The 71,366-nt window shown below is 45.9% G+C and overlaps 4 protein-coding genes across 5 annotated transcripts; 2 read left to right on the top strand and 2 right to left on the bottom strand.

The window, feature by feature from the left end:
* Positions 1 to 13,467: 13,467 nt before the first annotated feature.
* On the bottom strand, positions 13,468 to 20,844 carry LOC123449392. Of its 2 annotated transcripts, none has more exons than XM_045126601.1 (3): positions 20,534 to 20,844; positions 20,199 to 20,321; positions 13,468 to 13,890 (listed from the first exon to the last, which is right to left on the bottom strand). In XM_045126601.1, the coding sequence occupies exons 1-3, from the start codon at positions 20,651 to 20,653 to the stop codon at positions 13,792 to 13,794; spliced, it is 342 nt and encodes a 113-aa protein (XP_044982536.1). In that variant the 5' UTR covers positions 20,654 to 20,844; the 3' UTR covers positions 13,468 to 13,791. The 2 variants fall into 2 exon arrangements, with proteins under 2 accessions (XP_044982536.1, XP_044982537.1); XM_045126602.1 differs by lacking the exon at positions 13,468 to 13,890 and adding an exon at positions 19,013 to 19,100.
* On the top strand, positions 15,668 to 20,139 carry LOC123449390 (formin-like protein 8). The gene is made up of 4 exons (XM_045126599.1): positions 15,668 to 17,607; positions 17,695 to 17,897; positions 18,560 to 18,801; positions 18,927 to 20,139. Exons 1-4 carry the CDS (start codon positions 15,965 to 15,967, stop codon positions 19,701 to 19,703), a joined length of 2,865 nt encoding a protein of 954 aa, XP_044982534.1. The 5' UTR covers positions 15,668 to 15,964; the 3' UTR covers positions 19,704 to 20,139.
* A 225-nt stretch (positions 20,845 to 21,069) lies between the features above and the next one.
* On the bottom strand, positions 21,070 to 28,989 carry LOC123449389 (activating signal cointegrator 1 complex subunit 2). Its single transcript, XM_045126598.1, has 9 exons — positions 28,492 to 28,989; positions 27,078 to 27,237; positions 26,896 to 26,957; positions 26,716 to 26,810; positions 26,448 to 26,561; positions 25,126 to 25,188; positions 24,485 to 24,582; positions 23,975 to 24,405; positions 21,070 to 22,999 (listed from the first exon to the last, which is right to left on the bottom strand). Exons 1-9 carry the CDS (start codon positions 28,880 to 28,882, stop codon positions 21,285 to 21,287), a joined length of 3,129 nt encoding a protein of 1,042 aa, XP_044982533.1. The 5' UTR covers positions 28,883 to 28,989; the 3' UTR covers positions 21,070 to 21,284.
* Positions 28,990 to 29,128: 139 nt separating this feature from the next.
* LOC123449391 lies at positions 29,129 to 32,670 on the top strand. Its single transcript, XM_045126600.1, has 3 exons — positions 29,129 to 29,439; positions 31,529 to 31,837; positions 31,942 to 32,670. The coding sequence occupies exons 2-3, from the start codon at positions 31,532 to 31,534 to the stop codon at positions 32,521 to 32,523; spliced, it is 888 nt and encodes a 295-aa protein (XP_044982535.1). The 5' UTR covers positions 29,129 to 29,439; positions 31,529 to 31,531; the 3' UTR covers positions 32,524 to 32,670.
* The last annotated feature ends 38,696 nt before the right edge of the window (positions 32,671 to 71,366 follow it).

Below are 71,366 nucleotides of genomic sequence, written 5' to 3'. Positions count from 1 at the left end.
CAAGTCTCATCATAGTCAACTGTTTGATCTTGTCGAAAACATCTTTGCGACAAGTCGAGCTTTTCTTAATAGTGACTTATCACCATCATCGTCTGTCTTCTTTTAAAGATCCATTTTTACTCAATAGTCCTATGACCATCAAGTAGTTCTACCAAAGTCTACACTTTGTTTTCACACATGGATCCTCTCTCGGATTTCATGGCTTCCAGCCATTTGTCGGAATCTGGGCCCACCATCGCTTTCTCCATAACTCGTAGGTTCATTGTTGCTAAACAACATGACCTTCAAGACAGGGTTACCGTACTACTCTGCAGCAGTACGCGACCTTGTCGACCTACGAGGTTTGTAGTAACTTGATTCGAAGCTCAATGATCATCATCATCAGTTTCCGCTTCAATTGGTGTAGGCGCCACATGAACAATTTCATGCGCCCTGCTACACACTGGTTGAAGTGATGGTTCAATAACCTCATCAAGTTCTACTACCCTCCCACTCAATTCTTTCGAGAGAAACCTTTCCTCGAGAAAGGATCCGTTTCTAGAAACAAACACTTTGCTTTCGGATCTGAGATAGGAGATGTACCCAACTGTTTTGGATATCCTATGAAGATGCATTTATCCGCTTTGGGTTCGAGCTTATCAGACTGAAACCTTTTTCACATAAGTGTCGAAACCCCAAACTTTCAAGAAAAGACAGTTTAGATTTCTCTAAACCTCAGTCTATACTGTGTCATCTCAACGGAAATACGCGGTGCCCTATTTAAAGTGAGTGCGGTTGTCTCTAATGCATAACCCATGAACGATAGTGGTAATTCGATAAGAGACATCATAGTATGCAACATACCAAATAGTGTGTGGTTATGATGTTCAGACACATCATCACACTATGATGTTCCAGGTGGCATGAACTGTGAAACAATTTCCACATTGTCTTAACTGTGTACCAAAACTCGTAACTCAGATATTCATTTCCATGATCATATCGTAGACAGTTTATCCTCTTGTTACGACGAACTTCACTCTGAAACGGAATTGAACTTTTCAACATTTCATACTTGTGATTCATTAAGTAAATACTCCTGTATCTACTTAAATCGTCAGTGAAGTAAGAACATAATGATATTCACTGCGTGTCTCAGCACCCATTGGACTGCATACATCAAAATGTATCACTTCCAACAAGTTACTATCTTATTTCATCTCAATGAAAACAAGGCCTTGCTCATGTGGTATGATTTGCATGTCACTAGTGATTCGAAATCAGGTGAGTACAAAGATCCATCAGCATGGAGCCTCTTCATGCAATTTATACTAACATGACTCAAGCGGCAGTGCCACAAGTAAGTGGTACTATCATCATCAACTCTAATCTTTTGGCACCAATATCATGAACATGTGTAACACTACGATCGAGATTCAATAAACCATCGAAGGTGATTATTCAAGAAAATAGAGTAATCATTATTCTCTTTAAATGAATAATCGTATTGGAATAAACATGATCCAATCATGTTCATGCCTAACGCAAGCACCAAATAACAATTATTTAGGTTTAACACCAATCCCGATGGTAGAGGGAGCGTGCGACGTTTGATCATATCAACCTTGGAAACACTTCCAACACGTATCGTCACCTCGCCTTTAGCTAGTCTCCGTTTATGCCGTAGCTTACATTTCGTGTTACTAATCACTTAGCAACCGAACCGGTATCCAATACCCTCATGCTACTAGGAGTACTAGTAAAGTACACATCAACATCATGTATATCAAATACACTTCTTTCGACTTTTGCCAGCCTTCTTATCTACCAAGTATCTAGAGTTGCTACGCCTCAGTGACTGTTCCCCTCATTATAGAAGCACTTAGTCTCGGGTTTGGGTTTAATCTTGGGTCTCTTCATTAGTGCAGCAACTGTTTTGTCGTTTCACGAAGTATCCCTTCTAGCCCTTGCCTTTCTTGAAACTTAGTGGTTTTACAAACCATCAACTATTGATGCTCCTTCTTGATTTCTACTTTCGCAGTGTCAAACATTGCGAATCGCTCAAGGATCATTGTATGTATCCTTGATATGTTATAGTTCATCACGAAGCTCTCACAGCTTGGTGGCAGTGACTTTGGAGAACTATCACTATCTCATCTGGAAGATTAACTCCCACTTGATTCAAGCGATTGTCATACTCAGACAATCTGAGCACATGCTCAACGATTGAGCCTTTCTCCTTTACTTTGTGGACAAAGAATCTTGTCGGAGGTCTCGTACCTCTTAACAAGGGCACAAGCATGAAATCACAATTTCATCTCTTTAGAACATCACTTATGTTCCATGACGTTTTACAACGTTTTCGGCGCCTTGCTTCTAAGCCATTAAGTATTTTTGTACTGAACTATCGTGTAGTCATCAGAAACGTGTATGTCGGATGTTCACAGCATCCACAGACGACGCTCGAGGTGCAGCACACCGAGTGGCGCATTAAGGACATAAGCCTTCTGTGCAGCAACGAGGACAATCCTCGGTTTTACAGACTCAGTCTGCAAAGTTTGCTACTATCAACTTTCAACTAAATTTTCTCTAGGAACATATAAAAAACAGTAGAGCTATAGCGCAAGCTACATCGTAATTTGCAAAGACCATTAGACTATGTTCATGACAATTAGTTCAATTAATCATATTACTTAAGAACTCCCACTCAAAAAGTACATCTCTCTAGTCATTTGAGTGGTACATGATCCAAATCTACTATCTCAAGTCCGATCATCACGTGAGTCGAGAATAGTTTCAGTGGTAAGCATCTCTATGCTAATCATATCAACTATACGATTCATGCTCGACCTTTCGGTCTCATGTGTTCCGAGGCCATGTCTGCACATGCTAGGCTCGTCAAGCTTAACCCGAGTGTTCCGCGTGCGCAACTGTTTTGCACCCGTTGTATGTGAACGTTGAGTCTATCACACCCGATCATCACGTGGTGTCTCGAAACGACGAACTGTAGCAACGGTGCACAGTCGGGGAGAACACAATTTCGTCTTGAAATTTTAGTGAGAGATCACCTCATAATGCTACCGTCGTTCTAAGCAAAATAAGGTGCATAAAAGGATTAACATCACATGCAATTCATAAGTGACATGATATGGCCATCATCACGTGCTTCTTGATCTCCATCACCAAAGCACCGGCACGATCTTCTTGTCACCGGCGCCACACCATGATCATCCATCAACGTGTTGCCATCGGGGTTGTCGTGCTACTCATGCTATTACTACCAAAGCTACATCCTAGCAAAATAGTAAACGCATCTGCAAGCACAAACGTTAGTATAAAGACAACCCTATGGCTCCTGCCGGTTGCCGTACCATCGACGTGCAAGTCGATATTTCTATTACAACATGATCATCTCATACATCCAATATATCACATCACATCGTTGGCCATATCACATCACAAGCATACCCTGCAAAAACAAGTTAGACGTCCTCTAATTTTGTTGTTGCATGTTTTACGTGGTGACCAAGGGTATCTAGTAGGATCGCATCTTACTTACGCAAACACCACAACGGAGATATATGAGTTGCTATTTAACCTCATCCAAGGACCTCCTCGGTCAAATCCGATTCAACTAAAGTTGGAGAAACCGTCACTTGCCAGTCATCTTTGAGCAAAGGGGGTTACTCGTAACGATGAAACCAGTCTCTCGTAAGCGTACGAGTAATGTCGGTCCAAGCCGCTTCAATCCAACAATACCGCGGAATCAAGAAAAGACTAAGGAGGGCAGCAAAACGCACATCACCGCCCACAAAAACTTTTGTGTTCTACTCGAGAAGACATCTACGCATGAACCTAGCTCATGATGCCACTGTTGGGAAACGTCGCATGGGAAACAAAAAAAATTCTACGCGCACGAAGACCTATCATGGTGATGTCCATCTACGAGAGGGGATGAGTGATCTACGTACCCTTGTAGATCGTACAGCAGAAGCGTTAGTGAACGCGGTTGATGTAGTGGAACGTCCTCACGTCCCTCGATCCGCCCCGCGAACAATCCCGCGATCAGTCCCACGATCTAGTACCGAACGGACGGCACCTCCGCGTTCAGCACACGTACAGCTCGACGATGATCTCGGCCTTCTTGATCCAGCAAGAGAGACGGAGAGGTAGAAGATTTCTCCGGCAGCGTGACGGCGCTCTGGAGGTTGGTGATGATCTTGTCTCAGCAGGGCTCCGCCCGAGCTCCGCAGAAACGCGATCTAGAGGAAAAACTATGGAGGTATGTGGTCGGGCAGCCGTGAGAAAGTCGTCTCAAATCAGCCCTAATTGCTCCATATATATAGGAGGAGGGAGGGGGACCTTGCCTTGGGGTCCAAGGGACCCTCAAGGGGTCGGCCGAGCCAAGGGGGGGAGGACTCCCCCCCCCAAACCGAGTTGGACTTGGTTTGGTGGGAGGAGTCCCCCTCCCTTCCCACTTCCTCCCTCTTTTTTTTCTTTTCCTTTGATTCTTTATTCTTGGCGCATAGGCCCCCTTGGGGCTGTCCCACCAGCCCACTAAGGGCTGGTGTGTCTCCCCAAAGCCTATGGGCTTCCCCGGGGTGGGTTGCCCCCCCCCCCGGTGAACTCCCGGAACCCATTCGTCATTCCCGGTACATTCCCGGTAACTCCGAAAACCTTCCGGTAATCAAATGAGGTCATCCTATATATCAATCTTTGTTTCCGGACCATTCCGGAAACCCTCGTGACGTACGTGATCTCATCCGGGACTCCGAACAACATTCGGTAACCAACCATATAACTCAAATACACATAAAACAACGTCGAACCTTAAGTGTGCAGACCCTGCGGGTTCGAGAACTATGTAGACATGACCCGAGAGACTCCTCGGTCAATATCCAATAGCGGGACCTGGATGCCCATATTGGATCCTACATATTCTACGAGATCTTATCGTTTGAACCTCAGTGCCAAGGATTCATATAATCCCGTATGTCATTCCCTTTGTCCTTCGGTATGTTACTTGCCCGAGATTCGATCGTCAGTATCCGCATACCTATTTCAATCTCGTTTACCGGCAAGTCTCTTTACTCGTTCCGTAATACAAGATCCCGCAACTTACACTAAGTTACTTTGCTTGCAAGGCTTGTGTGTGATGTTGTATTACCGAGTGGGCCCCGAGATACCTCTCCGTCATACGGAGTGACAAATCCCAGTCTTGATCCATACTAACTCAACTAACACCTTCGGAGATACCTGTAGAGCATCTTTATAGTCACCCAGTTACGTTGTGACGTTTGATACACACAAAGCATTCCTCCGGTGTCAGTGAGTTATATGATCTCATGGTCATAGGAATAAATACTTGACATGCAGAAAACAGTAGCAACAAAATGACACGATCAACATGCTACGTCTATTAGTTTGGGTCTAGTCTATCACATGATTCTCCTAATGATGTGATCCCATTATCAAGTGACAACACTTGCCTATGGCCAGGAAACCTTGACCATCTTTGATCAACGAGCTAGTCAACTAGAGGCTTACTAGGGACAGTGTTTTGTCTATGTATCCACACAAGTATTGTGTTTCCAATCAATACAATTATAGCATGGATAATAAACGATTATCATGAACTAAGAAATATAATAATAACTAATTTATTATTGCCTCTAGGGCATATTTCCAACACCACCAAGGGAGGAGGAGTCCTCCTCCAATCCTAGTCCAACTAGGATTGGAAAGTGGAGTCCTTCTCTCCTTTCCCACCTCCTTTTTTTCTTTCTCTTTGATTTTCTATCCTTGGCGCATAGGACCTTCTTGGGCTGTCCCACCAGCCCACCAAGGGCTGGTGTGCCACCCCCAAGGCCTATGGGCTTCCCCGGGGTGGGTTGCCCCCCCCCCCCCCCGGTGAACACCCGGAACCCATTCGTCATTCCCGGTACATTCCCGGTAACTTCGAAAACCTTCCGGTACTCAAATGAGGTCATCCTATATATCAATCTTCGTTTCGGACCATTCTGGAAACCCTCGTGACGTCTGTGATCTCATCCGGGACTCCGAACAACATTCGGTAACCAACCACATAACTCAAATACGCATAAAACAACGTCGAACCTTAAGTGTGCAGACCCTGCGGGTTCGAGAACTATGTAGACATGACCCGAGTGACTCCTCGGTCAATATCCAATAGCGGGACCTGGATGCCCATATTGGATCCCACATATTCTACGAAGATCTTATCGTTTGAACCTCAGTGCCAAGGATTCATATAATCCCGTATGTCATTCCCTTTGTCCTTCGGTATGTTACTTGCCCGAGATTCGATCGTTAGTATCCACATACGTATTTCAATCTCGTTTACCGGCAAGTCTCTTTACTCGTACCGTAATACAAGATCCTGCAACTTACATTAAGTCACATTGCTTGCTAGGCTTGTGTGTGATGTTGTATTACCGAGTGGTCCCCGAGATACCTCTCCGTCACACGGATTGACAAAACCCAGTCTCGATCCATACTAACTCAACGAACACCTTCGGAGATACCTGTAGAGCATCTTTATAGTCACCCAGTTACGTTGCGACGTTTGATACACACAAAGCATTCCTCCGATGTCAGTGAGTTATATGCTCTCATGGTCATAGGAACAAATACTTGACACACAGAAAACAGTAGCAACAAAATGACACGATCAACATGCTACGTCTATTAGTTTGGGTCTAGTCCATCACATGATTCTCCTAATGATGTGATCCTATTATCAAGTGACAACACTTGCCTATGGTCAGGAAACCTTGACCATCTTTGATCAACGAGCTAGTCAACTAGAGGCTTACTAGGGACAGTGTTTTGTCTATGTATCCACACATGCATTGTGTTTCCAATCAATATAATTATAGCACGGATAATAAACGATTATCATGAACAAAGAAATATAATAATAACTAATTTATTATTGCCTCTAGGGCATATTTCCAACACATGGGCCCCTTGGGGCTGGCTCGGCCAGCCCACTAAGGGCTGGTATGCCACCCCTAAGTCCCATGTGTCCTCCCGGGATGGGTGGCCCCTCCCGATGGCTCTCCCGCATTCTTGGTACACTACTGAAAATACCCAAAACTTTTCCGGCGACCAAAACGGGACCTCCTATATATCAATCTTTACCTCCGGACCATTCCGGAGCTACTCGTGACGTCCGAGATCTCATCCGGGACTCTGAACAACTTGTGGTCACCAATATACATAACTCAATAATACTGAAACGTCATCGAACTTTAAGTGTACAGACCCTGTGGGTTCGAGAACTATGTAGGCATGACCTGAGACATTGTCCGGTCAATAATCAATAGCAGGACCCGGATGCCCATATTGGATCCTACATATTGTACGAAGATCTTTATCGTTTGAACATTTATATCAAGGATTCAATTAACCCCGTATGTTGTTCCCTTTGTCCTTCGGTATGTTACTTGCCCGAGATTCGGTCGTCGGTATCTCTATACCTAGTTCAATCTCGTTACCGGCAAGTCTCTTTACTCGTTTGTAATACAAGATCCCGTGACTAACTCCTTAGTCACATTGTTTGCAAGGTTTATTGTGATGTTGTATTATCGAGTGGGCCTCGAGATACCTCTCCGCCACATGGAGTGACAAATCCCAGTCTTGATCCATGCCAACCCAACAGACACCTTCGGAATACATGTAGAGCACCTTTATAGACACCCAGTTACATTGTGACATTTGATACACACAAGGTATTCCTCTGGTGTACAGGAGTTGCATGATCTCATGGTCATAGGAACAGATACATTGGCATGCAGAAAACGGTAGCAATAAACTGACACGATCATATGCTACGTTCATAGTTTGGGTCTTGTCCATCATATCATTCTCCTAATGATGTATCAAGTGATAACACTTGTCTATGGCCAGGAAACCTTGACCATCTTTGATCAACGAGCTAGTCAACTAGAGACTCACTAGGGACTGTGTGTTGTCTATGTATCCACACATGTATTTGAGTTTCCAATCAATACAAATTCTAGCATGGATAAAAAACGATTATCATGCATAAGGAAATATTATAATAATAATTTATTATTTCCTCTAGGGCATATTTCCAACATAACGTCCTTGCTTACGGTGAGGTATCAATGAAGAGGTGGTTGGCGACGATCCGGGGCAATGATGAGTGGCGATGTTGGTGTAGAACCACTCCTAATTAGCCTAAACACATTAGGAAGTGGCGGGGCTCACGACCCAAAATCTCGAATGCATATGGGTTGCAAAATAATTGGTAGTGGAAAGTGCATAAGAAAATGATGGACAAAATAAATAAGAATTTTCGCGAAGAAAATTCAGTTTGGACAGGTTTGTCCGGATGTCCGGGCTGGCTCGGTAGTCCGACAGCCTCGGACGTCCAACGGTCTCGATCGTCCGACGCTATCCGCACATCCGGGCTGGCTCGATCGTCCGACAGCCTCGGACGTCCGACGGTGTCCGCACATCCGGGTGCGTCGGTCGTCCGACGCGTGTGGACCGGCCAACGGATGAACTCGAGGCTGAATTTGATGAATTCTCAAAATTTGGGCGATTTGACCAGTGAGAAAGGTGAGGATGGTGTGGAAAAGGTAGATCCACTTGTCCACAATGATAGTCACGGACCCAATTCAACAAAATCTCTTCAAATCCAACGAATCCAAGAAATTTTGGTATGGCTATTGTTGTGAGGAATTTTCGAAATTAGGTGAAATCAAAGAAAAATTGGCTAGAAAGTGGGGGATGAGAGCCAAGGTGTGAATCAACCTGGCTCATGATACCAATATGATACGGGGCACACCCGCGGTGGTCGATCTTCTCACACTTGGAGGGGGGAAGAGAGGAAAAATCTGGAGAAACACAAGAACTCAAGAACAATCCTGAAACCACACATCAACTAGATACACATAAACACATGGGGATACATGATCCAAAGTCAACGAAAGGATAGACATAATGATAGTCTTCCCTATGAGAGGGTACTTGTGTCCATGAGGGGATCTTCCCTAGATAGGGGCCTTGGCATCACTATGGATCTTCTCACATGGAGGACATCTCCATGGGGAGGAAGGATATTAGATGGAGTTAAGCTCAACAATAGTTCGTCAAATCAAAACTAACCCTAGAAAGGAGGAGGAGGTGGTCTATTTATAGTCCAAGGCAAAATAGAGGAGTACATGGGCAGTGGCCCAACGGCCTATGCGCAGACAGGGCTCGGTTGTTCGAGAGGTGTCATACGTCCAGAGGCTCAGATGGGATCAGACATCTGGCGAGGTCCGCGCATCTGACGATTCTGGTTCGGGAGCGGTGGTGTCGGATTTCCGGGGTGCGTCGGTTGTCCGACGGGTCCGGAAGTCCGTGCGGTCGGTTCGGTCGGGGCGAGGCCGGACGTCCGGGTGGTGTCGGCCGTCCGGGTGTTGTGGCGGGAGGACTCGGGCGGCTCCACGCATCAACCGTCAGGATGAGCTTGGTCGTCCAAGCCGTCCGGGCTCGGTCGTCCAGCTGCTGGGGGGTTCAACTTCAGCTTCTTCTTCTTCATACTCCTTCATGATTGGTCCATGGTCTCCTTTCGAGCACCTGAGTATGCATAGGGTCTCTGCTTGAGGTAGTGACCATGTCTCGAGTGGATCAAATGAAAGGTAAGCGAACAGAGATGTCACCTAATTTTCAATGGCATGAGTACGGGCTCTCACCATGGGTCCACTTGTACCTTGAAGTGTTGGTGTCGTATCCATGGGATCATGGGATGCTCCGTATCACCATGACTCTTCCTTGGTTCCCATGCCTCTGCATGCTCTCCCCACCAATCAGGCCCTGCCTCCTCATGCACGCCTCCGTCTCCACCACCCGCACATGTAGTGCCGCTGCCACCCCGAGCCGTGCCTGATGTACCTCCCAAAAACTACATGCCATGCACGTGCGTGCAAAATCGGGCTTTGTGTAGCCGAAGGAGCTTCTGACAGTCAACACCTCCCCCACAACCATCTCCCTATTCCTGCCAACTACAAACAAGCTCTCAAAGACCCTAGATGGTACAATGCTATGCTTGAAGATTTTAACGCTTTGATGCATAACAAAACATGGTCTTTGGTTGCTTGCCCTGCAGGTGTCAACTTGGTGTCGGGAAAGTGGATACTCCTTCACAAGCTTCATCCAAATGGCTCTCTCGCTCGATAAAAGGCACGTTGGGTGCTCCGCGGCTTCACACAGTAGACGTGCATAGACTACGGGGAGACATTCAACCCCGTGATAAAACCAGCCACCAGCCACGTCATCCTCAACATCGTCGTCAGCAACCGCTAGGCTATCAACCGGCTGGACATGAAGAACGCCTTCCTCCCTGGCACTCTCGACGAGCTTGTCTAGAGCCAACAACCAGCTGGCTTCGCCGACACTGCACGCCCCTCAGCCATGTGTAAACTCCACTAGTCCTTGTATGGGCTTAAGCAATCTCCTCGTGCATCGTTTCAGCGGTTCACCACGTTCCTTCTCTCTCTTGGTTTCATGGCGTCAAGATACGACACGTCTCTATTTATTCTCCGTCGTGGCTCCACATCGACGACATCATTCTCACTTCGAGCTCCTCCGAGTTACTCACTACCATTACTACTGCCCTCACATCCGAGTTCTCCATGTCGAACCTCGACGCGCTCCACCACTTTCTTGGCATCAATATTCAGTGCAGCCCCACCGGTTTGTTTCTTTCCCAGCAGTACGCGCTCGAGATCCTTGATCGCGCCTCCATGCTAAACTACAAGCCCATTGCTAGCCCCGTCGACACCAATGCAAAGCTCTCTACTACCACCGGCGAACCCGCTTCCGACCCATCACTCTTCCACAGTCTTGCCGGAGCCTTGCACTACCTCACTCTCACGCGCCCGGACATCGCCTATGTCGTGTGACAGGTGTGCCTTGTCATGCACGCGCCACGCCAGCCCCATGTCGCCTTCCTCAAACGCATCTTGAGTTACCTACGTGGCACCACCCACCTTGGTCTTCGTCTTCGTTCGTCCGCTTCGGCCCAGCTTATCGCCTACACTGACGCCGACCTGGTCGGCTGTCCCGATACCTGACGGTCGACTAGGCGAAAACCTCATCTCATGATCCTCGAAGCGACAAACCACTGTGCCACGCTCGAGTGCGGAGGCGGAGTGTCGCATTGTCTCCAACGTCGTGGCGGAGTCGTATTTGCTACGATAGCTTCTTCACGAGATCGGGCAGACTCCCGAACGCGCCACCATAGTCTTCTGTGATAACGTATCGGCGTCGTACCTCTCCACCAACCCAGTACAACACCAACGCATAAAGCACGTGGAGATCGATCTTCATTTTGTGCGCCATCGCATTGCCTTCGAAGATGTTCGTGTTTTGCACGTTTCGTCGACTTCCCAGTTCGCTGACGTCTTCACCAAGGGGCTACCGACCGGCGTCTTCACGGAGTTCCGGTCCATCCTCGACGTCGTCGAAGACCAGTCGCGACTGCGGGAGGGGGGGCTCTCGAAAGACGCCTCCAACACGTATGTAGTCGGGTCCTCCACTGGTCTCCCGTGCTATGTGCGGGAGGGGGGCTCTCGAAAGACGCCTCCAACCGAGATTTGGCTCATGCACATAGCACGGGAGACCGGTGGTGGAGCTACATGGTGGCAATTTTGGATCAGCCTTATATACATATGTATCTCTAACTGGGTGAGAGACCAAAAAAGGCCCAATAGCACTTACCAAGACATGGAGTCATGCCCTTACCGAACGGAACATCCGCCTTGTCCCTTCTCAAAAAAGAATACTGCCTCGTCCTAACGCCCTCGCACAGGAGTGCCACGACGCACAGCCATTGTTCCTCGCCTCACTGGCTCGCTGACCACGCGACCTCGCCGGTCGCCGGCCGGCGCCCAGCCCGCCTCTCCTTCCCGCATGCCCATCTCTCGTCTCCAGCCAAGCTCTCATCTCTAGCCACGCGCTCGCAACCCCCTACATGCGCCGTGTGCTCCTGCTGCCCGCGCCCCTCACTCCGGCCGCCTGGTGCCCTGCCCCTGCCTCCGCCTCCCTGCAAAGCCAACGGCCGCCACTCTGCTTCTGCTCAGTCAGTAGTCAGCAAGCCAGCAACCGAGGAACCTAATTTAGGTGCTGAATACCCCCAATTTCTGATTTAGTGTTTGCATTTTTTGCACTATTTAGAGTACATGAACACATACATAATTTTGCACATTAGTTCTGATTTCTGTCTCAATTAGCCTATTCATAGCATCATTTCTGAGACTTAATGGTGAATTTTAATTTGTTTGTAAGACATATTGATCTACTCCTATGCGGTATTGGTAATTGGTTAGAATATTCACATATATAATTTTTTTTAGAACGGACCATCCTGCTATCAAATGCTAGCTCCGCCATTGTGGGAGAAGTGCGTCTGTTACGCACCATCTCCGTCTCCATCGCTTGCCGTTGTTCTACCTAGGTGACTATATGTATGACTTTGTACATGTAACTACATGCAGTAAAGATTTCTTTTCTACTACTTCCTCTGTCACGGTTTAAAGGATACGATTAAATTTACGTGCATTTTCATGATAGACAAGGTTTAGGACGCATTGTATTTATTCCTAGCAGCTAATTAGTACTGTGTTATACTATTTTTATATGGATACGTTGTATGAATGGCATTTTTCAGTCCATCTCATAACCAATCAATAACCACCCAAGTTTCATAAAAATTACAAACACACCTTCTAAACCAAACCGTAACGAAAGCATTATTCTATCCCCGCTGGCCGCAATGGCACCAGTAATAAAAGAGCCGCCAACAAGGATGAGAAACAACTCGGCAGCGTTGTAGCCAGGCCCAGAAAATGGTCCCTCTAAACAACGCCCAGAGAACGCGAGCCAAACCCAAAGAGCATCAACCCCGGACCAGCAGACAGCGACTTGGCATCCAACTCCGGTTCCCTCACGGCATTGGTGTCAGTAGTGCCACCGTGCCAGCAGAATTGCCCTGGATCTGGATCCGCACGATTTTTAAAATGAAATGCGTGGAGCTCCACGACAGCCAGCGGCGTACATAGCCCGATCGATGCAGCCGCGCGCACGCACATCACAAGCTGACATATCGATCGATGCAGCCGCTCGCACGAGTTTGCAGAGCACTAGCTGCCACCTTTGTGTCCGGTGAAGAGTGAAGACGACACCTCCCGGGCCCCGTACAAGCCAAAGCCCGGCTGATCGGCCACCGACACTTCTTCTGTGTACTGTGTTCCGTCGGCCTACTGCCGACACAAGCTGCCATGCCAATTGCCATGGTACCATCTACAGCAAGAATCAATGACGATTTAGCTACGGGAGTCGCTCTGTTTTGTTCCATCTTTAACTACTGTACTAGCGATGCTCTGTTTTGTTGCATCTAATTTGTTCAGAACATGTGTTTTTTTTCCTTTCTGATTCTGTGCATGCACAAGCACAAGGGCCAACACAAGACGGGTCTCAAATTGCAACGATCTAGCGCCCGTTTTAAAGTATTCCTCGTGGTCCCTGGACGGTTGAACATCATTAACATTGTTAGCCTGGGACTGGGAGTCGCCGCAGTGTAAACAAATGATCAAACAGGGCCTACGTGTCTCAGAGCACGCGCGAATGACTACACCCGGAGCGTCTCATATTTTACTCACCACGATCCTAAGCCAGGCACAACTCTCTCTTTCTCTCCATCTTTAACCTTGTGCACGACCTTACCACTCACTAGCCTGTAATAAATAAAAACACAAAATACCAAAGAATAGATATCTAGTTATCTACCAGTTCTTCTCCACTCCTCCATGAATGCGACGCAGGCGACTTGCCACGCGAATGCTTACCCAGGCCCAGAGCACAAACAACATTGCACTGTTAAACAAGAGGAGCAAGAGAAGAATAAATTAAGTCGGTCAAGTAACCATGCAGTTCGTTTCGAAAAAAAAAAAAACCATGCAGTTAACTGCAGCCTTGCTTAGGCCCTGTTTGGTTTCAAATAAGTCACCAGCTTATAAGTTGAAAAATACGAAAAGTGACTTATTTTACCAAACAGACCCAACTTATAAGTCACCCTAACTTATAAGTCATAAGTTGCTCCACCCTAACTTAAAACTTATAAGTCACGCACTTTTGCATAGAAAGATGACTTATAAGTCAGATGACAACCAAACAGGCGTGACTTATAAGTCACTGGTTTTAAGTCACTGACTTATAAGTCACGTGACTTATTGAAACCAAACAGGGTCTTAGAGCATGGTTAATAACATAGTCAACTGCATGCAAAAAATTTAACATAGTCAACTGGACAAAAAAAATACATAGTCAACTACTGGTTATCAATACATACATTTGTTCATATAACAAGGTTAGCTATAATGATGGCTATAAAATTAATATTTTTTTCACTATCTTTTTTTCACATTTATTACATCTATCTACAAATACGCATGTATCTAGGCTGTTATATAAGAGCCAATTTCTTTATTTTTTATGTCTTTCTTTTCTACGTAAGTAAAATTACCATGTAAGCAGGCTTATAACCTGCTATTGTACCTGCTCTTAGGCAGGTCAGGCTCTACGAAGCTTGTTTCGCCAAGCAAAGAACCTTCTCCATGGTGGATAAGGGAGCGAGCTTTAAGGACACACGTAGGTCTAGTTTCTTCATTTGTCGTCAGGTCGACCGCCTCTCGATGCATGCACGGCCGGATCGACACAGTCCTGTATGTATGGCTGTATGCGATTCTGTACATAGAGTATATATATACACTACCGTTTCGGCAAAGGGTTTTGCATGCAAAGCAGGGGGTAGACGCACGCACACTGTTGAGTTGTGCGCTCCGGGATCGGGTCCGCTTTCCACGTGACAGGCGACGCGCCAAAGCAGATGCTTGACGTGCTGATTATACAACTCCGCATGCAGGCCCCGGCCATGCATGCATGCACGTGGGACCCCATCTACATAGCCTAATCTCCTGCACTAGTCTACCCTGGTTAGTATACGTGTGATCATTCATTTATTCATGACATGCACACGGCAGGCAGGAGACACGCATCCCCACCGTAATACGCTTTGGCACAAAGCCAATTGCACTGATGAAGAGGAGAGAAAAGCAAGGCGCTTAAGCAAAGTATTTGAAGATCCCACCCATCCCGTTCCCAGCTACCCCTGCCCTGCCCTGCCCTGCCCTGCCCAGGGAATGAAATGATGGAGACGGCCGATCACACAACAAGAAGCGAAAAAGCGGGCGGGAGTCTACTGATAACTTCGTTAAGGAGGAAAAGAAACTTCACTAGTAAAGCAGCAGCAATCCGTCCATCAGGGATTTGCTGGAATCTAAAGGCCTCTCCGTTAACAAATCGGGTCAAAAGAAGCTACGTAATACTAATTAAAATGCGGTGCGCATCCTTAATCGGCAAGACCCACATGCATGGCCACAGGGATCCTGGAAGTACTACTATTGCTGATGTACTGTACTACCTCCATTTGTTGTTATCGATATAGAGAGAGAGGGAGGGAGCTGGCTTGTCGGTACGCAAAGTATCGTGCATGTGTGGAATATTTCCTTTACCTTGCGCGGCGGGCGTACCAACCTACCAAGAGCCGTATTATAATCCAGCGAAAACCTCCCAAACGCGGCACGAAATCCCCATTCCGATCAAAGTTGTTGTGCATTAGCACCCGCACACCCAGCTTTGGGATGGCAGGGAAAAGAGGTTTAGATCTACCATCTACGGCGGCACGCATTTGTTTTCCAATTTCCGTAGTGGGATGCCAAAGCGGAGCGCCGAGGAAAAGAAAAGCGGCGAGGAAAAGAAGCAAAAGAGAGGCGAACGGAAAGCAGATTCGGGGCCGGGGGCGCCACCGCCACGTATGGAGAGCCGGGCCAGACCGTTGCTGGGTGATCGGTCGATCTCTCTCCGCCCATGGTGATGGTGGCGATCGCATATGGTACATCTCCGAAGCCGAAAATGGCGGCGTCCCCTCTCACTCTCACTCTCCTTCTCTCTCCTCTCGGTTCACACTCTCTCTCCCCCTCCCGGTCTGTCTCTCTCTCACTCTAGAAAGCAGGGCCGAAGCTGCGCTCTGGCTTTGGCTTTTATCTTCTTCTTCTTCTTCTTGAGCGTGCTCGCCGCTCGCCCAGCCCGCCAAATGCCTCCCGCCATCGCGCTGCTGCTCGCGCAGCTGGTGCTGTGCGGGTGCGTCTCGCCAGCGGTGTCGGCCGACGCCGTCGTGCCCAGGCGGGTGCTGCACCAGCCGCTCTTCCCCATTGAGTGGACCCCGCCCCCGTCGTCGCCGCCTCCGCCCGCGCCCGACTTCACCTCCGACCCCAGCCCTCCGGTGGCGACGCCCGATGCCCCTCCCGGCGACTTCTTCCCTCCGGCGCCGCCGGTGTCCAGTGATGGCGGTGGCGGTGGCGGCGGTACGGCTTCGTCGCCCCCGAACACCGTCACCGCCGACGTCTCCACCCCGCCCTCTGCCGCTGCCGCTGGCCACGGCCCCAAGAAGGCGACCATAGTGGCTGCCGGGGCGGCCGCCGCGGCCGCGGTCGCGCTGCTCGGCTTCGCCTGCGCGTTCCTCATCACCGGCCGCGCCCGCCGACGCTGCGACTCGCAGAAGCTGCTCGGCCCCGACGGCGGGCCGGCGCTCCGCCGCACGGCCCCCTCCGCCACCGACTTCCTCTACGTCGGCACGGTGGAGCCCACCACGCCCGCGCACCAGCGCGGGCCCACCACCGCCGATCTCGCCGGGTCCCCGTACCGCAAGCTGCGGAACGAGCGCGCGCGGCGCGGGGTGTGCCGCGACGAGGCCACCGACCACCCGAGCCCGGAGCTCCGGCCGCTCCCGCCGCTGCGACGCGCCACCACCATGGGCTCCTCCGACGAGGACGCCTACTACACGCCGCGGCAGCGCTCTGGGGGCTCCGGCTCCGGCGCCGGCGCCGGGGCCGGCAGTGGCGTGTACGGCGAGACGTGGAGCGAGGCCAGCGCGTCCAGCCCGCCCACCACCACAACCGCTTCCCGCCGCAGCCTGCCCAGCATGACCAGCGATTTCTTTCCCCCGGTCGCCGCCATCGCCGCGCTCCCGCCGCCCCCACGATCCCGCCGCACGCGCACGCCCCCGCGCACGCGCTTCTCCACCGGCTCTACCCCCGACGCCAAGCAGGCAATCTCGCCATCCCCGCGGCCGGTGCAACCCTCCAACCTACCTCCACGGCCGCCACCACCACCACCACCTCCTCCTCCTCCACCACCACCAGCGCCGCCCAAGTCCAACACAGCTCCAAGACGACCACCAGCACCTCCTCCACCGCCACCGACGGCGTCAACTAACAGCCTGCCCCCAAAGACGGCGGAGCCGACATCGAGGCGCCGGTTGCTGAAGCCGCTGCCGCCGGAAGGACCCCGCATTGCCATGCCGATGCCGATCACGGCGGCGACAGCCGCGGAGTACAACGGGAGCACGTCGATGCGGGCAGAGGACGACGCGGCCGGCGGCCTGCCGAAGCTGAAGCCGCTGCACTGGGACAAGGTGCGGGCGACCTCCGACCGCGCCATGGTCTGGGACCAGCTCAAGTCAAGCTCATTCCAGTTGAGACCCTGTTTCCACAGTAAACGCTTGATCCGCATATGCCGGTGGTCTCCGAACTGTGCGTGATGTGGAGCCGTTTCTTTCAGGTTGGACGAGGACATGATCGAGGCGCTCTTCATGAACAACTCCATGCCCGCCGCGCCGCCGAGGGACGCCGGGAGGAAGCCAGCCGTGCCGCCGTTCAGGCAGGAGGAGAGGGTGCTCGACCCCAAGAAAGCGCAGAACATCGCCATCTTGCTGCGCGCCCTGAATGTCACGCGCGAGGAGGTCTCGGATGCGCTCTTGGATGGTGAGTGTGCTTGTGCTGCATCTACTGTGATAATAATTTTGCGTTCTTGGACGAATTTTTCAGCTCATTTTTCACCTGATTGGCATTCGCAAAGTTGAGCCAGCTAAGAAATAATATGAGTCTATTTTGTTTGCAAACCTTAAATTGAGGAGTCATGTTTGATTGTGATTAGGTATCTAGCATAAGGATCAAGGATACTTCGGTTGGTAGGATGCTCTTTTCATCTGATTTTGTGATTCGCGTTTTGCTTTCAATGAGATTCAAATTTGCAGTTCAATAGTGACAGGTGCTTGACAATTAACAGAAATTCTGGTTCTTGATAATAAAACTTCAATAGAACATACAAGGACTTGAAATCAATAAGGGAAGAAAATAGCTCGACCAATCCTTTTCTAGTAGGAAGGCTGTGAACATCTAGGTAGAACAAACATCCAACAACCGTTACACTGATCTTTTTTTTCCTTTCTTCCATTATAAACGATGGCGTCGTCTCACTTGACTTCAAAAGTCCAACGCCCAAAATTTGCTCTCTGAATCAAACTACCCCTGATTTCTACACAAAATCGTTTTCATACTTTTCAATGGAGTGTTTTGCTGTTCATATCACTTCCCTGTACAGCAGTGTCCACTGACTACATTACTTCTACTCCATATTTGAACAGGCAATGCTGAATGTTTAGGCAGTGAGCTTTTGGAAACGTTAGTCAAGATGGCGCCTACGAAAGAGGAGGAGGTTAAACTACGAGATTACAGCGGCGACCTATCGAAGCTGGGAACCGCAGAGCGCTTTCTCAAGACTGTGCTGGATATACCTTTCGCCTTCAAAAGAGTCGACGCCATGCTGTACCGAGCCAATTTTGAGACTGAGATCAATTACCTAAGGAAATCTTTTGAAACGCTGGAGGTATGCTAGTTTTGAAATCAGTGTCATTTTTAGTACCGCGCATCCTTGACTTGAGTATGAAATATCAGTATCCATATTCAGCTATTACACATGTGGTTAGCTCACATTTCTTGGCTTGTTTTCAGGCAGCTTGTGAAGATCTTAGGGGTAGCAGGTTGTTCCTAAAACTCCTTGAAGCAGTGCTGAGGACGGGGAACCGGATGAATGTCGGCACGAACCGGGGTGAGGCTAAAGCCTTCAAGCTTGACACCCTCCTAAAGCTTGCAGATGTCAAGGGAGCCGATGGCAAAACCACGCTCCTGCATTTTGTTGTCCAAGAAATGATCAGATCAGAAGACGCAAAATCTGAAAAGGAAAATGCCACGGTCACCAGCTCTAAAGATAAAGGCCTCAAAGTTGTGTGCGGGCTGAGCAGCGAGCTCGGAAACGTCAAGAAGGCAGCTTCCATGGACTTCGATGTTCTGCACGGCTACGTCAGCAAGCTCGAAACTGGCCTCGAAAAGATCAAGTCGGTGTTGCAGCTCGAGAGGCAATGCACGCAGGGCCAGAGGTTCTTCACCGCAATGCAGGGCTTTTTGAAGGAAGCCGAGAAGGAGATCGAGATAGTTAGAGGCGAGGAGAAGCGGGCTCTGGGGAGAGTGAAAGACATCACGGATTACTTCCATGGCGACGCCTCCAAGGAGGAGGCGCACCCTCTGAGGATATTCATGGTGGTGAGAGACTTCCTCTCGATGCTGGATCATGTCTGCAGGGAGGTTGGCCGGATGCAGCAGGACAGAACCGTCGTCGGGTCGGCGAGGTCGTTCCGTGTTTCAACAGCAGCCCCATTGCCGGTTCTAAGCTTGTATGGCCAACGGCGGCAGAACAACTCCGACGACGACGATGATAGCATGTCGTCATAGGAGAGGGGGTTGGGGGAGGGGTGGTGGTGGTGAAGGAGCAGAATGAATTTTGCAATGGACATAGCACATATGAAGTTTGATAGCTTTAGCAGGTGCGGCAAATGTATGATAGTGATAATTAAGCACATATTTGACCTTGGGATGATCAAGGTTAGGAGAGATCGGGGTGTATACAACTTGGAATGTGTGGAATTTTTTGTACAAAAGAAGAATAATGACAGGAAGATCTTCCTCTTCTTTTTGCGTAGCTTGCAATGTTGAGGCTTAGAAATAGGCTGCTTCACTAGTTATCTAGCAACAGTTACAGATGGTCACACCTTTTCTTATGTATAATTACGTTCATTCATGTAGTCGGGGACTAGTGGTACAATGTGGAAATAATTTTTCAGATGACCACTAAATTCCTGTAATTCAACTTACGTTTATCCACTCTGTACAACTCCTCTTTCAAATTTCTCTTGCACATGGAAGAACAGGCAAATCTACCAGCCATACCTTGGATGGATATGCTTTACATATCACTTGAAAGGCACTAGTACTAGGCCATCCTTCCTTCCAGATATCTCTGCGGGCAACAGAAAGGTGGAAAGGGGAACCATCACCATGTTTACGATTTAACTGTAAAAAAGCGTGGTCAAGGCAAAGCATGAGAGCATGGCATGCCAGCGACGGCACCGCCACCATCATCTCCTCCACTGCAAGCGGCAGGCTTTTTACCTCTGTACTGTGCAGGTGAGGTGATCGATGGAGATCACTTGAGTTGAGCATGCCCTCTTTGCGTAGAGATAAAGAAAGCATAACTAGAACTAGGGTGAAAGTATGTCGCTAACCTTTTTCTCCCCCAGGCGAATGATGATTCCAAGCTTCACGAGCCTTCCCTCCTTCCTGTAGACTAGAATGGAGACGCTCTGGAAGTGAATGAGGACGGTGGGTCTCCTTGGTGACGCCATGATTGCTTCCCTTCATGATTCCTCTCTGAAGACGCCATGGCCTCGGCCAATCTCAAGCATACCGGGTTTTGGACAGAAAGTGAATCCATTTCTGTGCCGTATAAACAAAGGGATGAGGTTCCCAACAACAATTCGGTCAAAAATAAAAGAAGGTTCCCAACAACAACGATTTTCAGTGTATACATTTAAAAGAAGAGAACGTATTTCCCGCTTTTATGAACCCTCGCGGGCTCGCGGCCCACGCCATTGCAACCACACGTTCACACACTACCCAATACAAAAGCATAACATGTTTCAAAGGTACAGAGCACTAGGCTACATATATTTGTTGAATCAAGATAAATCTTTGAAGTACCAAAAATGCAGTATGTTCCTGCCGTAACGATGCACGAGCAGCATGCTACTTCATACAGTAATTCACCTTTAAAAGTTCCCTCATTTCATTATAGTTTTTTTTTCCTTCAAAACAAAGTATCTATGGGGGCTGCTGCATGTTGTCGTATGAATTCGTAACTGAGAACAACCAAAATACAAGCTTGGCTTGTGCGAACATCATCTGTCCCTCAAAACCACTTGGACAAATTTACACTTACTGTTGAACTTCAAAACAGTGATGCTACAGTGATGGGAGCTAAAGCCCTGTCATTCCTTGCATATGCTTCCTCAGCGCCTGATCCCTCCGGTTATGATTCCGGCCGCCTCTCCTTCCGCCGCCTCCACGGGGGCCTGGCCCTCCTCGAGCGAAACCTTGTGCTGCATTACGGTCTTCATTGTCCTCCACTGGATCATCATGGTTCCTGTCCCCTCTTCGTGCACCACGACCAAAACCTTGCTGGCCATGGTTATTCAATTCTGGCCTGTTGTCCTCGTCCCTGTCCCCTCTTCTTGCACCACGACCAAAACCTTGCTGGCCATGGTTATTCACTTCTGGCTCCCCTCTTCTTCCACCGCGACCAAAACCTTGCTGGCCATGGTTATTCCCTTCTGGCCTGTTGTCCTCGTCCCTGTCCCCTCTTCTTGCGCCACGGCCAAAACCTTGCTGGGCATTAGGACGATTGTTTACCTCTGGCCGGTTGTCCTCCTCCCTAGCCCCTCTTCTTGCGCCACGACCAAAACCTTGCTGGACATTAGAGTGGTTGTTCATTTCTGGCCGGTTGTCCTCATCCCTGGTCCCTCTTCTTGCACCACCGCCAAAACCTTGTTGGCCATTGTTTACCTCTGGCAGGTTGCCATGGTTCCTGCCCCCTCTTCTTCCATCACGGTCAAAACTTTGTGAGCCACTAGAATTCTCGTCCTCCTCCGATGGGTTACCCTGATCCCAGCCACCCTTTCTGCCCCTGCCCCGACCACGGGGATTGCTGAAGCTGTTTGCATGACCACCCTCCTCTTCCTCCACAACTCTATGCTGCCTGTTGGGAACTCCCATAGGTAAATTTCCACCGATAGGTAAATTTCCACCACGACCAAGACCATGAATTGTATCTTTCTGAGTATTGTTTAGGACTGCCGCCTCTCGAGCATTTGATACAGCAACTGAACCAGCAACCTTGTAGCTGTAGTTTTTCCCGCCCTTGAGATAAAATTGTGGCTTCTGTGAAGCCCAACGTGGGCCACTGGAGGAACCCTCAGCATCATTGGCGTCCTCTGCTTCCTCATAACTTGACTCTGCCACGCTGAAGCCAAGATCATCAAACGAGTCATCATACTCATCCTCATACTCATACTGGGAATCGAGAACAGCTGACTTAACAGCATCTTTGGCTTTTTGTGAGTCTAGAACTGCAAAGTTGGGCAGATCATCATCGGTCTTCCTTATAAATCTACCTTGTGGAACTGATGATACAGATGAGGCAGGAGCCTTGGATGCTGATGAAACTGAAGATAAATATGAGATAGGAGCCCTGGATGCTGATGAAACTGAAGAAGATTGGGCCTCAACTTTATGGGGTTTATTTGCAATATTATGAACAGTTTCCACTAGTACGCCTTTGCCTTTATCTTTCGCAACACTAGGTGCAGACTTTTGTTGTGGCATCTCTTGTAACGAAGTGTCTAAAGCTAGAAGATCCTTATGAAGTGTTCCATCTAGTAACCTTTCGGTAACTTCCTCATGGTTCTGGTTGTAGGCTTCCAAGCAAGCGGCAAGGAAACCTTTCCCATAATGAGGAAGAAGGTCCCTTATCTGACTAATCTTGGACTCAATGACAGCAGCTTCCTCATTCTTCTGTTGAAGTTCACCACCATGGGAAGATATTGGCAAATCAGGGACACTATTCCAAGAAGTGACAGTGGATCCACACAGACGTGATATGAACTGGAACTGCTCATCCTCCATATATATCCATCCTGTTAAAGATTAGCAGGAACACATGGAATGCATCAATAGAGAGTGTTTGGCATCAAAAGGAATATGATATAAAACTTTGAATCACACGAATATGGCATGTACATCAATCGAACAATTCTGCCAGGCATAGGAAACCAAAACAAGTGCTTTCTTATGAGGTCAATAACTCAAAAGTACGCGGTCAAAAAAAAACCCTCAAAAGTACCAAATTATAGGACCACAGATAGAAGTGCTGCACTTGATTAGTACTTCCTCCGTCCAGGTTTATTGGGCCAGTCTTATTTCGTGCCAAACTTTGACCGTCTATATGACCCACAAAATGAGGTATATAGTACAAAAGGTATACTAGTGGATTTGTATTCAAAAGAGGTTTTCCACAGTATAATTTTTGTGACATAAGGTTTATATTTCATCAGTTAAATTTATGGTCAAACTTGACCCAAAATACGAGGAAGCCTAATAAACCTAGATGGAGGAAGTAGGTAGGTAACACTGTTGGTGCCTTAGCTGGGGCAAAAACAGTGGAAGCCGTCAAAAACTGGTAAGCATGAGAAAACTCCTACGGGATGAAGGTATTTCAGCAAGCTTGAAAAACATTTCATTTTGACACTGGATTTCATTCTTCCTATTCTGACATTGACTGAGAGCATTTTACTATCTCAAACTAGAACAGCACTGAACAATATAAGCCTATTAACTGTGTTAACTTACACACAGACATGCGGTAAGTACTGTGACAGCACACCAACAAGATAAAACAAATTCAGTACACATATGCAAGAGATCAGTATATGGGGCAATGAAACCTTATATTACTTCTCCAAATAAATCTACAAAATCTTATGATATGTCGAGATACTTTTGACTGAAAATTTGACACAATAAGTGGGGGGGGGGGGGGGGGTGTTGTTGTGCGGAACTTCACAAATATAAGACACTAAGCAAGTATTTAATTGAGAAATTTGATCAATTACCTTTGTTCCGAATATCGCCAATCCGGCTCATCAACTGAAATTCCTTTTGAAGAGCTTGCATAAACGTCTTTCCAGGATTCCCATTAGAAGAGTAAGTAGCTTCTCTATTGATATCCTTGAGTATTTGAACTATTATTTCTCCCCTGATCATAGGATCTTCGACTTTAGCTGGAAACATCTTAGTAGATGCTTGAACATCCTCCTCCTTAAGTTGATCATTTAAATAGCAGAACTCTAATAATCTCCAACCAAATCCAACAACTCTCTTTGATAGCATTCTTATGCCAAGAACTATGTCATTTAGTATACTTTCAGACGAAGTTTCTCCATTGCTTTGGGAACTGGACATAACTTGAAACCCCTGAAGCAAAGATGGTAACAACAAATCATACAAACTTGCAAGGGTGTTCAGCAATTCCTCAACTCGATCCCTGCAAATCAAGTAGTACAAAACCATCAATGCCTGGTTAACAAACATGCACCAATCAGGGATGAATGCACAAAGCTTACCCTCTTTCAAAAGAAGCACATAATAATAACGCAGCAGGCTGGTAAGCATCAGCAAAGGCATCCAGAGTAATAATTGCATCATTAACAAAATCCAGCACCTGAGGGAAATTAAATTCGCAATTAAGCATCAAAGTTAAGCAAAAGAACTACAAATATATCAGAACAAATCTAGAATCCTCTATTACTAACTAAGTACAACCCACTGCCCTGTTTTTCCAAGCCATGCACCATGCCACATCGGCAAGTCATGCATGTAAGTTATAAGTTACATTATTTGCATTAGCATATCAACGCAGCGCTGCCACATCATGTGTGTAAGTCATAAATTAATTTTTCTATTAGGTATTTTGCTCGCATGGACACGGTATATGGGTTGGGCGCTTGGAGCATACCTATGCAGTTAATCCTTCACATTTCTTTCAGGAATGGTACTCTTTTAACTGCAATCTAAAGGTTCTTTCTCTTTTATATATAATTTTGTTATACGCTTCATATTTTTATTGTTTTGAAAGTGTAAATCAAGAACACTCTTATATTTTGTTTTCGTTACTGTAGTTGTTTCTATAGCACCTAATTAGGCATTTCATTTAACAAGATTACCACAGCAACACGCAGGGTATCATCTAGTAGATAAAACTGACCTCCGAGAAATCTTTCTGAAGCTGAGTATGTCCACTGACATTTGGTCCAGGTGAACTGAGCACCTACAAATCAATTACAATTAAGTTGTGTTTATGCAAGTTCTGTAAGATCTATCATAGATTGGCATCATTTCGCTGTAAATGCATGATTTATTCTTCAATCCAATTGTGTTGTTAACATTTTAATCATTTTAAGCAGATTTATCCTCACTCTGAATATAATATATTTTTTCTAAAGGAATAAAAGAACATGTACCATCAAATGTCAATCAACCTCTACCCTGATCTAATGCACGTTCAGAACAGCTAAAGAACAATGCAAATTGTCAATTAACATAATTTCAGATAAAGCAAGTGACATAACAGGAATGCTAAAAGTATATATACATCATATTTAGCTGCAAACATATGGCACTAGTGCAACAAAAGGGTATAAGATCAATACAACTACTACAAATTGCAGCAAAAGGTAAACTGAGCAGTCCCAGGGAACATGATGCACTTCTCAGCTACATGAGTCTATCCAGTATCACAGTCTTTTTTTCCTTAAGAAAATAGGACACGCTCCAGGCAACCACTTCACTAGTGAATTATATAAAATTCAGGAATAATTTTCCTCGTAAGGCGAATGAGCAAACTGAAATCCTTTTACAAACAATGCAAATGCACATCTCAAAAAACATGACCATCAAATTCCATTGTCATCAACCTCAACCCTGCCCTAATGCACGTTTAGAACAGCTAAAGAACAATGCAAATTGTCTATAACATAATTTGATTAATTTCAGACAACGCAAGTGACATAACAGTAATGCTAAAAGGATATATAACTCATATTTTGCTGCAAACATATGGCACTAGCACAACAAAGGACTCTAAGACCAATACAGCTATAAGTTGCACCGAAAGGTAGAATGAGCAGTCCCAGGAAACATGACACTTTGCAGCTAAAGGAGTCGATCCAGTTTCACAATCGTGTTTTCTTTTAACTAAAGAAAATATGACACACTCCAGGAAACCATTGCACCAGTGAATTATATACTAAATTATTGATCAGAAATTCAGAACTGATTTTCCTCATTAGGCGAATGAACAAACTGAAAAACCTTTTACTAACAGTGCAAATGCACTTCTCAAAAAAATTGATTGAAAACGGAAACAAAAACACTAGCTAAAAGAAATGCTGGTAGTTTTACCATAGGCACAAAGAATTTCTCCCATCAAACTATTGTCTAGATGTTGCTGCCCAATAAATGAAGAAAGAAACCTATATATGGCATCCATCATTAACAAGTGACCAAAATTCAAGTAAGAAAAAAGACCTGTAATGAGTCCATGCACCTGTCCTGCATTGTGTGGAAAATGTCCAGGAATTGGGGAAGGACGGTACTGATGCCATTGAGTAAATTGGGCTGCACAACGATTGCATTTGTAACCTGGAGATATAAACTCATTATTAACTGAAGAATTCATAGTTCATAGTAGGATATAGGAATGACATAGAATTTGTGTTTAATAAGTTACATCCATGCAGAAAAAATGGAAAAGAATAATAGTACCAACAACAAATGAAATGCCTCAGGAACCAACCAGTGAGCTTGTCAACTCCCCATTGTCATGCCCATATATAGCACATATATCCAACAACTTTGGTAGATCAAGCAGTCTTTTCTCCTGTAGAAGGGCTACAGGGGTACAAATGATTCCACTCAATTCTGCAATAAAATCGATGAACGCACACAATGATCAAAGAAGTAGTCCCAATCTCACCTGTATGCTCCTTCGTACTAAGGGATTCACCCGGGCCTGATCCAGGATCCTTGTTTGATGATCTAACACACAAACAAGAGATACACCGCGACAATTATATTTAACTCTTGACGGCATACACTATCTATGAAAAAGGTTTTACAGATATAAAATCGAAACTTGCAAAATGATAGGAATCTCACATGCGGTAGAGGACCATAAAGACACGGCGGCAAAGCTCAAGCTCCCCAACAATCAAACCAGCAACTGTCCCTCTGGGGCCCCTGTGTGGCAAATCATACCACCGGTGTCTGAATTGTAGGTAACTATCTAGGAATGCATGCAGAGAGCCATTCTGTGCCACTGCAGAAAAACAACAACGATAAGTACTAGATGTCACTAACAAAGTTCAGCTGTCTGTAGGCTGTAGCTCTGAAATCTCTTCATAAGTTCTAACTCTAGGAGTGAAAACATTAGACAAATCACAAACAAAAACATGATCATCTCCCAATTTCTCTTGTTGAGCTATCTAGTCGTTAAACTATTGTTCACTGGGACCAGTTTGGGTTAACAATTCTAGAACGCAACAAAGAGCCTGGCGCAGTGGTAAAGTACCAATAACCAATACCATACATATATTCATCAGCTTTACTTTGTTACTGTAGATATCATTCAGAGAAGATGCAAGGAACCACATGCACCTTGATAGCTATCTAGTGTTTGATAGTGAAAAATAAATTTGGAATTGTTGAACATCTGACTAGTAAACTTACTACTTGAGCCAGTGCAATTCATCAGCGCCAAAGTAAAGTTATGTATGCACCACAGACATCAGTTTTGCTGATATGCGGAAGAAATCAATCAAGCATTTAAGATTGCAAATAAACTTCCAAATCAAGTAGCCAGTACAGATAAGATTTTCAACATCTTAGCTGGGATATTAACTAGATTCCAGACATAATCGGAAATACAACTGAATGCCAACTAACCACTCAATATATCTATATGTGTAAGCCAAGCCATGAACCGGTTAGTTGAATTGACCACAACACTTCTCCAGATCACAACCCGTTGAGAAGTTTAATATGCATGTTTACAATAGGCAGGAAAATACAATATATTATAAGTTAATAAAAATGCAGGCGGTATTTAAAAAATGCCAATCAATTTGTTAAGCAAGCTATCAATCTATAATCAGCAAAGCGTGTAACACTCCTGTAAATAAGATATGTGCGAGTTCAAGCATGAATGAATCCTGAATTTAAGCCACCATATGTACTATACATTCATAAGTCAGTGACTAGATCAAAAGTCCGTGATAAGAACCACTACAAATCCCCACTACCAAAGCACTCGACCATTTATAGTGAATCGTAACCATCTAAATAAGTAGATATTCGCTGTAGTTTCATGCTATATCCATGGCTTAGCAAATTACAAAGGCAACAAGATGTGTGTATAAGAATTCGCACTAAATTGCATTCGAGCAACTGTTCTAGACCAGACAAGCAAATCGAGTGTTACAAGGCTAAGCTCCCAAGCTTCCGGCTCAGGTTCCCAATCCAAAAACTAAGGTTTGTGATTTGCATCCAATGCACATAGGAGTTGTACGATTACCCTGGCGCCAGAACTCGCGAGGCTTGGCACGGAGGAGCGACGCGAGCGCGTCGTTGAGGAGGTCGACGACGGCCTGTGACTCCTGGGCGTCGAGGCCGCCGAGCCCGGCCGCGACCGCCTCGTCGTGCGGCAGGTAGAACACGAACCCATCAGCCGCTCCGCCGCCACTGCTGCTGCCGGGGCCAGATGCAGACGGGGCGGCCGACGATCGGAGGGCGGTGGTGAGCGACGGTGGGGGCGAGGGTTTAGGAGCGGGAGGGGCGGCGGATTTGGGGACGTAGCGCTGCTGCGGCGGCTGCGGCGGCGGCGGCGGCTGCTGTCTCGGCCCGGAGTGGGGAGGGCGGCGCTGGTAGGAGGGCTTGGATTGGTGGGCGGGCGGCGCGGACGACATGGCCGGATCGGGGGGGAGGAGGAGAGGAGATGCCTTGGGTAACGGCGTTCGACGGGGGGAAGGATTGAGAGGGGAAAAGTCAGTAGCCTTCTCGATTTCAGGGGGCACTCCCGGAATTCGGAAGAAGCTCTCTTGCGACAATATTGAGCATAAGGGTGCGTTTGGTTCCTTGGCAAAAGTCGTTTTTGCCTTGCCAGGCTAGGCTATCCGTTTGGTAGCCCAAATAATACCTTGCTTTTGGGGCAGATAATCTTGACGGGCCAGAAAATCCTTGCTCCGCAAGGAGAGCCGATTTGACTCGCCCTCAACGGCAAACTCGGACACGCGAAACAAACCGACGCCGAACGCTCCGGATGGATGAACTCGTCTACAACAAATCCCTATATCCTCTCCACTCTGACCTCCTCCACTCTCCCCGTTTTCTCCTCATCCCCAACGAAGTCCTGAAATCTTCGTGTTCCCCATCGGATAAATAGAGCGAGTTGGTTGTTCCCCTCCACGATTTGGTGAAGACGAGCTCCAGATCTGAAAGCGTACGCCTCATCCTCCTTGATCAAGTATGCACCCCCCTCCACATCTCTTGAATCTTCCTGCCTGTGTGTATGAATCTTTCTCCTGTGACTAGAGTGGCTGGCTCAAGGGTTGATTAGTACGAGAGGCTTCAGATCCCAATTAGTTCTGTATATTCCCCATGGTCTTTATGGTTGGATTTTTCTTGGATGACCTGTCTTTAGGATAGGATTAGTGCGGCCATGTGATAGCAAGCTCACTCTAATGGCAGGTTGTGGTGTTGGGGTTTGGGCATAATACTGTTGTTGGTGCGCACCTAACACCCAATTTTTATTTCTAGTCAATCTGAAATTAAGTGCTACCGTACTAGAAGTGCATGATAGTAGTTGACTTGTACTGGAACATACATCTGCATTAGATTTTTTGATTTGGTCCGTACTCAAACATGGATATGGAGCTATCTATTTTACATGGATCTAAATTGATTTGTTAGGATTTAGGTATGCTTATGACTGTGTATATACTGATGGCGCCGTGTTGTGTAAGACATTAATATTTATTTTTCTTTCACTGATTTATACATGAACGGCAACGCGCAAATTAACAGAAAAATAGCGTTCTTCAGTGCATTTGTGATGGCATATTATGCATTGATCGTATATCTAAGCAACTCTAGTCATCCTATAAGATACTCATTGTTAGAGAGAAATAAAGAAAGAATGGCATATCTACGCAAACTTTACTGCGGCGAGGAGAAACACTGCATTGCGGAATTGCGTATGGAAAAATCAGTTTTCTTCAAACTGTGTCATAAATTACGGAGTATGAGACAACTTAAAGATACATGGCATTGTACTGTTGAGGAACAAGTAGCCATGTTCCTCACTACTGTAGGGCATCATAAGAAAAATGTCGATATTAGTTTCCATTTTACAAGGTCAGGTGAAACAATGAGTCGTTACCTCAACAAAGTTTTATTTGCAATTGGGAAACTTGGCCTAGAAATGCTTAGGCATCGCACACTCGATACACCGTCAAAAATTCAAGGCAACCTACGATTTGATCCCTATTTTAAGGTATAGTAGAGTGTGCATCTTGGTATCCATAAATTTTAAAATAACTTCATAGTGCAGTAGGTGTATTACTAATTAATTTTTAATTGGATATTTAGGATTGTATTGGTGCTATTGATGGTACACATGTTCCATGCAACGTTCCATCTCGGATAGTTGACAGATTTCGCGGCAGGAAACCATTCCCTACACAAAATGTTCTCGTCGCGGTCGACTTTGATTTGTTGTTCACTTATGTTTGTGCGGGCTGGGAGGGTTCGGCACACGATTCAACCGTTTTAAGACATTCTCTTGAGCATTCAAATGGCCTTAGAGTCCCTGAAGGTAGGCCCCTGCAATTTTTACATATTATGATATAACATATAGAGCGCATGATTGATTAATTGTCGATAATGTCATGTTAGGTAAGTACTATCTTGCGGATGCGGGTTATGCAGCTAGGAAAGGATTCCTACCGTCGTTCCGTCAAACTCGATATCATTTGCGTGAATGGAGGGGTAATAATAGACCTCGCACACAGAATGAGCTATTCAATTTAAGGCACTCATCCCTTCGTACTACTGTTGAGAGGGCATTCGGAACTTTGAAGAACCGTTTCAAAGTTCTGACAACAAGGCCATATTATCCCTTTCCTTCACAAGTGCGAGTTGTCATAGCATGTTGTATCCTTCACAACGGATATTACTAAACGGGGGTCCTGATGAACTAGTCTACAGTGAGCAAAACTGGTTTGAACAATATCCAAGATCAGCTGGCCGTGTCCAACGAGATTTACGTGAGGAACAAAGGGAAGTGCTTCGAGATAGGGATACCATGGCAGCCAATATGTGGAGAAATAGGCATAATGTTAGACGTGGTTGATTTTTTTCAAGCTGCATGTATGAGTTTTTTTAATTCTAAGTTGTATTAGCACTGCCGAGAACAACTTGTGTGTTTTTTGCCTTGAACTAGTAACCATGATTTTTTGCAAAGTTATATCTTTCCCTAGGTACGAATGCAATGTTATATGCATCTCAGTGATGTTATTATGTCTATGCATTATAAAATTTAAATGGTACCACAGGATATGTCAGGAAACAATGTGGTGTGGCAGCCCCAAGTTGTTGATGAAATGTTACGTTACTACAAAGAGAAGATTCAGTCTGAGGGAAAACAATTTGTTTTCAAAGAGACACATCACGAGGAATGTGCAAAACAAATCAATGCAAGGTTTACCACTGCCTTCACACAACGACAAGTTTATCACAAGTTCCACAAGCTCAAAGGCCAGTGGAAGATCGTACTGGAGGCGAAGAACTTAAGCGGTGCCAATTTTGATGATGTCAACAAGATAATATTATATGATGAGACAGAAGTTGTTCATATGAAGAATGTGAGGACTACGTATCAATTAAGTCAAATTATAGTTTCATCCAATATCATGTTTTTTCTTTCGTGACTAATAACTAACATTTTCATTCTTATTCTCTCTTTCAGAATAAAGACAAAAGGGCAAAATATATCAATGTGCCAATTGCCAACTTTGATGAGATGGAGTTCATATTTCAGGATAAGCATGCTACTGGAGAGTTCATGGTCCTTCAAACACCATATGACCGTGTTCATGCTCGTGACAAGGATTTTATTGGTGATACCGAGAAGAATGCTAGTGATGTTGAGGTTGATCCTGCAACCCATTATGATTCAGATTGTCTTCCTGATGACACCAACAATGAAAGCTCATCTTCAAAGCGTCCTCGAGGTGAAAAACGCAATAAAGGTAAGAGGGTGAAGTGTGATGAGAGTGTGGTTCAAGACATGACGTGGTCACTGCGTGATATGTCAGATACTATGCGTTTCACACACGTGACCAACCCGAATGAGAATTTGTTCAAAATAATTGATGACATGGAAGAATACCCTCTCTTCGTCCGACTTTCACTACAGACATCTTTGGCCACGAATGAACAAGTGGCTTCCATTTTGAAGGGGAGGCCAATGGCTGCTATTCAAGAGTTTGTGCGGCGCTGGGTCGGTGATAACTATCCTGACCACATTCATGTTCCTCCTGACATGTGATTCATGAAAAATAAATTCGTATCTTAGGGAAATAAAGTCGATGCCTCATGCTGGCATGTGATGATGTCACAGAATTTTTCATTCATGAAAAATAAGCTTGTTACCCGGATTAATTCTTTATCAATGAGTGTTTTTGCAAAGTGTGTTAAACTTATATTCATAAAGTTGTGATGATTTTTTTCATGAATATTTACAATTGATCTCCTGTAGCCATTTCTCTGTTTCACCAAAAAAAATCAAGGATATTGCAATGATGATGCATTTATTATAAGGTACTTGTATTTGGATACTATGAAGGACTACCTTGCCTGCAGCTCAACCAAATGACTAGCTGCTGGTTCTTGCCAGCAACAGCATTGAACCAAACATGCAGCTATGGCACAGGTAACCATCTGAGCTAAGCTAGCCAGGCAAGCTCAGCTATGGGCAAGCTGGGCAATACAACCAAACATTCCCTAAATAACCAAAGTGCCGAGCTCACACAACCTTTAAAGCAAGAATTCAACATAATACACTACCGACCAATAAGTGATGGGTAGTCTTTAGTCCTCACGTGACGATCCTAGATCACCGGTACACACAGTGGCGAAGCTAGCAATCTGGCAAGGTTTGGCTGCTGCCACACCTAACATGTGCCATGTATACTAGGTTTATGTAGTACTTAATTAAAGATTTGAGTCAACCTATGTATACTAGTAACCTCTGCCACACCAATAAAAAGTTTCTGCATCCGCTACTGGGTACACATAAGATGCACGTGACTACCCTATCGAAGGAAAACACATAGAACAGCTAAGCTCCACGATAGCGTCCTCACGAGGGAAACCAACGCAAAGCAACGCCGCGGCCGAGACCATCATGGACAAGGGCTTTCAGCCGAAACCCTAACACGGAGAGGAACACCACGACAATGCTCTCACGGAGAGAGCGGCGCCGCTACACCTCTTGCCGCCCCCACACGACCAAGAGGAAAGCCATCACCACCGCAATGAAGCATGTCGTAGAGACAACCATGCGAACTACCATCCGGGGTCGCCACCCCGGCATCCACGTCGCAGACACCGCACCCATCCACATCATGAAGCATCGGCCATGGCAGTAAGAGCAAAAGGGGTCTCCTTTCACTCATAGCCCGGCACTAGCCACGAAGTATGGGTCCGCACTTCCACGGTAGGAGGCGCCCCACTCATGGCTACCAACGACCGTCGCCGAGCACACTCGCACAACGCCATGCACGTGTCATGTGTCACCGATCTGCCAAGCAGAGGAGCGTTGTCCCGACCACGACTATAGTACCCACGAGGCGAGGGCTCCCACTGCTCGCGGGAACCTCCCAGACCGCATCCACCATTGTCTACCCGGAGCCGGAGCTCCGACCTGCCCCGAGCCCCAAGTCTTGGCCATCTCCGCAGCGCGAGAGTCCACGCCACCGGCATGGACCTAAGAGAAGAGAGGGGCACCACCACCCGCACCCCCCGCTATCGAACGCCAACCACCGCCCCCTGAGCCGCAACGACCACCTTGATGACGAGCGCAACCACCACGAGGCGGACAAACCAGACCACGGCAAGGCGCGATCCCTGCCAAGGCCCATCAGCCGTCTACACACACACCCCACCATGCCAGGGCGGCCCGGCCAAGCCGGCAGCCGCCCTGAGGCTGCACCGCCGCAACCCTCGTCGCCTCCTGCAAGATCTGACGAAGCCACCTCCACAACCAGCTGCCCTCGCCGCCCCCAATGCATCAGCATGCCCCGCCACCACCGGCACACAACCGCCGCCACACCATTGCGCCCCGCTACACAGCCGTCTGGGTCGCCGTCGCCCCGCCCTGCGCGAGTGCCGTGCCCCGAGCCCGTAGGTTGCGTCTCCGCCACAGACCACCAGGGGAGGAGGGAGAGGACCCGTGATGTCTACTACGCAACTTTATTCTTGTGGACGTTGTTGGGCCTTCAAGTGCAGAGTTTTGTAGGACAACAACATATTTCGCTCAAGTAGATGGCCTAAGGTTTATCAATCTGCGGGAGGTGTAGGATGAAGATGATTTCTCAAGCAACCCTGCAAACAAATACAAGAAATCTCTTGTGTTCCCAACACATCCAACACAATGACAAATTGTATAAGTGCACTAGTTCGGCGAAAAGATAGTGATACAAGTGTAGTATAGATAGTAGAAATAGATTTATCATAATATGAATAAATAAAAAAAACGAGGTAACAAGTAGTAAACGACGAGCAAAGCAGTATATTAATGCTTGGAAATAAGGCCTAGAGTTCATACTTTCACTAGTGTAATCTCTCAACAATGCTAACATAGTAGAATCATATGATCATCTCTTAACGTGCAACAAAGAATCACTCCAAAGTTCATAAGTAGCGAAGAACATAAGATGAAATTGGCTAGGTAGTAAAACCACCTCAAAGTTTTTTTTTCTGATCAATCTTTTGAGCTATTCCTATAAGTGTCACAAACATCCCTAGAGTTTGTAGTAAAATAACACAAATGATACATATCAATCAACCCTAATATCACTTAGATACTCCAATGCCACCTCAAGTATCCGTGCGTAAATTATACGACATGCATCAAGCAATTTTAGATCTGTCATACTCAGTCCAGCACAAAGAACTCCAAGGAGCACCCCAAGATTTATGTTTAAAAAGTAGGATGAAAATGTGCAATCAACCCCTATGCATAGATCCCAAGGTCACTGGAATCAACAAGTTGATGCCATAATATATATCAAGTGAATCAATAGAATACTTCATTGTCACCATGGGCATCCACATGCAAGACATACATCAAGTGTTCTCAAACACAAAATATTAAATCCAACATAACGAGATCTCAAAGGAAAATATTCAATTCATCACAACAAGATAGCAAGGAAAGAACACCATATGATCCAACTATATTAACAAAGCCCGCCATACATCAAGATCGTGCCATCTCAAGAACACGAGCGGGAGAGAGAGAAATTGAACACATAGCTACTGATACATACCCTCGGTCCTGAGGGTGAACTACTCCCTCCTCGACATAGCCTCCGTCAGAATGATGAAGATGGCCACCAAAGATGATTTCCCTCTCCGACGGGGTACTAATGACCCACAAATATAGGGGATCAATCGTAGTCCTTTCGATAAGTAAGAGTGTCGAACCCAACGAGGAGAAGAAGGATCTGACAAGTGGTTTTCAGCAAGGAAAAATCTGCAAGCACTGAAATTGTCGGTAACAAGTGATTGTGTAGTGAGATGATTCGTAGCAAGCAACAAGTAACAAAAGTAGCAACGTTGCAGCAAAGTGGCCCAATCCCTTTTGTAGCAAGGGGCAAGCCTGAACAAAGTCTTATAAGAGGAAAAACGCTCCCAAGGACACACGGGAATTTCTGTCATGCTAGTTTCATCATGTTCATATAATTCGCGTTCGTTACTTTGATAGTTTGATATGTGGGTGGACCGGCGCTTGGGTACTGCCCTTACTTGGACAAGCATCCCACGTATGATTAACCCCTCTCGCAAGCATCCGCAACTACGAAAGAAGAATTAAGACAAAGTCTAACCATAGCATTAAACTAGTGGATCCAAATCAGCCCCTTACGAAGTAACGCATAAACTAGGGTTTAAGCTTCTGTCACTCTAGCAAACCATCATCTACTTACTACTTCCCAATGCCTTCCTCTAGGCCCAAATAATGGTGAAGTGTTACGTAGTCGACACTCACATAACACCACTAGAGGAAAAACAACATACAACATATCAAAATACCGAACGAATACCAAATTCACATGACTATTATTAGCATGACTTATCACATGTCCTCAAGAACAAAAGTAACTACTCACAAAGCATAATCATAATCATGATCAGAGGTGTAATGAGTAGCATCAAGGATCTGAACATAAAATCTTCCACCAAGTAATCCAACTAGCATCAACTACACAGAGTAATCAACACTAGTAGCAACCTTACAAGTACCAATCGGAGTCGCGAGACGGAGATTGGTTACAAGTGATGAACTAGGGTTTGGAGATGAGATGGTGCTGATGAAGATGTTGATGGTGATGAGTCCCCTCCGAAGAGAGGAGTGTTGGTGATGACGATGGCGACGATTTCCCCCTCCGGGAGGGAAGTTTCCCCGGCACGATCGTCCTGCCGGAGCTCTAGATTGGTTCTGCTCAAGTTCCGCCTTGTGGCGGTGGCAAAACCACGAAAAAGCTCCCGTTTGATATTGTTTCTGGACGAAACCCTCCATATAGCAAAAGAGGGGGGGGGGCAAGTGGGCTAGCAGGGTGCCCACAAGCCCCCATGGCGCGGCCTGGGGGGTGGCCGCGCCGTGCAGGCTTGTGGCCACCCCCTGGCGCCCCTCTGGCACTTCTTTGGCCCAGTATTTTTTATAAATTGGGAAAAAAAATCTCCGTTGATTTTCACGGCATTTGGAGTTGCACAGAATAGGTATCTCAACTTTGCTCCACTTTCAGGCCAGAATTCCAGTTGTCGGTATTCTCCCTCTGTAAACCTTGCAAAATAAGAGAGAAAAGGCATAAGAATATTACCGTCAAGTGAAATAACAGTCCAAGAAGCGATAAATATCAACATGAAAACATGATGCAAAATGGACGTATCAACTCCCCCAAGCTTATACCTCGCTTGTCCTCAAGCGGAAGCCGAGCTAAATAAATATGTCCACATGTTTAGGGGGAGAGGTGTCGACAAAACAAGATATGAACATGCATGCATCATGATCAAGATCAGAACAACAATACCAACATATAATCTCTCATGCTAAAGTGATAATTCCTTCACAAAGTAAAGCATGGATCAACAACCTTACCGAGAAGTAACAACCGATAGCCTTTAGTCATTGAAGCAATTGCAATTTATCACAACATCAGAAAGAGTCAAATAAGAGCTTGTAAAGCAAATCCACATACTCAATCATTCTTTTGTTCTCTACAATTGCTACAACTCACGTGGTACTCATGAGATCAAAGTTTCAGCTGGACACAGAGAAAGATAGGGGCTTACAGTTTTGCCTCCCAACTGCTTACATCAAGGGTAATGTCAACAATAATAATTCATGGATGCTTACCTCCAAGTTGACATATGAATATAGATCTTTCCCAAGCATGTGACGGTAGCCAAGACAAAGGCAAAATAGGGAATTGGTGAAGATCACCATGACTCTTTCAAGGGCAAAAAGTAAAGGTACAAGATAGGCCCTTCGCAGAGGGAAGCAGAGGTTGTCATGCGCTTTTGAGGTTTGGATGTGTATCCTCTTAGTGCGGAGGAACGTCACTTTATATTGCCCCCTGTGATAAATAACTTTATTATGGAGTCTGTCGCTTTTATGTCTTCCTCATCACGGGTTTGTATAAAGCTTATTTTCCACACACTAATAGATCATACATATTAGAGAGCAAATTTTATTGCTTGCACCGATGACAACTTACTTGAAGGATGTTATTCAATCCATAGGTAGGTATGGTGGACACTCAAGGCAAAACTAGTTTGATGGTTTATGGATGCACAAGTAGTATCTCTACTTAGTGCGGGAGGTTTGGCTAATATGAGGTGGAAGCAATCGTCACATGCTAAGGGATCTCTAATCATATAACATCGTTCAGAGCCAAGCAAACACAATCCATTACGTTGTCTTCCTTGTCCAACATCTACTTCTAGGCATGCAATAGTTTGGTGAGTTTTCACAATCATAGATGGTGTCAGAGATGATATATTTATATGTGAACCTCTCATTCCTTATCACTTCCTATTAATTGCAACAATGACCAAGGTCTACGTTTGCCTACCCTCAAAAAGTTTCAATCCTCATTCTTTTTATATGTGAAGCCATCACTTCCCATAAGATCACTACATGATCTTTCATGCTTTTGTTCTATTCTCACTCTTTTGATCATGGCAAGAGGCAAAGCCCTTCAACTAAGACATTCTTTATTATAAGGCTCACGAGCAAGAATACATCGGGGGTGACACAAAGCAAAACTCAAAACTAAAACACTAAGACTTTTAAACTACTAGAGAAAAAGAAAACTGAAAAGGAAAACTAAAAACAGAGGTAAAGGCAAAAGATGTGATGGTGATACGATACCGGGGCAACTCCCCCAAGCTTGGCACAAGCCAAGGGGATTGCCCATACCAATGCTCATTTGTCTTCCTTTGGTGGTGATGGTGGAGTTGTTGCAACATGAGTTTGATCCTCCGTCTTCCAAGGCTTAGGTGCTCCATCATAGAAGGATGAACGAGTCGCCGAAATCCTCAAATCTGCAGCCAACCGTATTGATTTAAATCTATACTCATACTCACAGTTTTGGTTCTGCGGGTCATAGATCTGGCCCTGGAGTTGATCAACCGTGTCATAGAGCCTGGAGAGGTGCTTCTCAATGTCATTGGCATCCATCTTGTGCTTGTTGGTGAACTCCGTGATCATCATGTGGTTGGCGTTGAGTCCACGCTCCACCATCCCTTGGCACTTGAAGACTTGTTGCTCCATTGCTTCGAGCCTTGTCTCCACGCTTCCGGTCTTCTTAGGACCCTCAACAGCACGGATGTGCAACATCCCCTCACGCATCTCAATAGATTGAGGGTGTTGCAGCACTTCAGTGAAGTAGGGATTGATGACCTTCTCGAAGATCTTGTCCTTAGGTGTGACAGCCCGATGCCGACGTTCCAGAAGATTCCCCTTTCTTTCCGTTTTCGTCGTGTGGGTATTTTCTTTTGTCGCATCTTCATCGCATCATGCGCATCATCTGCATTGCATCGGCATCTCCGTTGCCGCCAGTTTTCAAACCTTGCATCCGTTGTTAGTTGCCAGTTATCGTCGTTGTTCGTTCCGAGCCTGACAGCACACGCACGCGCCCGCGGCATCGTCGAAACCCTGTTTTAAAAGTGTGCGTAAAACTTTCTCTGATCGAGATGAAACTTGGCATGCGGTCGTAATTAGTTATAGCCATGTCGCCTGTCGAACTTCGTCGCGATCGGAGTCCGTCTGGTACCCGAATGGTCGACCGTAGCGGCACCGTATTCGGTCTATCGTCGGACGTGTGTCAGTGTTTTAAAACTCGTTGCCGCGCCGCCCGTTCTTCCTCTCGTCTCCTGATATCCCCTCTACACAGCCTCGTACCAGTTCCCGCGTTCGGAATTATCTGATTCCGACTGCGCGGTTGGTGTTGGAATTATGCCCTAGAGGCAATAATACATGTATAGTTATTATTATAATTCCTGTATCAAGATAATAGTTTATTATCCATGCTATAATTGTATTGAATGAAGACTCATTTACATGTGTGGATACATAGACAAAACACCGTCCCTAGCATGCCTCTAGTTGGCTAGCCAGTTGATCGATGATAGTCAGTGTCTTCTGATTATGAACAAGGTGTTGTTGCTTGATAACTGGATCACGTCATTAGGAGAATCACGTGATGGACTAGACCCAAACTAATAGACGTAGCATGTTGATCGTGTCATTTTGTTGCTACTGTTTTCTGCGTGTCAAGTATTTATTCCTATGACCATGAGATCATATAACTCACTGACACCGGAGGAATGCTTTGTGTGTATCAAACGTCGCAACGTAACTGGGTGACTATAAAGATGCTCTACAGGTATCTCCGAAGGTGTTAGTTGAGTTAGTATGGATCATGACTGGGATTTGTCACTCCGTGTGACGGAGAGGTATCTCGGGGCCCACTCGGTAATACAACATCACACACAAGCCTTGCAAGCAATGTAACTTAGTGTAAGTTGCGGGATCTTGTATTACGGAACGAGTAAAGAGACTTGCCGGTAAACGAGGTTGAAATAGGTATGCGGATACTGACGATCGAATCTCGGGCAAGTAACATACCGAAGGACAAAGGGAATGACATACGGGATTATACGAATCCTTGGCACTGAGGTTCAAACGATAAAGATCTTTGTAGAATATGTAGGATCCAATATGGGCATCCAGGTCCCGCTATTGGATATTGACCGAGGAGTCTCTCGGGTCATGTCTACATAGTTCTCGAACCCGCAGGGTCTGCACACTTAAGGTTCGACGTTGTTTTATGCGTATTTGAGTTATATGGTTGGTTACCGAATGTTGTTCGGAGTCCCGGATGAGATCACGGATGTCACGAGGGTTTCCGGAATGGTCCGGAAACGAAGATTGATATATAGGATGACCTCATTTGATTACCGAAAGGTTTTCGGAGTTACCGGGAATGTACCGGGAATGACGAATGGGTTCCGGGGGTTCACCGGAGGGGGGCAACCCACTCCGGGGAAGCCCATAGGTATTTGGGGGGGTCACACCAGCCCTTAGTGGGCTGGTGGGACAGCCCACCAAATCCTATGCGCCAAGGAAGAGAAAATATCAAAGGAAAGAAAAAAAAAGGGAAAGGTGGGAAGGGGGAAGGACTCCCTCCCACCAAACCAAGTAGGACTCGGTTTGGGGGGGGAGAGTCCTCCCCCCTGGCTCGGCCGACCCCTTGGGGTTCCCTTGGACCCCAAGGCAAGGTCCCCCTCCCTCCTCCTATATATATGGGGCTTTTAGGGCAGATTTGAGACGACTTTCTCACGGCTGCCCGACCACATACCTCCATAGTTTTTCCTCTAGATCGTGTTTCTACGGAGCTCGGGCGGAGCCCTGCCGAGACAAGATCATCACCAACCTCCGGAGCGCCGTCACGCTGCCGGAGAACTCTTCTACCTCTCCGTCTCTCTTGCTGGATCAAGAAGGCCGAGATCATCGTCGAGCTGTACGTGTGCTGAACGCGGAGGTGCCGTCCGTTCGGTACTAGATCGTGGGACTGATCGCGGGATTGTTCGCGGGGCGGATCGAGGGACGTGAGGACGTTCCACTACATCAACCGCGATCTCTAATCGCTTCTGCTGTACAATCTACAAGGGTACGTAGATCACTCATCCCCTCTCGTAGATGGACATCACCATGATAGGTCTTCGTGCGCGTAGGAAAATTTTTGTTTCCCTTGCGACGTTCCCCAACAGTTGGATCCGGAACGCGATTCCGGTTAACCTAGCCCCCCATTTGTCTATATATAGGCCCTCCTCCTAATTTTTAGACAGCCATCCCTCTCCACCTCGAAAATCGCGCCCCTAACCCTAGCCTCCCACCTCTCCCCTGTCTCCCACCAGCAGCCGCCGCCGCCCCGCTCCAGCCCGCGCGAGGCCCTCCGGGCCCATCCGGCCGCCGCCGCCCGCAGCGCCCCAGCGCGCCCGCTCCTACAGCGCGCCCACGCCCGAGATAGAGCCCCGCTCCCGAGGACGCTGCCTCGACCCCGCCGCCAGCCCATCATCGCCGGATCCCGCCGCCCCCTCGGTTCCCCGTGCCGGTGCTCGAGCAGCAGCTCCTGCCGGCCCCGTTCCCCACCATGGTCGCCGGGATCTGAGCTCCTCGCCAGCCTCCGCTCCAGATCCCGCAAGCACCCGCGTGGAGTGCTGCCGTCGTCGCAGAAGGGGATCCCGGCCTCGGATCCTCCCGTGGTCGCCGGTCACCGCGCTCCCTCGCCGTGCCCCACCGATCACCGCCACGGGAGACTGCCGCCGCCGCCCGGACGAGCTCGGGAACAGAGCGACGGGACGAAGCGACGAAGCCCTCGCCGCCGGCTCCTCTCGCGGGCCACGCGCCTCCCTGCCCTGCTAGCTGGCCCAGTCGGCCATCGAGTCGAGTCGGCCCGCTCTAACCGCCCCCAAGCCGGCCTGCCTCCCCCTCCAGCCGGCCTGCCTCCCCCTCCAGCAGGCCTTGAGCCCAAGGTGAGGATTCCACCCCCGCATCCCTATCCCGCGCCCTTGGCGCTATTTACTAAATTGCGCCTCCAGATTCGGCCCGTTTGCATTTAGGATATTTCTGTGTTTAAATAATTTCAGGAATTATTAGATATTTAAGACTCCCGTATCTTTTAATCCGTAAGTCGGAACGAGGCGTATAGTATATGTATTTCGTGTAGTTTCTCGTGTAGAATACGTTTTCGCAACTTGCATAATTATTTGATGTAGTTTTACGTGTCAAACGCCTAGTTTAGTGTGTTGTCCCAATACGGGAACGTCCCGTATTTATTTTCCTTGCGGTCCGGATTGCTCGAGTGCTTTAGATAAAATGTCCATGTTTTAGGAACCATTTTTCCATGTATTTTAGAGCAGTCATTTGTATTTTTGCATGTCGGGATTGCCGGTAGTTTATTTTCCCGTGTATAGGTTATTTTCTCGCATTTTCGTGTGGCATTATATTGTTGTGCAACCCCACATATTTTATATGTTTCCGGGGTAGAAAAATCCATGGGATTTGTCTGTGCAATTATTTTTAGCTTTTGAGTAAGTTAGTTCGCGCGATATTTTGCCATGTTGCCCTCTTGTCTTTTTCGTAGGATTTATTTCATGCTCCGTTTGATTAAGTTGTCAACTAGGGAGTTGTTCTTGGGTGTTTACTCTAGCCCCTGGTATTTTAGTTGCAATAGAAATGCATGTTTAGGTGTGGTTTGCTTGCTCTCAAGTTGCTAGAAATAGTGGTGATTTGGAAGAGCTGAAATATTTCTAAGTCTGGAATCTGTTATATTTTGTTTTTGTCTTGTCTTGGTTCTATCTTTTGATCTGTAGCTCTTTTGAGGTTGGTCCAATGGAGTTAGTTGTAGACCTTGTGTTTCTCTAGCATGATGTGAATTTTCATGCCATTTGGAGTCCTGTAGCTTATGTTTTTGCTGCTGTCAATATTTAATCAGATCGAAAACTGCACTCTCATGAGGTGTAATTTTCACTAAGTCTGAAATAGTGTGTGGGATGCCTTTTTGTGACTTCTTTCCCTAGTGATCCTTGATGCCATGCTAGTTGTTGTTAGTTGTTTGTGGTAGTGCTTCTTGCCCTCTTTCGTGACATGCCTTGCTTGAGTTTATCGGAGTTGTGTAGCCCGTAGTTGTGGGGTGTAGAAAATGCTATGTGGCTGATTTTGGCAGATTGTAGTGATTTCTTGTTTTGCTCGTAGTTGTTGAACCGTAGCTCCGATTTGATCGTGTCCTACATGAAACTTGCTTAGAATCTCGTGTAGTTTCATTTTCTTTTGCTGGTTGTATGTTTGAAGTGCTCGTAGCCACCGTTGCACACATTTTGCATTCATGCCATCATATCTTGCGGTGCTTGTATCTTTTGATCCGTAGCTCCGTTGGAGAAGTTCTTTATGTCTAGATTGCTTGCCATGATGCGTAGAATCACGTGAACCTATTTGTTTTGATGTTTAACAACTAATTAAATGTGTTAGTTCAGATCTGGACAGAATTGTAAATTAACGCGTGGGGTCATCTCGGAGATGCTATAAGTTGTTTTCGACCTCATTTAAAATGCCCAGATAGGTAGTTTAATTGCGCTTCATCTCTTGCCATGTTTAACCACATTTAATATTGCCGTGTACCTAATCGGGATAGAACTAAGTAAATTAACGTGGAGTTTCGTCAATATGCAACTCGTTGCATATTGAACTTCACTTAATGTGTAGTGTGTGTTTGTGTGAATTGTCATGTCGTGACTTGTATGTATTCAGCTGCTCATGCATCATTTGTGTTGTGCATCGTGTGGTGAATATCGTGTGTTGATTTGTGTTTTCCGGTTTGCTTCGTCTCGATAGAGTTCCGCAGCGTGCCGGATTGTGAGGACCCATTCGACTACGTCGGTTCGTCTGCTTCACGGAGTTCTTCTTCCCAGCGGGATCTCAGGCAAGAAGACCATTTCCCCAGATACAATTACTATCATTGCCATGCTAGTTTTACCGTTGCTACCATTTATGTCTCGTTGCCTAGCACATGTGAAATATCAGCCTCTCAACAATGCCATGAAAACTTCAACCTGTTCAACCTAGCAAACCACTGATTGGCTATGTTACCGCTTGCTTAACCCTGTGTTAGCGTTGCTAGTTGCACGTGCAGTTGCTTCCATGTGAAAACATGGGTTCCTTGTTATATCACCATATTTAAATGCTATTTAATTTAATGCACCTATATACTTGGTAAAAGGTGGAAGGCTCGGCCTTTTTCTAGCCTGGTGTTTTGTTCCACCTTTGCCCCCTTAGTTTCGGCTACCGGTGTTATGTTCCATAATGGCACGCTCCTAACACGATCGGGGTTGTTATGGGGACCCCCTTGATAATTCGTTTTAGATTAAAGCTGGTCTGGCAAGGCCCAACTTTGGTACTATATTTGCCTATCACCTAATAAAATTGCATAGGGATTTTCTGGACCCCGAGGATAATTTAATCAACCCCCGGGCCAGTGCTCCTCATGAGTGTTGGTCCAAAACAGAGCAGCTTATTAACGCTACCCGGGGCAACTCGGCGTTCGGCGTGGTAACCATCGCTCATTCGTCGTGTCCTGAGAACGAGGTACGCGACTCCTATCGGGATTGTCGACACGTCGGGCGGCCTTGCTGGATTAGTTCTACCTTTGACGAGATATCTTGTGCATCGGGATTCCGGTGATGCTTTGGGTAATCTCAGAGTTGAGGTTTTCCACTATGGAATCCGACGAGATCGCGAGTGTCGTGATCAAGGATTTCTATGCGGCTTGTGGTAATTTGTGATGGACTAGTTGGAGCACCCCTGCTAGGTTAAATCTTTTCGGAAAGCCGTGCCCGCGGTTATGTGGCAACGTGGAAACTTTGTTTAACACTGGTTCTAGATAACTTGAAGTTAATTAATTAAAAATATGCCAACTGAGTGCGTAACCGTGACTGTCTCTTTCGTGAGTTCCTTCTTCGATCGAGGACACGGTGGGGTTATGTCTGACCTAGGTAGGTGTTCAGGATCATTCATTTGATCAACCGTAGTTCATGTCCGTTATGCGTAGATCTTCCCTCTCCTATTTTCTTGTACTCGTAAGTTTAGCCACCAAATATATGCATAGCCGCTGCTGCAACCTCACCACTTAACCATACCTCACCCAGCAAGCTTTGCTAGTCTTGATACCTTTGGAAATGAGATTGGTGAGTCCCCTGTGGCTCACAGATTACTACAACACCAGTTGCAGGTACAGGTAAAGGTTACTTGACGCGAGCGCGTTGATCGTTCATTTGGAGTTGCTTCTTCTTCTTCTTCTTCTTCTTCATCGATCTAGGATGGGTTCCAGGCTGGCAGACTGGGATAGCAAGGATGGACGTCGTTCTTCTTTCGTCGTTTGTTTTCGTCCGTAGTTGGACCCTGCTCTTACTCTTGATGATTATGTAATGTACTGAAGTGACTCTGACGTAGCTTGTGGCGAGTGTAAGCCAACTCTGTTATATACCTCTTCTTTTCAGTACATGTACTTGTAACGATATCCATTCTTGCGACACGACGAGATGCGCTTCTATCCCTGACGAGGCCTTCGTGCCAAATTGAGGATAGGGTCGCATCTTGGACGTGACAAGTTGGTATCAGAGCAGTACCGACCTAGGAGCCCCCTTGATTGATCAAACTTGGCCGAGTCAAGTCTAGTGAAAAAAATACTTTGAGTCTAGTTATATACCAGAGAGTAGGATTCTTTTTTCTCCTCTTCTATGCTCTGGTGAGGAATCTTGACGTAATAATTTATTCTACTCCTCTTCTCACTCAATTTTTTTTAGGATCACGCGGATATTTTTGGAATCTATATGATGCCGATGTGACGGAGTTCTGTCTTGGTGCCTCCTATCTGCTTTGAGTTTCAGGGGAGTTGAGCTCTAGGGGATTCTTGAGCACATCGTTATCATTCAGATTTCTTAGTATCTTAGGACGAAGGATGTTCGTAATTGCTTCAATACTAGTAGTGGCGAGATAACCCCGATGTCCCCAGTACTGGTGCAGATTGTTCGGGAGTATTGCCATACTTTGTGTCGTTGTGATCACGAGGGTCTGTAGTAGATGAAGGTCCGATATTCTGGTTGTGTGTTGACGGATGTGATACAGGTGATGAGTTAGTATAGGAGTTGTGTGATTATTACTCCTTGTATCCGTGTACCAATTGCATGACCAGATATTTCGGGAATTCATAGGTGGGAATTCAAGTAGTTGCTTATAGGACAATCTTCCAAGAAATGCTTGATGTTAGGTTGGGGTTCGACATCTAGTGCGATCCTGTCCACGAAAATATCGGACGAAATCTTTCTCATGAGTTTGTTCTGGCTTGTTTCATAAGCATCATCCTTTGTTTTGTTGAACATGGTAATTCAAGTTGCTTCGATGTCAAGTGGTGATTTCAGATCTTCTCTAAGCGGTGTTCTCATATTTTTGTGGGAATGCTAATTCTCTTTGCTCAAATCAATTGTCTTATCATTCTTGTCAACCGGAGTCGTCATGTTAATTCTTTTCCAACCGGTGTGTTTCTCTCCAAGTGGATTCAATCCTCTCCAATTTTTGCAAGATCATTCTCTCGTTTTAGTCCGGAGTTCATATCATCTAGCCCAAGTTGTATTTTGTTTTCCCCGCCCTCCCGCCCTTTTTCTTCAGTGATTCAATTCTCATCCAAGTGCCTTTATTTTCAGTGAGGCTTCCGCTATCTCTTCTTCCTTTCGTAACCGGTGATTCATTGTGAAGATTTTCAGGAGCTTCGTGCTCATCTGTATTCAATCTTGTTATCTTTTCCGGTGAATTCAGTTCGGTTATCCATGGTCATCATATCCTTTTCAACCATTAAATTATTTCCTGCATTGGAAATTATTTCAGCCTATCTTGTTTATTAATTCCTCTCTCTTTCTATCCGGAGTGTTAAAGATATTTCAGAAGTTCTGATTTTCAATCCTTCAGTTATTTCGAGGTTCTCAACCTCATCTAGTTCTCTTCATACCGGTGCAATATCTCTCTTCCAAGCAATCTTTTCCAATGGTGGTTTATTTTAGTGGGCCCATAACCCACAGGTTCTTTCCCAGGATCTTTCCTGGCTCTTCTAATTTTTTCCCGGAGATCTCTAAATCTTTTCAACTATGACGTAAGTATGAATTTCATCAGTATTATTACTTCTTCAAGATCTATTTGTATTAATTCTCATCTTGGCTCAACCTTTCACTCTTCTTTATTCTGGAGTGTCTTAATTATTCTTGGTGAGGTTCTTCTCGTCATTTTCTCCATTGAAGATTCGAAGGGGTGTTTCTCTCAATCTTGGTCTATTCTCTTGAAGACTATCATCTCAGCTTCGTGTATCCTCTCATTTGTTGTCAATCATGAGTAATCCATTTCGTGCTATTCGGTGCTTCTCTGAGTTGTTCCTATTTCTCGTTCCTCCGAAGGCCATCATTTCAGAAGATTCTTCGTTCTGAGCTTTCAGCTTTCATCCTCAATTCTTCTCAATTGTTGTCTCTTCGTTCGTCTCTCGTTTATCCGGTGCCTTGTTCAAGTTTTCTCTCAGGTGGCTTATGTTCTCTTTATTCTCATGTATCTCCATTAATTCGTGGTGTTCCCGTTCAATTGTGAATTATTACCGGTGTTTCTTGCAACATTTCTTCTAGTTTGTGCTTTTTCTATCTCTCTTTAATCTTTTCAAGAGGAATAAGTGCTATGCTAAATCCGTTGCTTGTCATCAATTAAACTTGATGAAGGACTAGCATAACATAATTCTTATTCTTGTTTCATCAAGTGATCCCAATTCTTCGTCCGGGGTGGCTCATGATATCAATTCCTTTTTCTCAAGTGTTCTTATCTTTTCTTTTCCGGAGTTCCAAGGTTTATCAAGTATCTCGGTGTGAAGCTTCATCTAAATTTTGGCAAGGTCATAATCTTATTCTTTTCTACCTTCATATCTTTGCATCATTCATTCGTATACGGAGGTCCTTCATGGTGGTTCATCAAGGTTTCAATTCGTTCTCAAGTGTTCTTCAAGATTCTTGTTGGAGAACCTCAAGTATCCTTTCTCTTGCATTTATATGTGCAATTGTTCTTCCTTTATCCTTTGAGGTGGTATTATAGCATTCTTGTTAGTGTAGGAGCCTCGAAGAGTTTTCCTCTCAAGTATGAGATAATTAAACCCACAAAGTCTTTGATCAGGACATATTTCAACCCATGATTTATTCATTGAGCTATCTTGGTTTGGACTTCACCTAAAGATTTTCCTATGGATTGTTGCTTTCATGGTGCTTGTCATTAATCCAAGTTCACAATGTATCCTCTTGGGGTAAGAATTGTTCATATCTTGTTGCTCCCAATCTATCCTTGTTTCTGTTAGTGGTTGGTTGTCACCTCATATATGTTGAGACGATTTTCATAAGCCCACTACTATCTTGTTCTTTTCGTTGTTGTTTTTCCAACAACTCCGTCCAATTCTTCTTGCAAGGATGCTTGCCAGGTTCATTGGAGTTAGTAGTTGTCATTCTCTCTTCATTCTCTTTTTCCGTATGAGCTAGTTCCTATTCTATTGTTCTGGAGGCTTTGTGATGTTGCTCTTTTGGGTCTATCATGTTGTTCTATCAAGATATTGGTGTCCCTTGTTCTATTTAGTTGTTTGTTATGAATATTGTCTAATTCTTCCATCTTATCGAATTTTTTGTCCCATTTTCCTACCGAAGTGCTGCCGAAATTTTCCGTGAATTCTTGCTTCTTTCTCATACCATTCCTCATCTCTTTGCAACTTTCAACGATAGTTGGTTTCACTCGTTTGTCAAAGAAGCGACTAAGTTTTTACCTCTTGTTCTTCCTCATCCTCTTCCCTTTTCATTCTTGGATCTCGGGGCGAGATCCTCTTGTAGTGTAGGAGAGTTGTGACAGCCCCATGCCGACGTTCCAGAAGATTCCCCTTTCTTTCCGTTTTCGTCGTGTGGGTATTTTCTTTTGTTGCATCTTCATCGCATCATGCGCATTATCTGCATTGCATCGGCATCTCCGTTGCCGCCAGTTTTCAAATGTTGCATCCGTTGTTAGTTGCCGGTTATCGTCGTTGTTCGTTCCGAGCCTGACCGCACACGCACGCGCCCGTGGCACCGTCGAAACCCTGTTTTAAAAGTGTGCGTAAAACTTTCTCTGATCGAGGTGAAACTTGCCATGCAGTTGTAATTAGTTATAGCCAGGCCGCCTGTCGAATTTCGTCGCGGTCGGAGTCCGTCTAGTACCCGAACGGTCGACCGTAGCGGCACCGTATTCGGTCTATCGTTGGACGTCTATCGGTGTTTTAAAACTCGTTGCCGCGCCGCCCGTTCTTCCTCTCGTCTCCTGATATCCCCTCTACACAGCCTTGTACCCGTTCCCGCGTTCGGAATTATCCGATTCCGACTGCGCAGTTGGATCGGGAACGCGATTCCGGTTAACCTAGCCCCCCATTTGTCTATATATAGGCCCTCCTCCTAATTTTTAGACAGCCATCCCCATCCACCTCGAAAACCGTGCCCCTAACCCTAGCCTCCCACCTCTCCCCTGTCTCCCACCAGCAGCCGCCGCCGACCCGCTCCAGCCCGCGCGAGGCCCTCCGGGCCCATCCAGCCGCCGTCGTCCGCAGCGCCCCAGCGCGCCCACGCCCGAGGTAGAGCCCCGCTCCCGAGGACGTTGCCTCGACCCAGCCGCCAGCCCATCATCGTCGGATCCCGCCGCCCCCTCGGTTCCCGGTGCCGGTGCCCGAGCAGCAGCTCCTGTCGGCCCCGTTCCCCACCAAGGTCGCCGGGATCTGAGCTCCTCGCCGGCCTCCACTCCAGATCCCGCAAGCACCCGCATGGAGTGCTGCCGTCGTCGCAAAAGGGGATCCTGGCCTCGGATCCGCGCGTGGTCGCTGGTCACCGCGCTCCCTCGCCATGCCCCACCGGTCACCGCCACGGGAGACAGCCGCCGCCGCCCGGACAAGCTCGGGAGCAGAGCGACGGGACGAAGCGACGAAGCCCTCGCCACTAGCTCCTCTCGCGGGCCACGCGCCTCCCTGCCCCGCTAGCTGGCCCAGTCGGCCACTGAGTCCAGCCGGCCCGCTCCAACCGCCCCCAAGCCGACCTGCCTCCCCCTCAAGCAGGCCTTGAGCCCAAGGTGAGGATTCCACCCCTGCATCCCTATCCCGCGCCCTTGGCGCTATTTACTAAATTGCGCCTCCAGATTCGGCCCGTTTGCATTTAGGATATTTCTGTGTTTAAATAATTTCAGGAATTATTAGATATTTAAGACTCCCGTATCTTTTAATCTGTAAGTCGAAATGAGGCGTATATTATATGTATTTCATGTAGTTTCTCGCGTAGAATACGTTTTCGCAACTTGCATAATTATTTGACGTAGTTTTACGTGCCAAACGCCTAGTTTAGCGTGCTGTCCCAATAGGGAAATGTCCCGTATTTATTTTCCTTGCGGTCCGGATTGCTCGAGTGCCTTAGATATAATGCCCGTGTTTTAGGAACCATTTTTCCATGTATTTTAGAGCAGTCATTTGTATTTTTGCGTGTAGGGATTGCCGGTAGTTTATTTTCCCGTGTATAGGTTATTTTCTCGCATTTTCGTGTGGCATTATATTGTTGTGCAACCCCACATATTTTATATGTTTCCGGATTTTTCTGTGCAATTAGTTTTAGCTTTTGAGTAAGTTAGTTGGCGCGATATTTTGCCATGTTGCCCTCTTGTCTTTTTCGTAGGATTTATTCCGTGCTCCGTTTGATTAAGTTGTCAACTAGGGAGTTGTTCTTGGGTGTTTACTCTAGCCCCTGGTATTTTTAGTTGCAATAGAAATGCATGTTTAGGTGTGGTTTGCTTGCTCTCAAGTTGCTAGAAATAGTGCTGATTTGGAAGAGCTGAAATATTTCCAAGTCTGGAATCTGTTATATTTTGTTGTTGTCTTGTCTTGGTTCTATCTTTTGATCTGTAGCGCTTTTGAGGTTGGTCCAATGGAGTTAGTTGTAGCCCTTGTGTTTCTCTAGCATGCTGTGAATTTTCATGCCATTTGGAGTCCTGTAGCTTATGTTTTTGCTGCTGTCAATATTGCTTCAGATCGAAAACTGCACTCTCATGAGGTGTAATTTTCACTAAGTCTGAAATAGTGTGTGGGATGCCTTTTTGTGACTTCTTGCCCTAGCGATCCTTGATGCCATGCTAGTTGTTGTTAGTTGTTTGTGGTAGTGCTTCTTGCCCTCTTTCGTGACATGCCTTGCTTGAGTTTATCGGAGTTGTGTAGCCCGTAGTTGTGGGGTGTAGAAAATGTTATGTGGCTGATTTTGGCAGATTGTAGTGATTTCTTGTTTTGCTCGTAGTTGTTGAACCGTAGCTCCGATTTGACCGTGTCCTATATGAAACTTGCTTAGAATCTCGTGCAATTCCATTTTCTTTTGCTGGTTGTATGTTTGAAGTGCTCCTAGCCGCCGTTGCACACATTTTGTATTCATGCCATCATATCTTGCGGTGCTTGTATCTTTTGATCCGTAACTCCGTTGGAGATGTTCTTTATGTCTAGATTGTTTGCCATGACGCATAGAATCACGTGAACCTATTTGTTTTGCTGTTTAACAACTAATTAAATGTGTTAGTTCATATCTGGACAGAATTGTAAATTGACGCGTGGGGTCATCTCGGAGATGCTATAAGTTGTTTCTGACCTCATTTAAAATGCCCAGATAGGTAGTTTAATTGCACTTCATCTCTTGCCATGTTTAACCACATTTAATATTGCCGTGTACCTAATCGGGATAGAACTAAGTAAATTAACGTGGAGTTTCGTCAATATGCAACTCGTTGCATATTGAACTTCACTTAATGTGTAGTGTATGTTTGTGTGAATTGTCATGCTGTGACTTGTATGTATTCAGCTGCTCATGCATCATTTGTGTTGTGCATCGTGTGGTGAATATCGTGTGTTGATTTGTGTTTTCCGGTTTGCTTCGTCTCGATAGAGTTCCGCAGCGTGCCGGATTGTGAGGACCCATTCGACTACGTCGGTTCGTCTGCTTCACGGAGTTCTTCTTCCCAGCGGGATCTCAGGCAAGATGACCATTTCCTCATATACCATTACTATCATTGCCATGCTAGGTTTACCCTTGCTACCGTTTATGTCTCATTGCCTACCACATGTTAAATATCAGCCTCTCAACAATGCCATGAAAACCTTCAACCTGTTCAACCTAGCAAACCACTGATTGGCTATGTTACCGCTTGCTTAACCCTGTGTTAGCGTTGCTAGTTGCAGGTGGAGTTGCTTCCATGTGAAAACATGGGTTCCTTGTTATATCACCATATTTAAATGCTATTTAATTTAATGCACCTATATACTTGGTAAAAGGTGGAAGGCTCGGCCCTTTTATAGCCTGGTGTTTTGTTCCACCTTTGCCCCCTTAGTTTCGGCTACCGGTGTTATGTTCCATAATTGAGCGCTCCTAACACGATCGGGGTTGTTATGGGGACCCCCTTGATAATTCGTTTTAGATTAAAGCTGGTCTGGCAAGGCCCAACATTGGTACTACATTTGGCTATCACCTAATAAAATTGCATAGGGATTTTCTGGACCCCGAGGATAATTTAATCAACCCCCAGGACAGTGCTCCTCATGAGTGTTGGTCCAAAACAGGGCAGCTTATTAACGCTACCCGGGGCTACTCGGCGTTTGGCGTGGTAACCATCGCTCATCCGTCGTGTCCTGAGAACGAGGTACGCGACTCCTATCGGGATCGTCGACACGTCGGGCGGCCTTGCTGGATTAGTTTTACCTTTGACGAGATATCTTGTGCATCGGGATTCCGGTGATGCTTTGGGTAATCTCAGAGTTGAGGTTTTCCACTATGGAATCCGACGAGATCGCGAGTGTCGTGATCGAGGATTTCTATGCGGCATGTGGTAATTTGTGATGGACTAGTTGGAGCACCCCTGCAAGGTTAAATCTTTTCGGAAAGCCGTGCCCGCGGTTATGTGGCAACGTGGAAACTTTGTTTAACACTGGTTCTAGATAACTTGAAGTTAATTAATTAAAAATATGCCAACTGAGTGTGTAACCGTGACTGTCTCTTTCATGAGTTCCTTCTTCGATCGAGGACACGGTGGGGTTATGTCTGACCTAGGTAGGTGTTCAGGATCATTCATTTGATCAACCGTAGTTCACGTCCGTTATGCGTAGATCTTCCCTCTCCTATTTTCTTGTACTCGTAAGTTTAGCCACCAAATATATGCATAGCCGCTGCTGCAACCTCACCACTTAACCATACCTCACCCAGCAATCTTTGCTAGTCTTGATACCTTTGGAAATGAGATTGCTGAGTCCCCTGTGGCTCACAGATTACTACAACACCAGTTGCAGGTACAGGTAAAGGTTACTTGACGCGAGCGCGTTGATTGTTCATTTGGAGTTGCTTCTTCTTCTTCTTCTTCTTCTTCTTCTTCATCGATCTAGGATGGGTTCCAGGCCGGCAGACTGGGATAGCAAGGATGGACGTCGTTCTTCTTTTGTCGTTTGTTTTCGTCCGTAGTCGGACCCTGCTCTTACTCTTGATGATTATGTAATGTACTGAAGTGACTCTGATGTAGCTTGTGGCGAGTGTAAGCTAACTCTGTCATATACCTCTTCTTTTTCAGTACATGTACTTGTAATGATATCCATTCTTGCGACACGACAAGATGCGCTTCTATCCCTGACGAGGCCTTCGTGCCAAATTGAGGATAGGGTCGCGTCTTGGGCGTGACAAGTTGGTATCAGAGCAGTACCGACCTAGGAGCCCCCTTGATTGATCGAACTTGGCCGAGTCAAGTCTAGTGATAAAAATACTTTGAGTCTAGTTATATACGAGAGAGTAGGATTCTTTTTTCTCCTATTCTATGCTCTGGTGAGGAATCTTGACGTAATAATTTATTCTACTCCTCGTCTCACTGAAAAAAAATTAGAATCACACGGATATTTTTGGAATCTATATGATGCCGATGTGATGGAGTTCTGTCTTGGTGCCTCCTATCTGCTTTGAGTTTCGGGGGGAGTTGAGCTCTAGGGGATTCTTGAGCACATCGTTATCATTCAGATTTCTTAGTATCTTAGGACGAAGGATGTTCGTAATTGTTTCAATACTAGTAGTGGTGAGATAACCCGATGTCCCCAGTACTGGTGCAGATTGTTCGGGAGTATTGCCATACTTTGTATCGTTGTGATCACGAGGGTCTGTATCGTTGTGGCGGGTGTAAGCCAACTCTGTTATATACCTCTTCTTTTCAGTACATGTACTTGTAACGATATCTATTCTTGCGACAGGACGAGATGCGCTTCTATCCCTAACGAGGCCTTCATGCCAAATTGTGGATAGGGTCGCATCTTGGGCGTGACAATAGGAGCTTTTGGGGAAGTCATGGCGATCTAGATCTGCAACAGAAACAGGCTCGAAACGAAAAACACAGGAAATCTGCGTGATGCAGGGGTCAGACCAAACGGAAGTATATATAATGATTTTTTCCAGACCAGAAGGAGTCCCGTGCACGAAAACGGAGTCCGGGAGGCGCACGAGGTGGCCACAAGCCCTCAAGACGCAGCCAGGGGGTGGGCCCACACCGTGCAGGCTTGTCGCCTCCTCGCGCACTTTTCGGACTACTTCCAATTTTTGTATTTTTTAAAAAATTCCAAAACGGAGAAAATTTCCTATTGGAAAAGTTTTGGACTCTGTTTTCTTACCGAATCACATACCTCTTCGTTTTCGGAGTCTGAAACAGGCTGATAAATATCCCTTAGGTATTCTTCCGGAGTTATGGTATTGATGACATTGCTTTCAACATTTATGGGAGTACCTGAGATATAATGCTTGATTCTCTGCCCATTTACTACTCTCGGACAATTACCTTCCGTGTTGGTTATCTTGATAGCACCGGAATGATATACTTCCTCAACAACATAGGGACCTTCCCATTTAGAGAGAAGCTTGCCTGCAAAGAATCTTAAACGAGAGTTATATAGCAAGACATAATCACCTACATTGAACTCACGCTTTTGTATCCTCTTATCATGCCACCTCTTAACCTTCTCTTTGAACTGCTTGGCATTCTCATGTGCCTGAGTTCTCCACTCATCAAGCGAGCTAATATCAAATAACCTCTTCTCATCGGCAAGTTTGAAATCAAAGTTGAGCTCTTTGATTGCCCAGTAAGCTTTATGCTCTAGCTCAAGAGGTAAATGACATGCTTTACCGTACACCATTTTGTAGGGAGACATGTCCATGGGATTCTTATAGGCAGTTCTATAAGCCCACAGTGCATCATAGAGCTTCTTAGACCAATTCTTTCTAGACCTGTTGACAGTCTTCTGCATAATTAGCTTAATCTCTCTATTGCTTAACTCTACTTGACCATTGGACTGAGGGTGATAGGGAGACGCAATTCTATGGTTGACATTGTACTTAGCGAGCGTTTTACGGAAAGCACCATGAATGAAGTGTGAACCACCGTCGGTCATTAGATATCTAGGGAGTCCAAATCTAGGGAAGATAACTTCTTTCAGCATCTTGATAGAGGTGTTGTGATCAGCACTACTAGTGGGGATAGCTTCTACCCACTTAGTGACATAATCAACAACAACCAAGATGTGAGTATACCCGTTGGATTTGGGAAAAGGTCCCATATAATCAAAGCCCCAGACATCGAATGGTTCAATAACAAGTGAATATTTCATAGGCATTTCCTGACGTTTGCTAATATTACCTATTCTCTGACATTCGTCACAAGACAGGACAAACTTACGGGCATCCTTAAAGAGAGTGGGTCAATAGAAACCTGATTGCAATACCTTGTGTGCAGTCCTATCTCCCGCATGGTGTCCTCCGTAGGCCTCAGAGTGACACTTCTGTAGGATCTGTCCCTGTTCATCTTCAGGTACACAACGTCTAATAACACCATCTACTCCTTCCTTATAAAGGTGAGGATCATCCCAAAAGTAGTGTCTCAAGTCAAAGAAGAATTTTTCTTTTGCTGGTACGTGAAACTAGGTGGTATATATTTGGCAACGATATAGTTTGCATAATCATCATACCACGGTGCACTACGTGAAGCACTGATGACATTCAATTGCTCATCGGGAAAGCTATCATCAATAGGTTGTGGGTCATCAAGAATGTTCTCCAACCTAGACAAGTTATCTGCTACTGGGTTATCAGCACCCTTTCTGTCGACAACGTGCAAATCAAATTCTTGTAGCAAGAGAACCCATCTGATAAGTCTAGGTTTAGCGTCCTTCTTCTCCATGAGGTACTTAATAGCAGCGTGATCAGTGTGGATAGTGACTTTGGAGTCAACTATGTAAGACCTGAACTTTTCACATGCAAACACGACTGCTAGAAATTCCTTTTCCGTAGTGGCATAGTTTCTCTATGCACTGTCTAGAGTTTTACTAGCATAGTGAATAACATTCAACTTCTTATCAACTCTTTGCCCTAAGACAACACCAACAGCATAATCACTAGTGTCACACATGATCTCAAAAGGTAGGTTCCAATCAGGTGGTTGAACAATAGGTGCAGTTATCAAAGCCCTCTTAAGTATTTCGAAGGCTTCCTCAGAAACATCGTCAAAAACAAAAGGAATATCCTTTTGCAAGAGATTGGTAAGAGGCCTAGAAATCTTAGAGAAGTCCTTAATAAACCTTTTATAGAAACCAGCATGACCAAGGAAACTTCTTATCCCTCCGATATCTATGGGGTATGGCATTTTCTCGATTGCATCAACCTTAGCTTTATCGACTTCAATACCTCTTTCGGAAACTTTATGTCCTAAGACGATGCTTTCATTAACCATAAAGTGGCACTTCTCCCAATTCAAGACAAGATTGGTGTCTTTACATCTCTGCAAGACCCGATCAAGGTTGCTGAGGCAATCATCAAAGGAAGACCCGTAAACGGAGAAGTCATCCATGAAAACCTCAACAATCTTTTCACAGAAGTCAGAGAATATAGCCATCATACATCTTTGAAAGGTGGCAGGTGCATTACATAAGCCAAAATACATACGTCTATAGGCAAAGGTACCGAAAGGGCAGGTGAAAGTGGTTTTCTCCTGATCAGATTGTGCAACTGGTATTTGGGAGAAACCAGAATAACCGTCTAGAAAGCAAAAGTGTGTGTTTGGATAGTCTTTCTAGCATTTGGTCGATAAAAGGCAGAGGGTAATGATCTTTCCTAGTGGCCTTATTCAACTTCCTAAAATCAATCACCATCCTATAGCCAGTAATAATCCTCTATGGGATCAACTCATCCTTATCATTAGGGACAATGATAATGCCTCCTTTCTTAGGAACGCAATGTACCGGACTCACCCAATCGCTATAAGCAACAAGATAGATAATACCTGCCTCTAGGAGCTTTAGTATTTCTTTTCTTACTACTTCTTTCATCTTAGGATTCAATCTCCTTTGATGATCAGCAACTGGTTGGAATTCAGGATCAGTTTTGATCTTGTGCTGGCATAGAGTGGGACTAATGCCCTTAAGATCATCAAGAGTATATCCAATAGTAGCACGGTGCTTTCTCAGAGTTTTTAGTAACTTGTTTTCTTCATGCTCTGAGAGGCTAGCACTAATAATGACAAGATATATCTCCTTTTCATCAAGATAGGCATACTTAAGAGTATCAGGCAACTGTTTAAGCTCGAATACAGGATCACCCTTTGGTGGAGGTGGATCCCTAAGCAGTTCAACAGGCAAGTTATTCTTAAGGATAGGATATTGTTCTAAGACAACTCTATCTATCTCATCCCTTTCATCCATATGCATATCATTTTCATGCTCAAGCAAGTATTGCTCTAAGGGATCAGTAGGGGGCACGGCAATAGAGGCCAAGGCAATAGTTTCATCCCTACTAGGCAACTCCTTTTCATGAGGTTGTCTACCAAACTTAGAGAAAATGAACTCATGCGACACACCTTCAAAGCCAACAATGACAGTTTGCTTCTCACAGTCAATATGAGCATTGACGGTATTGAGAAAAGGTCTGCCAAATATGATGGGACAAAAGCTATCTTGAGCGGTAGCAAGAACGAGGAAATCAGCAGGATACTTCGTTTTACCACACAAGACTTCAACATCCCTAACAATTCCCATATGGCAGATAGTATCTATATTGGCAAGCTGAATAGTGACATCTATAGGTTCTATCTCAACAGATGCAATCTCATCTTTGACTTCATCGTATAAGGATTGAGGTATTACACTAACACTAGCACCCAAGTTACATAAACCATGATAACAATGATCTCCTATCTTAACAGAAACCACAGGCATGCCAATAACAGGCCTATGTTTGTCTCTAACGTGAGGTTTAGCAATTCTAGCAGCATCTTCACAAAAGTGAATATTGTGTCCCTCAACTTCTTCAGACAGAAGATCTTTGATAATAGCAATGCTAGGTTCAACTCTAATTTGCTCAGGGGGTGTAGGTGTTCTAATATAGCCTCTACGTATCATAGTTGAAGCTTTAGAATGATCCTTTATCCTAACAGGGAAAGGTGGTTTCTCAATGTAAGCACTGGGAACCACAAGATCATTATAGGCAATGACTTTCTCTTCAACTGGAGTGGGTTTGACTACATTGACTTCTAAAGGAGGATGAAATTTAAACCACTTCTCTTTGGGGAGATCAATATGGGCAGCAAAGGATTCACACAATGAAGCTACTATCTCAAAGTCAAGCCCATACTTAGCGCTAAAATCACAAAAAGTATTTGTCTCAACAAAGGATTTAACGCAATCAAAAGTGAAATTCATACCTGACTCCTTACCTTCTTCAAGCTCCCAATCTTTAGAGTTGCGTTTAATTCTCTCCAATACATTCCATTTGAAGTCAATATCTCTCTTCATAAAAGAACCGGTACAAGAAGTGTCAAGCATAGTGCGATCATCATGAGAAAGCCGAGCATAGAAGTTCTGAATGATAATTTCTCTCGAGAGCTCATGATTGGGGCATGAATATAGCATTGATTTAAGCCTCCCCCAAGCTTGAGCGATGCTTTCTCTATCACGAGGCCAAAAATTATAAATATAATTCTGATCACGATGTACTAAATGCATAGGATAAAACTTTTGATGAAATTCCAATTTCAACCGATTGTAGTCCCATGATCCAGTATCATCACATAGCCTATACCATGTCAACGCCTTATCCTTCAAAGATAAAGGAAAAACCTTCTTCTTGACCTCATCCTCGGGCACACCTGCAAGCTTAAATAAACCACAAACTTCATCTACATAGATCAGATGCAAGTCTGGATGTGATGTTCCATCTCTTGTAAAAGGATTAGCTAGCAGTTTCTCAAGCATACCCGAAGGAAATTCAAAGCAAATATTTTCAGTAGGTGCATCAGGTTGAGGAGCAACTCTTTGTGCTTCCGTTCTAGGTGAAGATACCCCGAACAAGCCCCTCAAAGGATTAGCATCCATAGTGACAAGTGACAATAAATTTCAGCACACTATATGAATGTTTCCTTACCAAGTTACACTTACCAAACGCTCTTCACTCCCCGGCAACGGCGCCAGAAAAGAGTCTTGATGACCCACAAGTATAGGGGATCAATCGTAGTCCTTTCGATAAGTAAGAGTGTCGAACCCAACGAGGAGCAGAAGGATCTGACAAGTGGTTTTCAGCAAGGAAAAATCTGCAAGCACTGAAATTATCGGTAATAAGTGATTGTGTGGTGAGATGATTCGTAGCAAGCAACAAGTAACAAAAGTAGCAACGATGCAGCAAAGTGACCCAATCCCTTTTGTAGCAAGGGGCAAGCCTGAACAAAGTCTTATAAGAGGAAAAACGCTCCCAAGGACACACGAGAATTTCTGTCATGCTAGTTTCATCATGTTCATATGATTCGCGTTCGTTACTTTGATAGTTTGATATGTGGGTGGACCGGTGTTAGAGCATAGTTTATGCCTAAGTAATTTTGGTGATTGATGACAGTACCATAAAGGACTAACCGTGTGTGCTAAGATTTCAGATAACACACGTCAACGGCACAAGACGACTCACCCCCTCTTTCATGGAACAGAAGCACGGTGTACTCTACGATTCTCTTTATTTGAGTCATAGGAACGCCGTACTATTAAGAGGGGAACCGTAGTGGAAAGGTTTGGGTGGAATCAATTTTGCACGCGCACACTTCATCTCCTTTCCCCCTTGCCGGCAACTTTGGAGTGGCTCCCGCCTTTATGTTTCTCTCTTCTTTGCAAATGGTCCCTCAGCTGTAGTACCGCTGTGCCTAGCGGTAGTACCGCTAGCCCTAGCGGTAGTACCGCTGAAGTGCTAGCGGTAGTACCGCTGCAGCTGGCGGTAGTACCGCCCCTGGTCAGCGGTAGTACCACTCTAGGAACTTAGTACCGCCTTCCTAGCGGTTGTACTTGGACGGACCTTTTTGCGAAGACTTTCTTGGCAGTGGTTGGCCCGGTAGTGCTTATGCACTACCATGGGCCCAGCGGTAGTACCGCTGCAGCCAGCGGTAGTACCGTTGGAGTGCCAGCGGTAGTACCGCTGGAGTGCTAGTGGTAGTACCGCTAGGCACGGGCTGTGAGTGGGAAAACGGTTGGATTCCCCCCCCCCCACTATATAAGGGGTTCTTCTAGCTGTGGAACCTCATCTCTTACCCTTCCAAGCTCCATTGTTTCTCCCTAAGCTCAAAAGTGCCCGATCTCTCTCCCTAGCCAATCAAACTTCTTGATTCTTTAGGGATTGGTTGAGAAGGCCTAGATCTACACTTCCACCAAGAGAAAAGTTGATTCCCCCACCAATGCCTTGCGGATCTTGTTACTCTTGGGTGTTTGAGCATCCTAGACGGTTGAGGTCACCTCGAAGCCACATTCCATTGTGGTGAAGCTTCGTGGTCTTGTTGGGAGCCTCCAAGCTTTGTGTGGAGTTTGCCCCAACCTCGTTTGTAAAGGTTCGGTCGCCGCCTTCAAGGGCACCTATAGTGGAATCACGATACCTTGCATCGTGCGAGGGCGTGAGGAGAATACGGTGGCCTTAGTGGCTTATTGGGGAGCATTGTGCCTCCACACCGCTCCAACAGAGACGTACTTCCTGTCAAAGGGAAGGAACTTCGGTAACACATCCTCATCTTCATTGGTTCCACTTGTGGTTATCTCTAACCTTTACTTTGTGAATGCTTATGTTGTTGTCTATCTCTTACTTGTCTTAGTAGCTCTAGGTGTTAGCTTCATTATGGTTCACCCCATTGTTGTTATATTTGTGAACCCGTATGTTGTTTACCCTAACTTGCTAAGATTAATTAAAAAGTGATCGTTGCCTATTCACCCCCCCTCTAGTCAACCATATCGATCCTTTCAATTGGTATCAGAGCCACTTCTCTTTATTAAGGGTTTCACCACCCGAAGAGTATGGAAGGCGAAGAGGGAATTACCCATGGGCAACCCGAGGCCATGGACTTGACTTCGATCACAAGGGACGACTTGGATACAGCTATGGCCGCCCTCAAGACGTCCTTGACGAACGAAGTCAAGACCATGCTTAAAGAGTTAATTGAGGGATTTAGAAGTCCATCCGAACCGGCGTTAGTGGTTAAACCCACCATCACCGATTCGGAGGCCAATTCCTCTAAGGAAGCGGCTAAAGGTATGCGACCTTCCTCATCTCACTAAAAGGATGGGACTGGAACCTATGCCTCAGTTCCACCTCCCATGGTCTATGGAGGATCCGTTCCCACACCGCGTCTTAACCCTGTTGGTCCTCCTCCTAAGCTTGTGAAAGGTGACTTTGCTAACTGGATATTTTCTATTAAGTCTCATTTGAATCACAACTCAACAAATTTGTGGAGAATCATCGAGCAAGGATATTATCCCCATGATCTAGGCAACCTCACTCCAAGAGAAGATGCAGAGAATCAATACAATCACTCCGCTTTGTTTATTCTCCAGTCCGCAGTGCCACCTGAAGATCTTCCTCACTTGCGTCCCTTCACTTTGGCCAAGGATTGTTGGGAGCATATTATGGTGTTGTACAAGGTAAGCTCAAGCATTCAACGATCCAACTATGAAGTGATACTTGATAAGGCCGATGAGTTTGTGATGAAGGAAGACGAGGACCCTCGTGATCTCTATCGGAGGGTGACTGCTATTGCTGTGGCACTCAAGGATCATGGGAGCAAGGATGTGGATGATACATGGGTCAAGCGCAAGTTTCTCAAAGCCATCATGCCTTTCAATAAAGCCATGTCATCTGTCATTCGTCAGCGACCAAACTTCCACTCCTTGTCTTCCAGTGAGGTGTTGGATGAATTTATTGCAATGTCAATCATGAACGAAACAGCTGACAATGCACTTGCTCGTGTTCGCTCAAAGACAACTTCACCCAACCTTGCGTTAAAAGCAAAAGCAATGTTTGAAGAAGAAGAAGAGGATGAGGAAGAGGAGAGCTACCCTGAAGACACAAAGTATGCCTATCATGAGCACATGGCTCTTGCGTCAAGGCAATTCTGGGGCAACAAGAGGAACTCAAGACCCACCTTCACCAAGAACAACTCGAGTGGGTTCAAACCCAAGCAACGAGTGAGGACATGTTATAACTGTGGTAACGTGAGCCACTTCATGGCCGAATGTCCCTATGAGAAAAGGGAAGACAAAGGGGGGCAAGCTCATTCGCAAAGACAAAACCAAGTCATTTCCAATCAAGAACAACTTTGTGAAGAAACCCCACACAAAAGGGATGGTGGCCCTTGAAGAGTACCCTTCCGATGATGATGATGATGATGATGATACAGTGGCAACGGCAACTGTTGCTATTTCCACTACCTCTCCCCAGAAGGTGTCTCTCTTCAACACCCCCAACGAGAACCACATCACCAAGTGCCTCATGGCAAAAGGTATCAATCAGGTAACCCCCATCGTTAAGACCAACATCGCTACTGCTCCTTCATTGTTAAATTGTGTTGATGATATTGATGTTGGGGAACTTAATGAGCATGATCTTGACAAGTTTCTGTGCACTATTAAGGGAGAATCCAAGAAGCACTTTGTTGCTCTCTTGGAACAACTGGGTGAGGCCAATGACCTCATTGAGTCTCATGAGGAGACCATCTCCGAGCTTCAGGGACACAGTCGTGACTATGCCGATGAAATTGCTGAATTATCTATTGCTCTAGAAAAGGAGCGCACTCTTCGTTTGGCTCTTGAGGAGTCATACAACGATGACTGCGCTAAAATGCAAAAGAAACTAGATCATGATACTGTTCTTACTCGTATGCTTAAGTCTGAGAAGTATGCTCTTGGGGTTGGCCATGACAGACTCAAAGTGGAGTTTGACACACTTGACAAGGCCCACAAGGTCTTGAAAGGTGTTCATTTCTATCTGAAAGAGTCTCATGATCAACTCCAAGCAAAGCTTACCAAGGAGATCTCTACTTGTCCTCCCTTTGTGTTAATTGATAATGCTTGTGCAACTAATCCCTGTTGTGAGCATGTACATCTTGTGGAGGAAAATGCCAAGTTAAAGGAGAAACTTGAGAAGGGCCTTGTGGCATGCATACAAGGTGAGAAGAGCCTGAACGACCTCTTGAGCACTCAAAAGGGTGTTGTAGGAAAGGAGGGACTTGGACTTACCTCCAAGTCAAAAGGTAAAAGGAGGAACAGGAACAAACGATCTCCTATCCTCATGGACATCTTTGTCAAAGAGGGTGAGGGGACTCAGGAGGTGAACAGGAACAAGGTGGACGATGGAAACGTCAAGAAGGGCAAAACCATTCCTACTAACACAACCAACAAACTCAATTCTTATTATGTCTTATGTCGTGCTAGTGATGGGCATGTTTATGCCAGATTTGTTGGTTCCTACTATGAGTACATTGAATGGGCTATCTGGGTTCCTAAGACCCTTGTATCTAACATGAAAGGACCCATTAAAAAATGGGTACCTAAAACCAAGCCTTGATCTATTGCAGGAGTTTGCTTCCGGTGGGGTGTCATGGTTGCTCGATAGTGGAGCAACAAATCATATGACCGGAAGCAAGGACTTAGTGGTGGATGTGCATCCTTCTCCATCTATGCCCACCCATGTCCAATTCGCCGATGCATCCTCGTCAAAGGTATTGGGATTTGGTAAGGTGGTCGTCTCTCAAGAGTTATCTATTGAGAAGGTCATGCTTGTTGAGTCGCTTGCCTACAATTTACTTTCGGTTCGTCAACTTGCAGTTATGGGTTTTTCCACATTCTTTAATCTTGATACTTTGGTCCTCCTGTGGAGCAAGACTCTTAAAGTAGCCTATGTTGGATATGTCGAAAATGGTCTTTATGTGGTGAACTTCTCAAAGCGACCCACTAAGACCGCGGCGTGTTTAATGGCTAAAGTTGATGTGGGCTGGCTTTGGCATCGCCGATTAGCTCATGTCAATATGAGATATTTGCAAAGTCTTCTAACAGGGGACCATATTCGTGGACTAACAAATGTGAGTTTTGCTAAAGATCGTGCTTGCAGTGCCTGCATTGAAGGAAAGATTCATGAAAGTGCTCATCGTCCAACGACTCTCATCTACACTAAGAGGCCATTGGAGCTCCTCCATATGGATCTTTTCGGCCCTCCATCATTTGATAGTCTTGGAGGCAGAAAGTACTGCTTGGTGATTGTTGACGACTACTCAAGATACACCTGGGTATATTTCTTCAAAAGGAAGAGTGAAACTCAACAAACTGTCATCAACTTTGCTAATGAAGCTCAACGTCAACATGAAGCAAATATCTTGATGATTAGAAGTGACAATGGCACCGAGTGCAAGAACTACACCTTGGATGAGTTTCTAGGTGATGAGGGAATAAAACATCAATATTCAGCACCATATACCCCTCAACAAAACGGCATGGCACAAAGGAAGAACGGGACCTTGATAGACGCTGCAAGAACAATGATGGCAGAATTCAAATCTCCATATAACTTTTGGGTAGAGGCCATCAACACAGCATGTCATGCGTCCAATCGGCTCTATATCCGCAAAGGCCTGAACAAGACTCCATATGAGATTCTAACTGGAAACAAACGCAATCTCAAGTACTTCCGGGTATTCGGTTGTAAGTGTTTCATTCTCAAGAAAGGTGCACGTTTAGCTAAATTCGATTCTAGAGCACATGAGGGCATCTTTGTTGGTTATGCTACAAACTCTCATGCTTACCGTGTCCTCAACAAGTCCTCCGGGCTCATTGAGGAGACGTGTAACGTGGAGTTTGATGAAAATAATGGCTCCCAAGTGGAGCAAAGTGGTCTTTGTGATGTAGGTGATGAAATTCCTCCCCAAGCCATAAGAAGAATGGGGATTGGTCAAATACTCCCCATTGAGGAACCCCTTGTGGCCGAAGGAGAAGGACAATGCTCTACTCAAATGGAGCCATCACCCCCACAAGCCCCACATGCTTCCGATGAACAAAGAGAAGACTCTCAACAAAATGAACAAGCTCAAGGTCAAGATAAATTGCCCAACAATGATGATGTGTCCCATGATATTCAAGCACTTACCCAAGGTTCCGAACCTGCGCATGATCAAGATCAAGTGCAACCACAAGATCCAGACCAAGTAGAAGCACAAGATCAAGATCAAGAGCAACCACAAGTACAAGGACAAACAAGTGAACTTGCTCAAGTCGAAAGTCAAGATGATCAGGATACTGTCTCACAATTCCCTTCTGCATCACCAACAGTCGGTGCCAAGGGAGGCTCAAGACGCAAGGGTTATCCAATGAAGAACTCTTGGAGCGTCGAGCAGCCAAGATTGCGAACAAGCTGAGAGTCAAGTCACATCTTATGAAGAATGTACTTGGCAATTTAAAAAGGGGAGTATCCACCCGTCAACAGATTTGGAATTATTGTGAGCATCACGTGTTTGTTTCGTATTGTGAACCTCAACAGGTACAGGAAGCGCTCGATGATGAGGATTGGCTTATGGCCATGCATGAAGAACTTAACAACTTCGAGCGTAACCAAGTCTGGGATTTAGTGCCAAGGCCAACGGAGGAACATAATGTCATCGGGACCAAATGGATATTCAAGAACAAGCAAGATGCCAATGGGATTGTGATTTGAAACAAGGCAAGATTGGTGGCTCAAGGCTACTCCCAAGTCGAGGATATCGACTACGGTGAAACCTTTGCCCCTGTTGCTCGTCTAGAATCTATTCACATGTTGCTTGCATTTGCTTCTCACCATAACTTCAAATTACAACAAATGGATGTGAAAAGTGCCTTTCTTAATGGTCCTTTAAATGAGTTGGTCTATGTCAAACAACCCCCGGGATTCGAACATCCCAAGCTCCCCAATCATGTGTACAAACTTAATAAGGCACTCTATGGCCTTAAACAAGCCCCACGTGCGTGGTATGAGTATCTTACTGAGTTGTTACAAGATCGTGGGTTTGAAATTGGGAAGATAGATCCCACTCTTTTTACTAAGAGGGTTAAAGGGGATTTGTTCATATGGCAACTATATGTTGATGATATTATCTTTGGCTCTCCTAACATTTCTTTCAATGAAGAATTTGCTGCACTAATGACTGATAAATTTGAGATGTCCATGATGGGAGAGTTGAAGTTCTTCCTCGGCTTCAAGATTAAACAAGGCCTAGAAGGGACCTTCATCAAACAAGCCAAGTACACTCAAGACATGCTCAAACGGTTCGAGCTTGAAGATGTCAAGCCGGTCAAGTTCCCCATGCCAACAAGATGCAAGCTTGACAGTGATCCCAATGGTAAAGCAGTGGATCAAAAGGTATATCGTTCCATGATTGGATCCCTCCTTTACCTTTGTGCATTTAGACCAGATATTATGTTGAGTGTAGGGATATGTGCACGGTTTCAATCCGCACCTAAAGAAAGTCATTATATGGTTGTTAAGCGAATCTTTCAATATTTGGCTCATACCCCAAACTTTGGCCTATGGTATCCCAAAGGAGCAAACTTCAACCTAGTAGGCTATTCTGACTCAGATTGGGCAGGAGATTGTGTGGAGAGGAAGTCAACTTCTGGAGGATGCCAATTCCTTGGTCGCTCACTGGTAAGTTGGTCCTCAAAGAAGCAGAATTGTGTCTCTCTATCATCCACCGAAGCTGAGTATGCGGCAGCTGCAAGTTGTTGTGCACAATTGCTATGGATGAGGCAAACTTTAAAGGATTATGGTGTCACTTGTGACAAAGTGCATCTTCTTTGTGACAATCAAAATGCTATCAAGATTTCCCTCAACCCAGTGCAACATAGTAAGACCAAGCATATTGATATTCGCCATCACTTCATTCGTGAACATATCAAGCTAGGTGATATTGAGGTTCACTTCATCCACACTGAAGAACAACTTGCAGATATTTTCACTAAGCCCCTAGATGAAGCAAGGTTCCGGGAGTTAAGGCATGAGCTAAATATCATTGATTCAAGTAATGTAGATTGAAGCTAGGCATGTTGCACCTTACTATGCATTATATCTTGTTCTAGATGTAGGCATGGACATAGGGGGAGTGTTGTTCTCTCAATGAACTCTTCCTCCCCCCCATTATGCATAAATCGATCTAGTCTTTCACTTTAGCCATTGCCAAATGGCACTTGTGCTTCAAAGACGAGCGTTGGTCATGAACCCAAGGATAATTCTTCGCGGTGTCATACCTTTGTCTCAAACATAGGTGGCCTCGGCCACTGCCCCCCACCTTTCTCTCATAAGGAAGAGAGGATACAAAATGACAAGTTAGTATATCTTGCTGGTGTTATCTTCTTATTCTCACTAACTTGTCATTTGCCCACGTTCTTCTCATCTCCTAGGCCCCGTTGTGACATTTGCAGCGGTACTACCGCCAGGGGTAGCGGTACTACCGCCAGGACCCCAGCGGTACTACCGCCAGGATGCCAGTCTACCACGACCTAACTAGGACATTTTTAGGGCTGTCTCAAGGGGGAGCGGTACTACCGCCACGACCCCAGCGGTACTACCGCTGCAGCCAGCGGTACTACCGCCAGGACCTCAGCGGTACTACCGCTGGCTCGTACTCCTTGGGCTATATAAAGGAGGGGGAGCCCGTTTTTTCCTGCCTATTTCTTCTTCCTCGTGGCACCTCCCTCCCCAACCCCGAACTCCCCCTACTTGGATCTCTATCCATGGAGCCCCTTCTCTCCGTTGAGTTCGAGGGTTTGCTCCACTTCTCCTTCCTCCTCCAAGTGCCATGGACCCCGGTAAAGCTCCTCCCTTTATTCTCTTGGTTGATGTTTTCTTGTTCTAGGGTTTGGAGCATTGGTCATTTGGATCCATGCCTATGGTATTGTGCTTTGTTCTTGGATGACATGAAGGAGATTTTCGAGGGAGTGTAGGTCCTATGATTCTTTGCCTTTATATTGCCATGCCCTAGGATTTTCATGTTTTAGATCAAGAACTTCTTCTATTTTTGGATTAGATCTAAAACTTGCATCCTCTTGACTAGGCATGTCCTCATTTAGATGGTATTTGTGATCCTCATGTGGTTAGGGCTGTGGTGGAGTTTTTAGTGATTATACACAGTCCCATGGCCCTCGGAAATCCCATGTAGCCGTCTCTATGGGTCCTTTTCATATTCAGATCTGAAAGTCAAACCCTAGCGGTACTACCGCTAGAGGTAGCGGTACTACCGCTAGGACCCCAGCGGTAGTACCGCCAGGGGTAGCGGTACTACCGCTCGGACCCCAGCGGTACTACCGCCAGGGGTAGCGGTACTACCGCCAGGAGGATATTCTGTCTCTTCTTTTCATTTGCTTGGCAATGTGTGTTTACTTTTATGCCTCTTCTTGCTCATTGCCTTGACTCCTTCTGTCGCTCTTTTTCGGTGTGGGTTTTGTGTCACAGGTGGTGCTCGCCGCTCGAACCCCCCACGGGACACACAGTCAAAGCATTATCACAATCCAGAGGCTCCAGAGGGCTCCGCCACTTGAGGTCTGCAACCCAAAAATGAGTCCTTCAAGAAGGCCGCTCACAGGGACAAGGAGGTCAACGTTCGCACTATGCCCCCTAAGGATTTTCTATGGTTCCGCACCCAAAATCACTATCTCCAAGAGAAGGTTGTGATCAGGAATGTCGAGCATGTTTGGGCAACGGATCACTGTAGGATCTATCGTGACATCATCAAGCATTTCAAGAAGAGTTTTGTTCCAGTTCAGTGGATTGACTTGGCTCACCTTCAGCGGAACCTGGATTACTTTGGTGACGCTCTCTCTCTGATTGACAAGCTGGGCATTAAGGAGATCATCTCCTTCAAGAAAGACTTTGATCCAGATGTTGTTGCCCAGTTCTATGTCACGGTTCACTTCTCGCCTGATGACGAGCGCTCCCTGGTTTGGATGACTGGGACTCAGAAGATGACAGGTTCCTGGCGTGAATTCATGGCATTTTTCAAGATTGATTTTCAGGGAGCTGACACTCCACTTGGGTCGCGTCCTCATGCTGCAGCTTCCACTGATAGGCCCCCGCCAAGGACAGGTTGCAGCAACTCTATGTGAAGAAAGGTGTGCTCCCCAGGCATCTGGATATCATGCATCGGATCTTTCGCAACACCCTCTTCCCTCGCATTGGCAACTTCGACGAGGTACACGGTTCTCTGGCTGAGATGCTTCTGCTTTGTGAGGAGGCTATGACTAAGGAGTCTGCCCCTCTCGATATTTCTGACGTCATGTTCACTGAGCTCTGGAACTGCATCATGATGCGCAAGGTTCCCATCTACGGGCCCTACTTGTTTGCCTATATTCGTCAGAAGTGGCAAGACACTTATCCGCTTGAGGAGTTTCACCTTCAAGCCGATTACTTTGTGCATGATCCTATTAAGCTCCGCATCAAGGACAAATGGGCCAACCCATCAACTTCATCGCAACACATGGACACTGACACAGAGATTGCTGCTGACAGAGGCACCGCTTCCCAGTCCCGCTCTTCTGCTATGCCATCTTGGGCCGTGAAACTGCAAGATAAAATGAAGACTCTCTTCTGTATGCAGGCTAAGGGACAGTATCAGACTCATGTGGCCCAGAAGGAGAACCGTCAGAGGCAAAAGCGTGTCCTGAGGACACTTGATGTTGAGATCTCCAGCGGCTCAGAGGACGACATCACTCTAGAGTCGGCTTGGATGCGGGCTCAAGGTTAACAGTGGTCTGATGCCGAGGAGGAGGAGGACAATGAGGAGGAGCAGGACGATCCGGATGCTACGGACGAGTCTGGGGATGATGAGGATGAGGAGTGACCACCTGTGTCGTTAGGTGTGCCCCTTTTTGGTGTCTTGTGCCAAAGGGGGGGAGAGTCTAGGAGCTGGATTTGAGAGTTGAACTTTGCTTAGCTTTGCTTATCTTTCGTGTTTGCTTTGAACTTGGTTTGTTTCTATTTTGCTATCTTTGCTTTGTGTGACATGAGACATGAACTAGTGTGAGATTTATTTCCATCATATGCTGTGAGTCATATGCTCCTTATTTTCACATATCTCTATCTTTTTGTTCACATGTTATTCACTGTGCAAATCCGGTATTGTCATCAGTCCACCAAAAAAGGGGAGATTGTTAGGGCATAGTTTATGCCTAAGTAATTTTGGTGATTGATGACAGTACCGTAAAGGACTAACCGTGTGTGCTAAGATTTCAATAACACACGTCAACGACACAAGACGACTCGCCCCCTCTTTCATGGAACAGAAGCACGGTGTAGTCTACGATTCTCTTTATTTGAGTCATAGGAACGCCGTACTATTAAGAGGGGAACCGTAGTGGAAAGGTTTGGGTGGAATCAATTTTGCATGCGCACACTTCATCTCCTTTCCCCCTTGCCGGCAACTTTGGAGTGGCTCCCGCCTTTGTGTTTCTCTCTTCTTTGCAAATGGTCCCTCAGCGGTAGTACCGCTGGAGTGCTAGCGGTAGTACCGCTGCAGCCAGCGGTAGTACCGCTAGCTGGCGGTAGTACCGCCCCTGGTCAGCGGTAGTACCGCTCCAGGAGCTTAGTACCGCCTTCCTAGCGGTTGTACTTGGACGGACCTTTTTGCGA

Source organism: Hordeum vulgare, chromosome 4H (assembly GCF_904849725.1).
Source record: "Hordeum vulgare subsp. vulgare chromosome 4H, MorexV3_pseudomolecules_assembly, whole genome shotgun sequence".
In the NCBI taxonomy this organism is placed as follows: Eukaryota; Viridiplantae; Streptophyta; class Magnoliopsida; order Poales; family Poaceae; genus Hordeum; species Hordeum vulgare.
Note: the sequence above shows the minus strand (reverse complement) of the source record. Positions and strands in the feature narration are given on the sequence as shown.

Coding starts and splice junctions, on each gene's coding strand:
- LOC123449390 (XM_045126599.1), top strand. CDS start 15,965: ATGGTACATCTCCGAAGCCGAAAATGGCGGCGTCCCCTCTCACTCTCA. Junction 17,608..17,694: donor CTCAAGTCAAGCTCATTCCA/GTTGAGACCCTG, acceptor CGTTTCTTTCAG/GTTGGACGAGGACATGATCG. Junction 17,898..18,559: donor CTCGGATGCGCTCTTGGATG/GTGAGTGTGCTT, acceptor ATATTTGAACAG/GCAATGCTGAATGTTTAGGC.
- LOC123449392 (XM_045126601.1), bottom strand. CDS start 20,653: ATGGCGTCACCAAGGAGACCCACCGTCCTCATTCACTTCCAGAGCGTC. Junction 20,322..20,533: donor TTCGCCTGGGGGAGAAAAAG/GTTAGCGACATA, acceptor GCTTTTTTACAG/TTAAATCGTAAACATGGTGA. Junction 13,891..20,198: donor GTAAAGCATATCCATCCAAG/GTATGGCTGGTA, acceptor CTTGTTTAACAG/TGCAATGTTGTTTGTGCTCT.
- LOC123449389 (XM_045126598.1), bottom strand. CDS start 28,882: ATGTCGTCCGCGCCGCCCGCCCACCAATCCAAGCCCTCCTACCAGCGC. Junction 26,958..27,077: donor TTTATGGTCCTCTACCGCAT/GTGAGATTCCTA, acceptor TTTGTGTGTTAG/ATCATCAAACAAGGATCCTG. Junction 24,583..25,125: donor TTCAGAAAGATTTCTCGGAG/GTCAGTTTTATC, acceptor AATTTCCCTCAG/GTGCTGGATTTTGTTAATGA.
- LOC123449391 (XM_045126600.1), top strand. CDS start 31,532: ATGTCAGGAAACAATGTGGTGTGGCAGCCCCAAGTTGTTGATGAAATG. Junction 31,838..31,941: donor AAGTTGTTCATATGAAGAAT/GTGAGGACTACG, acceptor TCTCTCTTTCAG/AATAAAGACAAAAGGGCAAA.